Below are 72089 nucleotides of genomic sequence, written 5' to 3' on the forward strand. Positions count from 1 at the left end.
CATGGACAGTTGGAAGTATGGTGTTAAATTTTGGAGAGGAACCATATTGACATATTCTGAAAGGAGGCGACTCTTGTGATAGTCAAAATGGGAATATGGAAATGTTCTTCCACATTGGGAGTTGGAGATTAAGAATCTATGAGAAAGTTAGAAACTTTTATGCAAGAAGGATGTTCGAAGGAATGTACTTTGAACTTGAAACTTCGTTTCCATGGAATTGATCTCCATAGGAATACTCTGTAATGTATGCTGACAAGTCTTTGTGACTTTGTGCATCGTCATTACAAGAGGATCAATGCATATAAGTTTAGAATCTAACAGATTTCATTAAATGGTAGGAATTTGGAATTCTTACATTTACGATAAGGATTTGGATTGTGAAATAAGCATCATTGGAATCATGTTCAAGTGGTCTATTTCACAAAGTAAGGATCATAGACAAACATAGTATGCATACTTAGAGTATGGCATAAGTATTGTTTGGACAAACATAGTGTGGATACTTGGAGTATGGCAGAACTATTGTTTAGACAAACATAATGTGCATGCTTGGAGCATGGCATGACTATTGTTTTAATTCAAGTATTAGGTGATAAATCGAAGCATTATACAATGAATAATGAGTAATCAATATGGTGTTTAAATAAAAGGTGTTTTATTTACTCTCAAAGGTGCTTGGGGCCATATAGGATTAGTATTATTCTTGTGTTTCACTTTGCATGTTTTGACTTCCCGAATAACTAGATTATTCAAACTCTCCACAGTCAGTCATATGTTGGAAGTAGATATGAATCAAGACTGTCATGAATTGGGTTTGTAGATGTCTAAGGTGCTAGACATAGCAAATGGTTGCTACAACATTCATGAGTGCTCATAAGTTCTGAGTATTGGATTCAACCCACGCTCACTTGTATCACTTCATGGAATTTATCTCGAGTGATCGTGAGACGGTAATATCATATAAGTCTTCAAACCTAGAGATATGAGTTGTTGATTATGAGTTGGTTGTGCATTGATTGTACGAAAACGCATCGGTAACTCGATGTTATAAAACGTACCTTTGTGTATAATTCAACAAGTAGTAGAACAAGCATATGAGTCGAAGTTTATCTGTTCCTTCTAGTCCTTGGAGGATTAGAAGCGATATGTGGGCCCCTCGATGATTTTGTTTTGACCTATGTACCGGGCCCGGTCAGAACCAAATTGATGTGTTCAGTTTAGTTCTATGTCAAACAAATCGGAAATCGAGAAACAAACTGCTGGACAATAAGTACGGCATTGTTCCATGTATTTGTCCGGCTGATATCTAGAACAGAGGATTATATGATCACTTATCTTAAATGGCGCATCATCATCATCTTAGTTCCACGAGACTTTGAAAGAGCTACGATTGCTGGTCGGTTCTTGAAGTCATACATATAGTTATTAGACTTATCCAAGTGGGAGACTGTTGGATAAGGTGTCTAAGTCCATAACTATATTTAGTATGTACTTGACCCGGCTTGGCATGGTCCATTTGGGTTGCATCTTCATCTCAACTGTTGGATAGACAAAATGAGAATAAGGACACTTATGGTTTGTTAATATATTATAAGTTCTAATATATTAATATGAAATCATATTATTTAATTAGTATTGATCAACAGTTAATTTGGAATTAATTTTGTGATCAAAAAGAGACTAATTAAATATATGGGGATTGATTTGTAAATCATTCATTCTTATATAGTGGGCTTATGGTTCATGATTCACTAGATTGGGCTAGGACCCATTGGGTGCTCTATGGATGCTCCATGGAGGTTATAACCCATGGATCATGGGGGAAATGAAAACCCATGCATATTAGGGTTTACATGGTGTAACCCTACACGTGGCACACTATATAAAGAACCTCATATGGAGTAAAATCGGCCACTAAGACTAATACAAGGAGGGCTAGCCAATTTTGAGTGAAAGTGTTCTTCTCTCAAGTTATTCCAAGAGTTATGGTGCTGTGTGAAACATTTGAGGCATCACATTTGAGGTGCTAGGCTCACAAAGTCTTAAGGAATCCAAGCTACAAGAAAGGTATGTGATTCTACTAGTTATGTATTACAAGTACCCCATGCCATGCTAGTTAGGATGTAAACCTTGGAAAATTCTTATTTGCATGAATATTAGAGAAAACATAGATCCAAGGTATATAGGGTTGCATGTACATCATAGGAGTGTTAGAATGCTCAAAACCCATCAGTATGTTGTATGGTATGTGGTATGATGGGGGAGCCCACTAAGCTTTGTGCTTATAGTTTCATATTTGTTTTCAGGTACCTCTTCTTCGAAGGGGAAGAAGTCGGCACGGTAGCAGCGCATCACACTTACACACATGATTTCCGCATTATGATATTCTTAGGAATGTACTCTGACATTATTACTGTTTTATGATATGGTTTGAGACACGTGACTATGTTTTATGAAATGATATGAATCGATGATGTTTTTCTGTAAACTGTTTGATAAGTTACTTGATTAAAAACAAAAAAATAATTAGTCTTGAAAATTGGGATGTTACAAGTTGGTATCAGAGCCTTAGTTTGAGGGATTCGGGCACACTCTCGGGTGTGTCTGGACTCAAACTGAGGACTTGGTATGAAATTTTTCAAAAGAAAAATCATTTATTAAAAATAAGTTTTTTAAAAGAATTTGAAAAGAGAAAAAGGAACTTTGAAAAGAACGAGGTGTGTGATGCGTGCACCCGGCCGAGCTCAAGTAAGTTTTCCCCAAGATACCCATACATGTTATGTTATGATGTGATATGACTATGAGAACTGCATTCTAGACTAGGGCTAAGGATCTAGGAATGATGCCTTATATGCTTATTGTCTTTGTATGAGAACTGCATGCTAGATTATGACTAAGGATCTAGGAAGATGCCTTACGTGCCTGTTATATGTGCTTATTGAGTTATATCACTACAAGAAAAATGCAATTTCGCTACGGAAGGAATCCGTTGCGAAAAGCTGAAATTCCGTTGCAAAAGACGAATAGCGACGGAATTTGCAACGACCTATTTCCGTCCCTAAAAACGCCGTAGCGAGGGGTTTGCAACGGAAACGATAATCCCGTCGCAATTGTGACAACGGAATGAAATCCGTGGTAGATGGTATTCCGTCGTGTATTCCGTAGTAGGTTTCCATCACAAATTCCGTGGTAGTTCTTCCGTCACAAATTTCGTTGTAGTTAATCCGTAGCAAAATATGTGGTGATGAATCCCTAGCAAAATCCGCTGTGATGAATCCCTAGCTAAGTCTGTGGTGATGAATCCCTAGCTAAATCCATTGTGATGAATCCCTATCTAAATCCGTGGTGATGAATCCCTAGCGAAATCCGTGGTGATGAATCCATAGCTAAATCCGTTGTGATGAATCCCTTGCTAAATGTGTTGTGATGAATCTCTAGCAAAATCTGTAGTGATAAATCTCTAGCTAAACCCGTTGTAATGAATCCCCAACGAAATCCAAGGTTTATATTCCATAGCAGATTCCATAGAAAATAACGTAGAAATATTTTCGTTGCAAAGCTGGATAGCTACGAATGGATAATTAATTTACAAATTAAATCCTAATTATTTTGTAGTAATATATATAAACAAAAATAAAAAAATCAAATAACATTTATATCATAAAATAAAACAATAAATATGTATTACATTGGAAAATGAAAAGCGGTTAATCTAAAATTAATACTTTGCGATAAACAAATCAACACTCTATTATCTACTATTTTTGCAGTTCTTTAAAAGCCTTAACAATTTTCTTTGCCGATTTTAGTTGTCATTCAAGCTGCTTGCGTTTTGTGTTGTGTTGTTGATCTTTGGCTTTCATTATTTTCATAAGTTCTTCGTTTTCCTCATTTTGTTTACTTGGAAACTCTCTCAATTCTTCTAATTCATCATTTTTTCCCGAAATATAACATAGTTCCATTGTACCGTTTGTGTTGTGTTGTTGATCTTTGGCTTTCATTATTTTCATAAGTTCTTCGTTTTCCTCATTTTGTTTACTTGGAAACTCTCTCAATTCTTCTAATTCATCATTTTTTCCCGAAATATAACATAGTTCCATTGTACCGTTAATCATCGGAATCACCTTTACAAATGAGCCAAATACAAGTAAAATACAATTAGTATGTAGCAGGAATTTAAACGGAATCAAACTAATAACAACCACCTAAAAATCAATTGACACTTTTAAATTTAAGAGCAACCAAACCTACTCCATTGTGGGGACAAATAACAAAACGACATTAACTTTTTGGGCTTCACCAAAAAAACATCAAACCAATAAAGCAATAGAACAACAAACAAATTTAATATACGATCCAATCAAAACCCACAAATTTTGATGAAAACACCTGAGCAAAAACATATCCAACCATGTCCAATGAAAGCATTTAAGAATGATATCCCTACATGCTAATTTACAATACCATTGACCCTTTCAATGGTATTGTAAATTGTTGACTCCACCAACATTTGAAACTAAAAAAAGCAGCAAGCACATGCATTAAGAAAAATAAATATATAAACTCCATAATTATCTCATTAACAATCATGTCTAAAGAAAGTTAAATAATTGACTCATTCCATCACTCCCTTTCTCTACACACACTAACACAAACATGACATGAAAGATGTAATACATTAATACAGATGAATCATAACAATACTAATAAAGATGGTATGAAAAAAAGCACAAAATCAAACAAAAGTATAAACTGACGCACCCATAAGCTATATATAACATAGGTCAACAACAAGACGATAAAAATGCATGTCTTGGATACTCATACACTATGACACCTTTCTTAATCCATTAATTTTTTTTTGCCATGGACACTGTACCCTCGCTTAGGCATTTAAACAAACAGGTTGTATGCATATAAATGTTCCACAAGGTACATATGAAATTAGTACCTTCAATGAACCCGTGTAATTAGATGTATTCCAATCGAGCAATATAAACATGAAGTACATGAAAAATGCAAAATAGGGCAGCAAAAAAATACAACCTGTAAAACAGCAAGCAAAACATATGAAAAAGAATTTCAATAGAGAAAATAAATCAATTGAGAATATACAAGATATCCAAGAACCCTAATTTATCAATCAGCTTAGTTAGGGTTTTGAAATTATCTCGTGTTTTTTTTTTAAATTAGCATAACAGAGAACTAGGTAGACATATCTAGCATCAATCTCAGTCATTGATGACCAGCGCCTTCGTGAGTACCACATCTGACACCTCCCCCAACCGCATTTGTATCGCCTTCCCGAACAGCCCTGCTCCTACTCTCCAACTCTCTTCGTCTTCATATATGTGATATCTCTGATTCAGTCGATCGAACACACACATTGTGTGTGCTGTTCGTTTCTTCCTATCGCAGAGAAAACATACACACGCATATCTTTATTTGTTTCTCTTTGTTTTGCCCTCTCTTGATCGTTCTATAGGGATAGATTTAGGGAAGCGGGGTTTTTTAATTTTTTTTTTTTTGGTGATTTTCGTTTACGAAGGAGGGAACACCAAAATAACTTAAAAATATAGGAGAGAATATCAAAATTTATAAAAATTTATCTATCTTAAATTTAGGAAAAAAATTTAATAAATAAATTTTTTTATTATATAAATTTTATTTTATAATATTTATTATTATTTTTTATCTTATAATTAATAACTTTTTAATATAATCATTATTTTAAAACTTATGTATCTATTAATATTTATAAATTCTGAATGATAATATAAATATTTTTATTTTTCTATTCATGGCTTGAGTTGTGAAAAATAAAAATTTAGTAACTAGTGGTGAAGTGGTGAAGTAGGTGTCAATGGTAGTTGCTTATGATCTCCATGGATGACTTATGGATGACGTATGGGTCATTGGTCAACATGCAGGTAGTTGCTTATGGATAACATATGGATGACATATGGGTCATTGGTCAACATGGTAGTTTCTTATGGTGTCCATGGATGACATATGGGTCATTGGTCAACATGGTAGTTGCTTATGGTGTCCATGGATGACATATGGGTCATTGGTCAACATGGTAGTTACTTATGGATGACATATGGATGACATATGGGTCATGGGTCAACATGGTAGTTGCTTATGGTGTCCATGGATGACATATGAGTCATTGGTCAACATGGTAGTTGCTTATGGTGTCCATGGATGACATATGGGTCATTGGTCAACATGGTAGTTACTTATGGATGACATATGGGACATTGGTGTCCATGGATGACATATGTGTGACAACCCGATATTTCCAAGTGAATGTAATGTTCAAAAAGTCAAATATTATAATATATTTTTGGAGTCAATAAAAATAGCGTCAAAAACGAATTGTTCAAAAGTCTCAATTGGGATACATAACTTGTTAGATATCGTATCCAGGTTTTCAAAAATATAAAGAACACTCAAATTCGAGTTATAACGAAGAAATTATGACTAATCAAAGATTCCCGACAAAACCGGTAAAACACTGTCAAGTGTAAAAAGTGAAATTTCAATAAAATACTTTTTAGCCTTAGGTATCTAAACGAAAGTCATAGATTATGTTAAACCGTAAACGTGCATAAAAAGAACGCCCAAATCTGACTTCGTATGAGGAAGTTATGATTTTTCTAAGTTTCGGATATAGCAGTAGAGAGCTAAAAACTCGAAATAGAAATCGAGCGATTTTTAGCCGACGCAACCTAAACGAGAACTGAATATCTCGACAATAGTAATACAACGGTAAAAAGACAGACGAAAACGGACATCGGATGAAGAAGTTATGAATTTTTAATGGAGTTTTCCTGTCCCGGCCTATTAAAATTAAAATGTTAAAAAATTAAGTCAAAACTAGCCGACGAAGTCTAAACGAAAGTTGTAGAACATAATCTCACCTATGCGTGAATATAAAGAACGTCGAAATCAGAGCCCGTATGCGAGAGATATGAAGTTCTGAAGTTCGAGGCATGCAAACCAACCTTATCCGAGACTCACGACGTGAGCAAGAGACTCACGACGTGAGTCTATGACTGATGTGTGCCAGAACTAGACCACCAGGCGTCGTGTCTACAGACCAAACTCACGACGTGAGCCATCCCATGCTCACGACATGAGTCCCGAAAGTTCACCCTATAAATAAGATGCGAGGGTTCCGACTTCTCTTGCTCAATTCCCTCTTCTCTCTCACTTCTACTCCACATTTAGCACCCCGAGACGACCCCGGTACTCCGGTTACATACCCAAGTTCCGACGAAGGTCCGAAGCTCCGAGAATCCCGAGAAAACTTACCACTTCCCGGTCGAAGTGTTGCACGAGAAAATCTCGTTTTCTTCAAATCACCACACTTTCCAGGTGAGTTCATACCCCTACATTTTCACGTCTTTTTCATGTTTTATGTTAAAACACGCATCGTTACATATGTTTTCAAATACTTTATCTACCTTTTGTCTATCAATGTTAAACAACATTACTACCAACGTTACACTTTACATGCAAAGTTGGTATTACACCGAGTTTTATCACCAAATGGAACACACTTTCGAAAAACTGTAATGGGTACAGTTTACAAGTTATCCATGACATCTTTACATAAACATTATAAGTAGGAAATACTTTCATATATAAGATATGTGGACTTTTCATTCCGTAAATTTATTGATACTAAGTTTTGTGAGACATCCGACTTCACCGTACTCTCAAGTACGCATTTCAAGTCCTGTAATATAAACCATAATATCTTGTAGGGAGAGCGTGATACTTGTGTATAGATCTATACGGGATTGACAATCCCGCACCTAAACTGTTAGCTACAGTTAGACCGGCAGGTCTGGGTGACAAACATCATAACACTGCAACGCCTGAAGAACGTTGTTACAGGCAGTCTGGTCAATAACATGGTTATAAAACTCACATGGAGTATCGAAATATCTTTAATTTACAAGATTATTAAATGCATTCAGTAATTACATTACATATGTATAAATCCACTTATACCATTTTTAGTACGGAAGATACTTATGCATTCCAGTCTTTGGAACTTTTTCAAACTATCACACATATATGGAAAATATTGGATTTTCTAGGAACAAACTCAGTTATTTACAAAGGATACTATTCTTATACCAAAAACGCTTATGAACTCACCAACTTAATTGTCGACACTTTTTCAAAACTACTTGTATTTCTTAGGGAATCAGTAATACAGGTAAAATATCAACTTTTGGAGAAGGGACGTTAAGGTGTCAGTTTTCAAAACTTATTAAAATCATCATATTTGTAATATTCTTTTGAAACATGTATCACATGCAACAATGTAACTTTTAGATTATATTTATGATGGTTGTGTTTACTTTTTTTTACAAATATTCAACTGTTATGATACTACGTGAAGTCACCCACCCCCGAATGTTTCCGCCATTCTCGTTTGGGGGTGTAACAGATTGGTATCAGAGCATTGTTTATAGTGAACTAAGTATATCGAACCACATAAGATATACAAACTATAAATGCAATGGGACTAAAACCCTCTGACGAAACGTTTTCACAAACTATACTTTTAAAATAAAATACTAGTTTTATAAAAACTGTAAGTACATGCATGCATTGGTCTAGTATCATAGCCAAAATTTTACAAAAGTATTAAGGCAAGTTGAGACGCTACGACTAGGCCTCGGGATATGTAATAAGATCGAGAATAAATATAGTCTGATCAACTATATTTATCTGAGATATGACCAACGTATGTCGAGGAATGGTCGTAGTGAGCAACAAATCAAAAACTTACCAAATAAAATACTAAAATCAAACTTACAAATTTGAAATACTATAGGAGTATTTTGTAAAACTAAAAGAACTGCTAAAATCATGCGAACCTCGATATTTAGTTAGAAATAGGAATCGTCTAATAAATAGAATTATCCTTATAAAAAATGACCCTTTTTACTCCCAAGTTTTATATATAATTCTCTTGCCTCTATTCTCGACCAGACGAAATGGTAGGATTTCACATTCCCGGGGATCCCTACTACTCTAACCAGGGTAATGGAGGCTGGATTGAGGAGGACTCGGAAGAAGATCCAGAAGAGATTCCCGAGGAAGAGCCAGAGGAGGATTCCGAAGAGGATCCCGAGGAAGACCCAGATGAAGATTCAGAAGAGGAAGGAGATGGTGGGAGCACTGACTCGGAACCGGAGATCTACAATCCTCCCCGAGAAGCAGCAATTCCCCGACGGAACTTTCAGGGCCCGGCGCCCCGCTGGGCTGTGGACCTGAAACGATGGAGCAAGGAACAAGGACAACGACCACCTTACGACATGGGACGAGGTTTTTATAACCTCAGCAACGCGTGAATATAACAGGAACACCAACAACACCACCTCGTGAATATAACAGGAACACCAACACCACCACCTCTTAACTTATGGCAGAATCTGTTGGATTAATGTTTAAGTCCATAACTATAATTGGTAAGACTTGACCCGACCCGGCATGGTCCATTTGGGTTGCATGGCATCATGCATTTGGATAGACTAAAATGAGAGAAATAACACTTAAGGTTTATTAATATATTATAAGTTCTAATATATTAATAAGGTTATTTAATTAGTATTGATCAAGAATTAATTTGGAATTGATTAAGTGATCAATAGGAGACTAATTAAATATATGGGTTGATTGTGTAAATCATTCATTCTTATATATGTGGGCTTGTGATCCAAGATTCCTTATGTTGTGGATACTCCATGGAGGTTAAAATCCATGGAGCATAAGGAATGGGTAAAGTTATGAGTTACATGGTGTAACCCTAATAGCCACCATATAAAAGAATCCCATGGCTCAAGAAATCGTGCACTAATGTGTGAATATGAGGGCTAGACGATTTCAAGGAGTGTTCCATTTCTCTCAAGTCATTCCATGTGCATTTGGTGTTGTGTGAACCATTTGAAGTGTCACACTTGGGGCACTAGGCACTCAAGCTTCATGAAGACAATCTACATCAAAGAGGTATGTAATTCTAACTTGATATGTTCATATGAATCAATGTTATTATGCTAGTTAGGATGAATACCTTGGAAAGTTCATATTTGCATGTATAATAGAGAAAACATAGATCCAAGGTATTTAGGGTTGCATGTACACTTAGGAGTGTTAGAATGCTCAAAACCCATCAGTGGTATCAAAGCCAACGCTTGTTTTCTTGTTATACTTGCAAAATTAGCTGAAAAATCGAATTGTATTAGTTTAAAAGTTATGCTAATTACTTGAAAAAAAAAAATTGATGTGAATTCTCTTTGTTCATATGAGTTTATTAGATTAATAGAAAAGTTAATTGATTATGTGTTTTCAATCCATTTTAATCTAAGAGTTGATTCTAAAATGTGTTTTTGTAACTTGTCCTCAAGTTATATGAAAAGTCACATTTAAGTTTCATAAAACTCATAAAAAGTTGGCAATGGTTACAAAAATGAAGAGTCTTATCCTCATTAAATGGTTTTATGACTCCATAACTTGTCCTCAAGTTATGGAGGTTCAAGAGTCACTTCATTAAATGATAAAATGTGTAACCTTAATTAGTTCCATAAGTTACAAAAATAAAGAAAAGTTACATTCTTTTATTAGTTTAAAGTCTTCCATAACTTGTCCTCAAGTTATGGAACTTGAAGAGTTTTTTTTTTAATTAAAACTACTTTAAACACATAAGTTATGGAATTAATTAGTTTTGAATATTTTCAAAACTTGCCCTCAAGTTTTGGAATTTGTAAAGTTTTCCCCATGAATACTTTAATTCCAAGTTAGCCCTTAGAATTTTAAAAGTTAAAATTCAACCCTTATACTTTATAGTATTATAAGTTAATAATAAATATATGTATAAGAGCAAGTCAGTCTTACCGTTAGTAGGCCTCATTCATGAAGCCGGTCTATAAGGGGGGTATAAGGTTACTGCCTATAAAATGGCAGTTTAATGGGTTTCCACTCTCACCCACCGCTTCCTTGACTGGTGGAGGGTCGTTAGCCGAACGGGTAGGACAAGGACTAGAAATCTCCCTTCATTAAAAGTATTAATGATAAATACTAAGTAACTAAACATTTATAAATTCCCAATCTTAGTTACTTAGGAAAATGTGAATTTGGTGCTAACCCATGAAATTACACTTTGCACTTTGTTTAAGTCGGTTAGTGGAGCGTGTGTGGTTAACCGGCACACTAACTCGTATTTAACAAGGTAGGCAAAGGGTAACTTAATGTTTTTCATAGTATCGATGGAGCGTGTGTGGTTAACTGGCACATCGATTGAGGGGTAAACACTTAAGGGTACCAAGTATATTTGCATGGTTATTTACACCTTGTTTTGTGATCCTCGGCATCCCAGTCACAAAACCTGAAGGGCATACTCGAGATTGAAACATGCCATTGAACAGTTCAATGAATCTCAAAAGAATCTAGGAGTTTCAAAACCAATTAAAACCTAATAATACATTTCGTTTATCTTGGTGGAAATTGGTGAATCGTCATTCACCTACCTTCAAATATTTTATAGCTTGGATTACGGCATCCCTCTTCCAAGTTATAAAAGTATTGTGTTGGGTCCTAGCCTTAATATTTCATATTGGGTGTTATATTAAGGACTTTAAATCAACTATCTTGAATATCTCCCAAAAGATGATCTTCCCAAATCTCTTGAAACAAGTTTTCCTAAAAATGAAGATGATGTCCCATGGAAATCATACTTCTTTCACCTCCTCCAATTATTCTCCCTAACCCGCAAGTTCCTGAAAAGTTTAAGGTCACTCAAGCCCTATTGGCAAGCAAAGGTCTATATGTGATCACATCTTGGAGATGTAGTCAGATATTGACAAGCCGGGAGAGTTGGGTGTCAAAGTCTTGAGAAAGTTGGTGACTCAACTATTTTCTAAGTCACATAGTGAGTTCCTTTGGGACTCCTATGAAACAGACTATGACAAGACCCTTAATGATCTTATCTATTTGCTAAGATCAACTTCCTAAAACTTTATGGACATTGACACTGATGACATTGGATATCCAGTAAAGCTCTCTCTTCCCAATGGGAAGGGATCGGCCATAGTCAACTCGGTTGACCAAATGGTAAAGAGAGGCTAAGTCTGAGATAGTCCCATTATCAAGGGTCCATTGCCAAAGAAAAGGGCATTGGTTGCGAAGCTGCCAAATTTACCTAAGGATGTTAAAGTCAATAAGTTTGACTCTACTTCAGGTAAAGTCCACTATCTAACTCTGCTAAGTTTCTATTCTGAGATTCTTGATACATGATGTGACTGGGTCACAAGGTGATGTTTTAAGAATCAAAGAAAAAGTGAAGAAACTTAAAGAAAGAATATGTTGAATCTGATCGCGTAGATGGATTTCTATCACATAGTTTGAAGATCGGATTCTTGAGCTACTTCTTAAGAGTTATGATATATTGCTTAGGAATAAATAACAACAAAGTTTTCATGTGCTTTTGCATTGTAAGGATAGTTTTTCCGCAAAGTTTTAAAATAAAAGGAAAATTTTTTGATTTTATTTATTTTAAAATATCCTTACAATGGCATGTGTGAAAACTTTTGTTGCTTATAAGATTCCATTAAGAGCAAGAGTGGAAATATGAATTTGATTCTTTCATTTGTGGTAGTGTCTAAATTTACCAAATAAGGAAAGATTCTCATCACCTAAGTTTTAGTTGGATAGAAACTTGGAATCATGCAAGTTGTATAGCATGATGAATAAGAACTTTCAAGCATTGGAAAAATTAAGACTAACTACTTGTTCACATGGATGTGTGAGTCAAGTAAAGGATCGAGTACACATTCTTGTGCACTGATCAAGCCCACCACAAATAATCGTTAAGACTATTCGTCATTATTTACTAAAGTTCAGTAAATATGGTTATACTTACAAGCTTAGGTGTAATTCTGAGACATTGGAAAAGGTTTCAATGTATGGCAGAGCGAACAAGAAGAATCAACTTAGGCAGAAAGATAAAAGTTTCTCAAATCTGAAAAGATGGGAGAGTACTTTAGTATCATGTTATATAATCATCTTAATGATTAAGAGACCTTATCACAATTCATCCTCTAAGTGCATTCTGGTAGCTAAGAAGAGGAGCTATGAATTGTTGAAGTGGTTAAATCAAGAAGATGATTTATACTTCGTTCCAAAAACAATTCTTAGAGTTATACTCTAAGATTGTAACTTGAGTGACATGTCTTAAAGAAGGTTTAAAACACTTGTCAAATGTAAGAGTAAAAGTTTTCTACTCTTGTACATTTGACATTGGTAAGTTGTGATGTTTTGGATAAAATAAAGACCAACTAAGGCCAATTGTGTGAAGTGTTTGTCTTGATTAGAATCCACACTATCTCTTGAATATCTGATAAGAAAGTCTTATATGTCAAGAGGACAGTGGGAGTCTTAAAGGTCTTGAAAGTCTCAAGAACTAATCAAGAATAAAACCTGAAGTTCTTCACTAGCACACGACTTGAGGTTTATAACCTATCGTGTCGACGTGTCTGTGCCTATTAATGTTGGCTTTGCATAGGAGTTCTGAGACTTCTCAATTGGTTGCACAGCTACTTGGAAGCAATGGCAGACCCTTGAGCTACCAGATGGCAAGAAATTAAGATTGAGTTCAGTCCATATGAGTTTGAATTTGTCATTATCCTTGTCTTGTGACTATGGTTTTGACAATTCATGTGGATACGAACACATACACCATTAAATCTAAGTGTAATAAGGTTTCTCTCCGATTCATGAAAATGATGGTGAGGAAACACTTTCACTAAGTAGATTTTAGCTAGATAGCAATTGTGATATTTGCATTCTCAAAGTCGTTAGTGGAGCATGTGTGGTTAACCGGCACACTAACATGGACTTGTGAGAAGTGACAAAGGTCTAAACAATTGAGACTATGATTACGGCATCCCTTTTCATAGTTCTTAAAATTGTTTAGACACACAAGTGTGCTATCTAAGGCAAGGTGTATGATTTTGATAAAGTTTTATCAAAGCAATCTAGTATCAGAAATCTGAACTTTGGTAAGAAAGTCAATAAAGTATTGATTTCTAGAAGTCCAGCTGATTTCTGATTACATGTCAAAGCTAGTGGGAGCATGAGTGTTATGCTAATAATCATCATGTTAGTGGGAGCATGATAATTATGATAAAGGTTGCAAGTGAGCAATGTTAATTATAGAAAACAAAAGTTTCAATTCGTGAGGCTGCAGGGGTTGAAAAAGTTGTTTTGCTATAATTAAGGGAGAGGAAATTATACTTCATTTCAATTCTAAAAGCTTAGATTGAGATTTTAATCGTATTTAGTCAAGGATATATATATATGAATTTCATGTTGGAATGGCTCAACATAAGGAAATTCTATATATGGGTCCATTATTTGCGTTCTAAAATTCGATTATGATTACGACATCCCTTTTCATAATCTGAATTATGAGAAATTGGCAAATAGAAATGGAAATGTTATAGCAAAACACTGGTTTAGTCTTTATGTGAGACATCATGACTCGTGTCCCATATGCTTCGGATATAGGATCGATTACATGTGCTATATTTATCCTTTCTAAAATTTTCCAAATGCCTGGGGCATTAAGAAGGGAAAAGGTCTTGAATTGGATATGACTAAAATGATTAAGCAATTGTCGAGGACAATCTAAGGATGACCAAAGATTGGTTGCTCAAGGACGGTTGGAAGTATAATGTTAATTCTGGAAGGACCATATTGACATAATCTGTAAGGAGGCAACTCTTGTTCAGAAGTGATAGTCAAAATGGAATATGGAAATGTTTCAAAGTTAGAAATTGTTCAATAAATCTGTGTAAGATTAGGAAACTTAATGCAAGAAGGATGTTTCCAAGGAGTTGATCTCCTTTGGAATGCTCTGTAATGTTTGTTGTCAAGTCTTTCTGACTTTGTGCATAATCATTACAAGAGGATCAATGCATATAAGTTTAGAATCTAACAGATTTTAGTAAATGGCATGAATTTGGAATTCTTGCATTTGTAGTAAGGAATTGGGAATGTGAAATGAGAATCGTTGGAGTTATGTTCAATTGATCTATTTCACAAAGTAAAGATCATAGGCAAACATAGTATGCATACTTGGTGTATGGCATGACTGGTGTTTAGAAAACATAGTGTACATGCTTGGAGCATGGGACAACTATTGTTTTAAATTCAAGAATAAAGTTGATAGCTGAAACAGTATACAATGAATAATGTGTAATCATATGGTGATAAATAAAAGGTGTTTTATTTATATGCATAAGTTCTGAGACCATATTGGATTCGATTATTATTGTGTTTCACTTTGCATGTTTTGACTTCCAGAATAACTAGGTCATTGTTCTGATGGACTAAGTTATTCAAACCATCCACAGTCGGTCATATGTTGGAAGTAGATATGAATCAAGACTGTCATGGGTTGGCTTGTAGAGGTCTAATATGTTGGACAAAGGGCTACAACACTCATGAGTGCTCATAAGTTCTGAGTATTGGATTCAACCCGCGCTCATTGGAATCACTTCATGGATTTTATCACGAGTGATCATGAGACGATAATATCTTATATTCTTCAAACCTAGAGATATGAGTTGTTACTATGAGTTGGTTATACATTGATTGCACGAAAACGCATTGGTAACTCGATGTTATAAAACGTACCTTTGTGTATGATTCAACAAGTAGTAGAACAAGCCATATGAGTCGAAGTTTATCCATTCCTTTTACCTTCGGGATAAAAGCGATATATGTGGGCCCCTCGATGATTTGGTGATGACAAATGTAAGTGCTCGGCCGGGCCAGGACTGATTTGATTTGTTCAATTAGTCAGTCGTCATAAATCAGAAATCGGGAAACAACAAATGGACAGAGAGAATGATTATAATCCATGTCTCAGTCCATATGATATCTAGAATGGAGGAATATATGATCCCTTATCTAATGGACAAGTCATTGACAAAGGTCAGAGATCATCGACAAGGTCAGAGTTCGACAGAAGCTTTTGAGAGCTACGATTGCCAGTCGGTTTTTGAAGTCGTACGCAATAATAGTTTTAGACTTATCCAAGTGGGAGATTGTTGGATTAATGTCTAAGTCCATAACTATAATTGGTAAGACTTGACCCGACCCGGCATGGTCCATTTGGGTTGCATGGCATCATGCATTTGGATAGACTAAAATGAGAGAAATAACACTTAAGGTTTATTAATATATTATAAGTTCTAATATATTAATAAGGTTATTTAATTAGTATTGATCAAGAATTAATTTGGAATTAATTAAGTGATCAATAGGAGACTAATTAAATATATGGGTTGATTGTGTAAATCATTCATTCTTATACATGTGGGCTTGTGATCCAAGATTCCTTATGTTGGACTAAGTCCATGGGGTGACCCATGGATACTCCATGGAGGTTAAAATCCATGGAGCATAAGGAATCGGTAAAGTTATGAGTTACATGGTGTAACCCTAATAGCCACCATATAAAAGAATCCCATGGCTCAAGAAATCGTGCACTAATGTGTGAATATCAGGGCTAGACGATTTCAAGGAGTGTTCCATTTCTCTCAAGTCATTCCATGTGCATTTGGTGTTGTGTGAACCATTTGAGGTGTCACACTTGGGGCACTAGGCACTCAAGCTTCATGAAGACAATCTACATCAAAGAGGTATGTAATTGTAACTTGATATGTTCATATGAATCAATGTTATTATGCTAGTTAGGATGAATACCTTGGAAAGTTCATATTTGCATGTATAATAGAGAAAACATAGATCCAAGGTATTTATGGTTGCATGTACACTTAGGAGTGTTAGAATGCTCAAAACCCATCAGAATCATGCCGCCAAAAAGGATTCCCCGACGCTTCAATACTACAGGAAGTCCAACACCACCTCCACCACCTCCATCGATGGATGCTGCTACCTTTCAGGCTGCTGTAACAGCTGTCGTAACCGCAACAATGGCACAAATAAGTAACAACGGATCAGGAGGAGGAATAAATAGCTCTACTAATGGCCAAAACCAGGGTCGTTCCGGGGAATGTACTTACAAGGACTTCACCAACAGCAAACCCATCCCCTTTAATGGAACCGGCGGAGTAATGGCTTTATCCCAATAGATAGAGAAAACGGAAGCCGTATTCGAGATCTGCTCATGCCCCGAAGAGAGCAAAGTAAAATTTGCCGCCTGTATTTTCTCCGAACGAGCCCTAACGTGGTGGAATGGCCACGTCAAGTCACTAACTCTGGTGGTGGCAAAATCCATGGGTTGGGAGAACCTGAAGCAAATGCTACTGCAAGAGTACTGCCCAAGGGGCGAGATTCAGAAGCTTGAACAGGAGCTTTGGGGCCTTACTATGGTGGGCTCGGACATCACAACCTATACAAATAGGTTCAGTGACTTGACGATACTTTGCCCGGGGATGATGGCCCTAGAGAGCAAGAAGGTTGAAAGGTATATCTCGGGGCTGTCGCCCCAGCTTCGAGGAAGTGTGCTAGCTCCCAAACCCACGACGTTCGACAGTGCCAAACAACTGGCACAGTCCCTCGTCGATCATGGAGTCTGCCAAGACGTCATGACCGTCGTCCCAGAACCAACCAGAGGAAGCAACACCAATAACAGCAATGCCAACAACAACAACAACAAGAAGCTTTGGAACAAGAGGAAAGGTCAATCTTCGCAAGAACCTTCAAAGAAACAACAGATAGTGGCGGTCCATGCCGCTACTGCCCCCACTGCTGTCCCTGTTACCCCTACGCCGGTAAAACAATATGTTGGGAACCTACCAAAGTGCAAAAAATGCAATTACCATCACCACGGAAATTGCCGGGAGATGCACTGTAAAAACTGCGACAGGAAAGGGCACACTGCCCGTTTCTGTAAGGCACCGGCGCGGCCAATCACCCAAGTTCTTGGTGCTGGAGTGAGCCAGGTATGTTATGGGTGTGGGGAAATTGGGCACTACAAGAGGGATTTCCCTAAGGCAAAGTGTGTTGTCGGCATAGGAAGAGTGCTGGCAATAGCGCAGAACGAGGCAATAGCCGATCCCACAGTGGTTACGGGTACGTTTCTCCTCAACGACATTTATGCATGCATACTCTTTGACTGTGGTGCGGAGAGAAGTTTCGTGAGTCATAAGTTCAAACACTTACTTAAGCAAAAACCCCAATCACTCAATAAGATATTTACAGTAGAAATGGCAAACGGTAAAATAGAAAGCACAAACGATTTGTATGTAGGCTGTACTCTAGCTCTAAATGAACACTTTTTCCAAATCGATCTAATGTCGTTCACTATAAGAAGCTTTGATGTCATCATAGGTATAGATTGGATAAGCCTTCACCATGCCGATATTCTGTGTCACGAAAGGGTCATTCGCCTTAATCTGCCAAGTGGCGAAACTCTTGTCATCTATGGTGACAAACCCGGTACCAATTTACGAATCATCTCTTGCGTCAAAGCCCAAAAATATATGCGCAAAGAATATCATGACTTCCTAGCCCACGTGGTAGATAAGAAACGAGAAGTGAAAGACATTAAAGACATTCCGGAAGTCTTCAATTTCCCTGACATTTTCCCTGAAGATCTTCCAGGAGTTCCACCAGAACGTCAAGTCGAGTTCAGAATCGACTTGATTCCCGGGGCTACCCCAGTAGCGAAATCGCCGTACCGTCTACCACCGGCAGAAATGCAGGAATTATCCAGCCAGCTGAACGAACTTCTCAGCAAAGGATTCATCAGACCGAGCTTCTCACCTTGGGGAGCACCGGTTCTATTTGTAAAGAAGAAGGATGGATCTTTTCGCATGTGCATCGATTATCGAGAACTGAACAAGCTCACGATCAAGAACCGATATCCCTTACCTCGCATAGACGATCTGTTCGAACAACTACAAGGAGCGAGCTACTGCTCAAAGATCGATTTAAGATCTGGGTATCACCAGCTGCGAGTCTTGGAAGGAGACGTTCCCAAAACGGCATTCCGAACTCGCTATGGTCACTACGAGTTTGTAGTGATGCCCTTCGGATTAACAAACGCACCGGCGGTGTTCATGGACTTGATGAACCGAGTATGTCGTCCTTTCCTGGACAAATTTGTGATCGTATTCATAGATGATATACTCATCTATTCAAGGAGCGAAGAGGAACATAGCCAACACCTCCGACAGGTCTTGGAAACATTAAGGACAGAGAAACTATACGCGAAATTCTCAAAGTGTGAATTTTGGATTCGGAAAGTAGATTTCCTAGGTCACGTGGTCAGCAAAGAAGGGATACATGTGGATCCTTCCAAAATCAAGGCAATCGAGAACTGGTCAACTCCAATGACTCCAACGAAAATCCGATAATTCTTGGGCCACGCTGGGTATTACCGAAGGTTCATACCAAACTTCTCGAAGATTGCTAAGCCACTTACCACCCTAACTCAGAAAGGTGTAATCTTCAGCTGGGGAGAAAAACAAGATGTTGCGTTCCAAACACTGAAGCGCGCTCTATGCAGCGCACCTATATTATCTTTGCCAAAAGGAACAGAAGACTTTGTGGTCTACTGCGATGCGTCAAACCATGGACTTGGATGTGTCCTAATGCAATGAGGGAAGGTCATCGCATACGCCTCGAGACAGCTCAAGACGCACGAGGTCAACTATACCACGCGCGATCTCGAACTAGGAGCACTCGTTTTCGCTCTAAAGATCTGGAGGAACTATCTCTACGGCACGAAATGTACAATATTCACCGATCATAAGAGTCTTCAGCACATCCTCAATCAAAAGGAACTCAACACGAGACAAAGGCGGTGGGTAGAACTACTAAGCGATTACGAATGCGAAATACGTTATCATCCCGGAAAAGCTAATGTAGTAGCTGATGCCCTCAGCCGAAAGGAATACTCAGGCCGCCGAGTGAAATCCTTAACCATGTGTGACATCCCCATTTTCACGACCAGAAAATACCGATTTTGTTTATGCTTGTTTGAAAATCAGAGTAATATTTTAAATAAAAGTATTGCGGAATTTGTCCCAAAACGAAGTATGATAAAGATTTATCAAAAGCATTTCCAAAGAAATGTATTTCATTAAAAGTCTCGGGATGTCATGTTCGATATAGATCAAAAGCATAAACAGTACAACATAAGCCATACTACATTATTTCGTATTTACAGGCCTATAATCCCTTATCTCTCATCCAAACATCTATGCTCATGCGCCACTACCTGTAATACAAAAAACTGAGTGGGTCGGGCTTGGGAGCCTGGTGAGCACATAGGGTTTTCAACCCACAATAAATAAGTTTATTAACTTTATCAAACCAAACAAACCCGATTACCCATTCCCGTTATCCTCACTTTACGTCCCTAAAACATCTAACACAAGGGACCTAGTCTAAGGACTTTCATCGGGTTGACAACACATGCTTCGGGGGTTCCTCAGCAATTCATGTCAAATAAGGCAACCACGTGGGGGATGGAGTACTACTGGTAAACACATAGTTCAAATAAACACTTATAGGTTGCGAGCCTGCTAGCGTTCCACTGGACTGTCTAGAATAGTCCGTGTTCGTCATCTATACTCCGCTAGATGACTGGATCATCAATAACATCTATAACGAGGCCTCTCATTATTTTATTTTGTCACACAGCAACTATTACATCTACCCATGTTTTACCCAACACATTTTGTAGATATAAAATACATATACAGTTTAAATCATTTAAAACGTGTATATAAAAATATTTCACCCAGCATAGACAGCAAGTAATCAGACAATATGCACACATAGCACATAATTAATTTATATTAAATACTTCATATCTATGTGTAAGATGAAAGTAACTATGCACTCACTTGATTAGGTGGTGACTCGGTACTTGAACAACACTTTGTTATCTCAAAACAATTTTTCCTTGACCAAAACCTAGTATTAATACCACTAGAGTTTAGTTTTAACGTTAACCGTGACTAATTAATAGTCTAGTTTCATTATTATTATAGAAGCGTTAAATAACACTCAATATAACTCATAATAATAGCCCAAATAATTATTTTAAGGACCTAATAACATTACTATAATTATTTAAAAGCTATATTAAAATTTGCGTAGGCGTAGCTCACTTACAGCGGGTTTTCTTAAAAATCGGGCTTTGTTCGGAGCAACGTTTCCGAACCGAAAGACCCTTTTTCTCGGGACTCCGGGAGCCTCGGGGCTTCCTTTGGGTGCTAGGGGGTTTACCTAGGGTTTAGGGGGGGTTTGGAACTCTAGAGAGAGAAAGATTGTAGAGAGAGAAGTGAAAATGGGTGAAGAATGAGGCTGCCCTCGGCCTCCTTTTATAGCTGCGAGGGTCCTCGCTACGCGGGGCGTAGATCCGAAGTACGCAGTGCGTTCGTTGGATAAGATCAACAGCTGGCAAGACACGTGGCGAGGTCTCGGAGGTGCAAAGTGGGCGAAGCTGGGCCGCGGAAGAGCTTCTCGTACGCGGCGCGTTCCGAGTTCGGACGCTGGGCGTAGCGAGGGCTACGTGTCTCCATCCGAAGCGAGCTCTGTCATTAGCATCGGACGGCTGGAAATTGGTCACGTCATCATCATTGCATCAGGCTTCGCAAATCCAAGTGCAAACTTTAAAAATTCGTAACTCTCGCGTACGAACTCCGTTTTCAACGTTCTTTATATCCACGCGTAGGCGGGAACGTACTCTTCAACTTTCGTTTAGACTCCGTCGGCTAATTTTGAATTTATTTTTAAAGTTATATTTTTAACACGCCTTGACAGGATTGGTCCGTTAAAAATTCATAACTTCTTCATCCGACGTCCGTTTTCGTCTGTCTTTTTATTTCTATGCTACTATTAATGAGATCTTCGATTCTCGTTTAGGTTGTGTCGGCTAAAAACCGCTCGATCTAATATTCGAACTTCGGGTTGTACACTGCTAAGCCGAAACTTCGAAAAATCATAACTTCCTCATACGAAGTCAGATTTGGGCGTTCTTTTTATGGACGCTCTCGGTTTAACGTTTTCTACGACTTTCGTTTAGATCGCTAAGGCTAAAAATCACTTTATCGTAAATTCACTATTTACGCTTCCCGGTGTCATGCCGGTTCCGTCGTGAAACTTCGACGGGTCATAACTTCTTCGTTATAACTCGGATTTCGGCGTTCTTTATATCTCCGGAATCCTTGTTTCGACCACTACAGCTTTATGTAAGGATATCGGGCTTATCTCACACTTTAATTTTGACGCTTATTTTTATTCTTCATTAATTATACATTTATAATTAAATAATAAGCACACAAATACACATAATTCACATAGTATTCAAATATTTCATCTTTATTACATCAAAAAGAGTTACAATAGTTGACCTAGACTATTACATCGTCTAAAAATGCTTAGCCCCGAAACCCGGGCGTTACAATTCTCTCCCCCTTAGGATGATTCTGTCCTGGAATCATATGTTAGCAAACAGATGCGGATAACGACTCATCATGTCATCCTCTGTTTCCCAAGTGAGATTCGGCCCATTCGAATGTTTCCAACGGACTAGCACTAAGTCGACCATCTTGCATCGTAAGTTCTTATTCTTACGGTCAACAATTGCCTCGGGCTCTTCAATCAGCCTCTTGTTCTCATCCATTCTTAATTCTGAGATTGGAATTATGTCGGGAACTTCTCCCATGAATTTTCTCAGATAACACACATGGAAGGTGTTATGAATACCATCGAGTTCTTCGGGCAATTCCAGCTTGTAAGCTTGGTTCCCAATCTTCTGAAGAACTTTGAACGGTCCAATAAACCTTGGACTTAGCTTTCCCCGTTTTCCAAATCTTATAAGTCCCTTCCACGTTGAGACTTTAAGCAAAACCGAATCCCCAACTTCGAAGGTCATCGGTCGTCTTTTCTTGTCAGCATAGCTCTTCTGACGATCCTGAGCTGCTAACATTCTTTCCCTAATCACCTTCAGTTTCTCAGCAGTCTCATGGACTATCTCGGGGCCCATAAAATGCTTTTCTCCAGCCTCAAGCCAACAAGACGGCGTACGACACTTATGTCCGTACAAGGCTTGATAAGGTGCCATCTTGATGCTCGAGTGGAAACTGTTGTTGAAGGAAAATTCTACCAGAGGTAAGTGTTCATCCCAGTTACCTTGGAACTCGAGGGTACATGCTCTCAACATATCTTCAAGCGTTTGAATCGTTCTTTCGCTCTGACCATCAGTCTGCGGATGGTAAGTTGTACTCAGACACAACTTCGTACCTAGTTCCTCTTGTAGACTTCTCCAAAACGTCGACGTGAAACGACTATCACGATCGGATACAATCGTTAGAGGAACACCGTGAAGTCTCACAATTTCCTTCACGTAAGCATTTGCAAGCTTATCTATAGACCACCTTTCGTTGGCAGCTATGAAGTGTGCACTCTTTGTGAAACGATCCACGACCACCCAAATCATGTCGTGTCCGTTCTTCGTCTTGGGCAGTTTAGTCACAAAATCCATGGTGATGTCTTCCCATTTACCCATGGGTACAGGTAAAGGTTCTAAACTCCCATATGGTTTCTGATGTTGTGCCTTAACTCTCGCACATGTTACACACTCGGCCACATACTTCGCAACATCGAGCTTCATCGTCGGCCACCAGTAGTAGGGTTTTAGGTCCCTATACAATTTAGTGCTACCGGGATGAGTCGAGTACATGGTCTTGTGAGCTTCTTCCATCAGAAGATCTCTTATTCCTCCCGTCTTAGGTACCAAAATCCGATCTTGGAATACCTTCAGTCCTTGACGGTTTGTACCGAATACCAACGTCTTTCCCAAACGCTCTTCCTTTCGGTAATTCTTTTCTGAAGCTTCTTCTTGAGCTTTCTTGATACTTTCCACAATTGTCGAGACAACTTCAATTCTCAAGGCTCTTGGCCTTTTCCTTTCAAGAATGACTTTCCGACTGAGAGCATCAGCAACAACATTTGCTTTACCGGGGTGGTAAAGTATCTCACAGTCGTAGTCCTTGAGTAACTCTAGCCAGCGTCGTTGCCTCATGTTCAACTCCTTCTGATTAAAGAGATACTGGAGACTCTTATGATCAGTGAAAAGTTTGCGATTCGTTCCATAGAGGTAATGCCTCCATATCTTTAAAGCAAAAACCACTGCTGCCAACTCCAAATCGTGAGTGGGGTAGTTCTTTTCGTGCTCCTTCAATTTTCGAGATGCGTATGCTATCACCTTTTCTCTTTGGGTCAGAACACAACCCAACCCGACTCCAGATGCGTCACTATAAACCGCGAAGTCTTTAACTCCATCGGGTAGAGAAAGAATCGGTGCTTCACATAACTTCTTCTTTAGCTTCTCGAATGCTTCTTCGTGTTTCTTACTCCATGTATAAGTAGCTCCTTTGTGGGTCAACGCTGTCAATGGAGCAGCTATCGAAGAAAAGCCTTGGATAAATCGTCGGTAATATCCTGCTAATCCAAGAAAGCTTCGAATCTCTGTGGGACTCTTTGGACGTTCCCACTTCATTACGGCTTCGATTTTTGCTGGGTCAACCATTATTCCCTCCTGGTTAACCACATGACCCAAGAATTGTACTTCTCGGATCCAAAAATCACACTTGGAGAACTTTGCATACAACTTCTCCTTCTTCAAGACTTCCATCACTTCTCGTAGATGCTTGCCATGCTCCTCCTGGGTTTTCGAGTAGATCAGAATGTCGTCGATGAACACTATCACGGATTTATCGAGGAATGACTTACAAACCCTATTCATTAAATCCATGAATGCTGCTGGAGCATTGGTTAGTCCAAACGACATAACCAAGAACTCATAGTGTCCATATCTCGTTCTGAATGCAGTCTTCTCGATATCCTGCTCTCTCACTTTTAGCTGATGATATCCTGACCTAAGATCGATCTTTGAGAAATAGCTCGAACCTTGCAGCTGATCGAATAGGTCATCAATCCTCGGCAATGGATACTTATTCTTTATCGTTGCCTTGTTCAGCTCTCTGTAGTCTATGCACATTCACATGCTTCGGTCTTTCTTCTTTACGAATAGCACCGGAGCTCCCCAGGGTGATGAACTAGGTCGAATGAAACTGTTGTCCAACAGCTCCTGAAGTTGCTTCATAAGCTCCTTCATCTCCGTCGGTGCTAATCGGTAAGGTGCCTTTGCTATCGGTGTCGTTCCTGGTAACAAGTCTATATGAACCTCCACTTGTCTATCAGGTGGTAATCCAGGAAGATCTTCGGGAAAGACTTCTGGATAATCACATACGACCGGTATATTCCGCACCTCCTTCTTTTCCTTCTTAGCATCGATCACAAATGCCAAGTATGATGCACATCCCTTGGACAAACATTTTCTGGCTTTCATCAGGGAGATGATTCCAGAATTTACTCGGCGTTTGTCCCCGTACACCATGAATGACTCTTTTCTGGGTGGGTTTACCCTTACTATCTTCTTTCGGCATTGAATCTCAGCATCGTTGGCGCTAAGCCAATCCATTCCCAAAACGATGTCGAAACCTTTCAATTCTATGGGTAACAGCTCCTCGTGGAATTCGTTTCCGTTTATGTTGATCACGATGTAACTAATACGGTCACTAACAGGTACGAACTTGCCACTGGCAACTTCTACAATCAGGGCATTATCAAGTTTTTCTACAGTCAATGCTAATTTCCCACCAAATTTATGCGATACAAAGGAGTAGTTGGCTCCGGAATCAAATAGTATATAGGCAGGCAAACCATTTACAAGAAAGGTACCTGAAGCGACATCTGTTGTCTCCTTCGCAGCCTCAAGCCTCATCTGGAAGGCTCTTGCCTTTGGCCTTGGTGGAATGTTGGGTCTTTCCACATATTTCTTCTTTGGGCAATCCTTAGCAATGTGCCCTTCTTCACGGCACTCGTAGCACACCCTCTATTTGATGGTGCACTCATTGGCATAGTGCCCCGTTTTCCCATACTTGTAGCAGGTCACTTCCTCGTTAAATTTTCCTGAGTGCTTCTTCTTGCACTTCTCGCACCATTTTGATTCATTTCCTCCCCCGAACTTCTTCGAACCGAACTTGCTCTTCTTATTGTTGGGTTTAGCAGACCCTTCAAATTTTCTCTTCTCGCCAACCTCAACCTTGTTGGCAGCTCTTCCCTTGATCATTTCCTCCACAGACTTGGCAGCCCAGATAGCCGCCTTCAGAGTATATGCCTGACGTATCGGCACCGCATACTCCCATGGGAGTCCCTTAGCGTACTTGTCGATCTTTGTCAGCTCATCCGGGACAAGACGCAAGGCAAACTCCATTTTCTCTGTGAAGTTGTTAGTGTACTCATCAATGGACATGCTTCCTTTCTTCAGGGTTAGGAACTGGTTTTCTAGCTCGAGTAGGTTTTGGGCTGAGCAGTACTTACGTTTGAACTGCACCAAAAACTCGGCCCATGTCAGTTGCAGGGGCTCATTGGGGCTCAAGGTCTTCCCCTGGGTGTTCCACCAACGCACAGCGCCTCCTCGAAACTGACGTACAGCAAATATAGTCTGTAGTTTTCCTCTGCAACCACATGTCATGAAAGCTAACTCCATTTCCGAGATCCAATCCATGACCCCGATCGGATCTTCCTTTCCAGTGAAAGTCGATGGCTTGCAAGTCAGAAAATCCTTGTACTTGCATCCATTCCTTTCGACTCCGTCATCTTGGTTGTTTTGTCGAACTATCGGTGGGTCGACTTGACCAACGGTCCCACTGTAGTTCCCCTCCTCAGATTGCCCTTCGTTCAACTCGGGCTGTTCGATCTGTATAGTAGCTTCCTCTCGATTTTGTTGGAGAAAATGTCTGGTTTCCTCCATTTGACGATCCAACATCGCCTGGATCATCGCTTGCACTCCGGCCATCGTTATTGGCTCAGCAGCGGCTACCACAACCGGTATTTGCTCAATCACTGGGGGTTGGTTTCTGTTCCCATTTGCATTCCCGGCTCCACTGCGGGTTCTTGCCATTTTGATCTATACACCGAATAAGGTGAATTTAGATCTCTATTTAGGATAGTCGTTTAAACCGTCCTTATCACTCCGAAACGTTTACATGTTAGTTCTAATATCGTAGTCGTACGTTTAGAATCCTAAACACATAAGGTTTCCAGATCCGGTCGGCAACAGACCATAGATCCGAACAAATAACAGTATGTTAGGCACAAAGCATTTAGCACATAAAAGCATTTTAGGCATAATTCCTAAAATAAGCTAGTGCTCACATCTCACAATCATCGCTTAGCATTCTAAGTTTAAGTCTAGAAATCCTACAAATTCCTAGTTCGCTTAAACTAACACAAGGGACCTAGTATAAGGACTTTCATCGGGTTGAAGTCAAGAATGACGGAGTTCGTTACTTCATGAATCGGATCTGGACGGCCGAAGTTTGGCGGATTCAGAGATGCTGTCATGAATGAAGCCCATAAGACTCGATACTCTGTACATCCCGGTTGACACAAGATGTATCTGGATCTCAAGAAACTGTATTGGTGGCCAAACATGAAAGCTGAAATTGCTACTTATGTAGGCAAATGTCTGACTTGCGCCAAAGTCAAGGTAGAATACCAAAAACCCTCGGGATTATTGCAACAACCTGAAGTACCCGAGTGGAAGTGGGAGCGGATAACCATGGATTTCGTAACCACGTTACCCAAGACAGCGGGTGGACTTGACACCATATGGGTGATCGTCGACAGGTTAACCAAATCCGCGTACTTCCTACCAATAAAGGAAACAGACAAGCTGGAGAAACTAACTACAACATACATCAGGGAGATTGTACGACTGCATGGTGTACCCATATCCATTATCTCGGACCGAGATAGTAGATTCACCTCGAGGTTCTGGCAGTCACTGTAAAAAATATTTAGGAACGAGACTAGACATGAGTACCGCCCACCACCCACAAACCGACGGACAGAGTGAGAGAACCATTCAAACCTTAGAAGATATGCTAAGAGCTTGTGTGATCGATTTTGGTAAGGCTTGGGATACCCATTTACCATTGGTCGAGTTCTCGTACAACAATATCTATCACACTAGCATCAAAGTTTCTCCATTCGAAGCCCTCTATGGCCGCAAGTGCAGATCACCTCTGTGCTGGGCTGAAGTGGGTGACACGCAACTAGCTAGAGGTCAAGTACCCGATAGCGCTCTCACTGGCCCCGAAATCATAAGGGAAAATACCGAGAAGATTGTCCAAATCCGAGAACGACTAAAGGCTTCAAGAGACAGACAAAAGAGTTATGCGGACAAAAGACGGAAACCCTTGGAATTCCAGGTTGGGGACCGGGTACTATTAAAAGTCTCCCCCTGGAAGGGATTAATACGCTTTGGAAAACGTGGGAAATTAAACCCAAGGTATATCGGACCCTTCGAGATCCTTGCCAGGATCGGCCCGGTGGCATACAAACTTCGATTACCGCAGGAACTTAATAATGTACACCCTACCTTTCACGTGTCGAACCTAAAGAAATGCTTGTCCGATGAGACCCTCGTCATCTCTCTGGACGAAATTAAAATCAATGAGAGTCTCCATTTCGTAGAAGAGCCAGTAGAGATCATGGATCGGGAAATTAAAAGAACTAAACAAAGTCGCATACCAATTGTGAAGGTCCGTTGGAATGCCAAGCGAGGACCTGAATACACCTGGGAGCGCAAGGATCAGATGAAACAAAAGTACCCACATCTTTTTCCTAGCCCATGAACTCTGTCTTAGCTTAAATTTTGGGACGAAATTCCCTCTAACGGGGGCATGATGTGACAACCCGATATTTCCAAGTGAATGTAATGTTCAAAATGTCAAATATTATAATCTATTTTTGGAGTCAATAAAAATAGCGTCAAAAACGAATTGTTCAAAAGTCTCAATTGGGATACATAAATTGTTAGATGTCGTATCCAGGTTTTCAAAAATATAAAGAACACTCAAATCCGAGTTATAACGAAGAAATTATGACTAATCAAAGATTCGCGACAAAACCGGTAAAACACTGTCAAGTGTAAAAAGTGAAATTTCAATAAAATAATTTTTAGCCTTAGGTATCTAAACGAAAGTTGTAGATTATGTTAAACCGTTAACGTGCATAAAAAGAACGCCCAAATCTGACTTCGTATGACGAAGTTATGATTTTTCTAAGTTTCAGATATAACAGTAGATAGCTAAAAACTCGAAATAGAGATCGAGCGATTTTTAGCCGACGCAACCTAAACGAGAATTAAAGATCTCGACAATAGTAATACAACGGTAAAAAGGCAGATGAAAACGGACATCGGAAGAAGAAGTTATGAATTTTTAATGGAGTTTTCCTGTCCCGGCCTATTAAAATTAAAATGTTAAAAAAATTAAGTCAAAACTAGCCGACGGAGTCTAAACGAAAGTTGTAGAGCATAATCTCACCTACGCGTATGCGAGAGATATGAATTTCTGAAGTTCGAGGCACGCAAACCAACCTTATCCGAGAGTCACGACGTGAGCAAGAGACTCACGACGTGAGTCTATGACATGTGAAACACGAGAAAAACTTATGTTAAAACACGCATGGTTACATATGTTTTCAAACACTTTATCTACCTTTTGTCTATCGGTGTTAAACAACATTACTACCAACGCTACACTTTACATGCAAAGTTGGTATTACACCGAGTTTTATCACCAAATGGAACACACTTTCGAAAAACTGTAATGGGTATAGTTTACAAGTTATCCATGACATCTTTACATAAACATTATAAGAAGGAAATACTTTCATTTACAAGAGATGTGGACTTTTCATTCCGTAAATCTATTGATACTAAGTTTTGTGAGACATCCGGCTTTATCGCACTCTCAAGTACGCATTTCAAGTCTTGTATTATAAACCATAATCTATTATAGGGAGAGCGTGATACTTGTGTATAGATCTATACGGGATTGACAATCCCGCACCTAAACTGTTAGCTACAGTTAGACCGGCAGGTCTGGGTGACAAACGTCATAACACTGTAACGCCTGAAGAACGTTATTACAGGCAGTCTGGTCAATAGCATGGTTATAAAACTCACATGCAGTATCGAAATATCTTTTATTTACGAGACTATTAAATGCATTCAGTAATTACATTACATATGTATAAATCCACTTATACCATTTTTAGTACGGAAGATACTTATGCATTCCAGTCTTTGGAACTTTTTCTAACTATCACACATATATGGAAAATATTGGATTTTCTAGAAACAAACTCAATTATTTACAAAGGATACTATTCTTATACCAAAAACGCTTATGAACTCACCAACTTAATTGTCTACACTTTTTCAAAACTACTTGTATTTCTCAGGGAATCAGTAATACAGGTAAAACATCAACTTTTGGAGAAGGGACGTTAAGGTGTCAGTTTTCAAAACTTATTAAAATCATCATATTTGTAATATTCTTTTGAAACATGTATCACATGCAACAACGTAACTTTTAGATTATATTTATGATGGTTGTGTTTACTTTTTTTTACAAATATTCAACTGTTATGATACTACGTGAAGTCACCCACCCCCGAATGTTTCCGCCATTCTGGTTTGGGGGTGTGACAATATGGGTCATTGGTCAACATGGTAATTGCTTATGGATGACATATGGATGCCATATGGGTCATTGGTCAACATGGTAGTTGCTTATGGATGACATATGGATGACATATGGGTCATTGGTCAACATGGTAGTTGCTTATGGATGACATATGGGTCACTGGTCAACATGGTAGTTGCTTATGGATTACATATGGATGACATATGGGTCATTGGTCAACATGGTAGTTGCTTATGGGTGATATATGGATGTCATATGGGTCATTGGTCAACATGGTAGTTGCTTATGGTGTCCATGGATGACATATGGGTCATTGGTCAACATGATAGTTGCTTATGGTGTCCATGGATGACATATGGGTCATTGGTCAACATGCTAGTTGCTTATAGATGACAAATGGATGCCATATGGGTCATTGGTCAACATGGTAGTTGCTTATGGATGACATATGGATGACATATGGGTCATTGGTCAACATGGTAGTTGCTTATTGATGACATATCGATGACATATGGGTCATTGGTCAACATGGTAGTTGCTTATGGTGTCCATGGGTGACATATGGGTCATTGGTCAACATGGTAATTTCTTATGGTGTCCATGGATGACATATGGGTCATTGGTCAACATGGTAGTTGCTTATGGATGACATATGGATGCCATATTGATCATTGGTCAACATGGTAGTTGCTTATGGTGTCCATGGATGACATATGGGTCATTGGTCAACATGGTAGTTGCTTATGGTGTACATGGATGACATATGGGTCATTGTCAACATGGTAGTTGCTTATGGATGACATATGGATGCCATATGGGTCATTGGTCAACATTTTAGTTGCTTATGGATGACATACGGATGACATATGGGTCATTGGTCAACATGGTAGTTGCTTATGGTGTCCATGGATGACATATGGGTCATTGGTCAACATGGTAGTTGCTTATGGATGACATATGGATGACATATGGGTTATTGGTGTCCATGGATGACATTTGGGTCATTGGTCAACATGGTAATTGCTTATGGATGACATATGGATGCCATATGGGTCATTGGTCAACATGATAGTTGCTTATGGATGATATATGGATGACATATGGGTCATTGGTCAACATGGTAGTTGCTTATGGATGACATATGGGTCATTGGTGTCCATGGATGACATATGGGTCATTGGTCAACATGGTAGTTGCTTATGGATGACATATGGATGACATATGTCTCTCTATATTTAATTAATAATTTTATTTAACTTCATCTTTTTAAATTTAAACTGTTAATTTATTTACAAAAATGCCCGTAGGTATTTACAAAAATACCCTAACCATTTACGTAGTAATCTTTGTTAGTTACTTAAAGGGCAATTATGTCAATTCACAGTCTACATATTTAGGCGCCATAATTTGTTGTCAGAGTCATGCCGTCGATTCCGTTTATCGGCGATTGATCATCTACATTCCATCCCCAACAGTCAAAATTCCGACACGTTGATCAATAAATCCTAAACTCGGTGTTGTTATATAATTTGAATACATTCGACGCAGTTCAACATAATGGCAGCGAGTTGTTCATCAGAAAGAATGCAAACAAGACAATGAGGAACAAGAATTACTGCTCTGCCATCGCACTTGATCGAAAAAATAGTGCTTACGGTTGGAGGAAATTCACCAATCGATGCTTTTAAGTGCCAGTTAGTGTAAGTATGATGTGTATTACTTATATTATACTTATATACATATTTAATTTAGTGGTTAGTAGATTAACTTTGTTGATTTGTGTGAATTACAGTTGCAAACTCTTTAGAGATTCTGTAACATCAGACTCAATATATAAAATCATAGACACTCAATATATAAAATCATAGACACAAATCGACTACAGTTTCGTCGTCCCTTTAGTATTCGACAGTATGAAGTCATAAGCAGATGCAGAATGTTGAACAACCCACACGTACTCTTCAACGATGGAATGGTAATTTTTTTAAGCAATCGGATAAATGTGAATTCAGTTAGTTTTCTATATTTGCATTTTTAAAATTATATGATTACTTATTTGTATGTCAGGCGAACTATTTTACGTTAGGGGAAGAAATATCAGGGAAACAATTATTTCAAAATGCAGCCGATCAGGGGCAGTTGGATGCGATCTTCGTTCTGGGAATGATGTTGATGGCCGAAGGCATTGAAAGGAAGCAAGAAGCTCTGATCATGTTAAATAATGCCTACGTTAATACTAGAAGAACTTGGAATCTAAGGCATACCTGTAACAAGGTTCAAAACCACTTGGTAAGGAAGTCAAAGTAGATAACATTCAATGGCTTACATAGAAGTTGTGCAAAACATCCTTCTGTGAGCAGTTATGTAATAGCTTTTATGAATGAATACAGTTGGTTGTTGAATTCTGAAATTTGTTTGTGGGATGCAGTTTTTGTGAAGTTTGCTAGGATGTTTGACATTAGTTTAGAGTAGTTATATATATATATATATATATATATATATATATATATATATATATATATATATATATATATATATATAAGACAGTTGTTTGATTCACACAATTAGTGATGCATATTGTATGTGTATTTTGGTGTTACTTTTGATATGTATGTATATATATATGTTACTTTTGATATGTATGTTATTTTTGTCTTTTCCATTTTACTAACCAAAAGTTCGTTATGACCTATTTGGTTAGATTTCAAGGGCAATTTAGTCTATTTGCAATTTATAAAGTGAAGGCGGCATTTTTGTTATGGAAATAAAAGAATTTGTTTAATCAAGTCGTTATTAAGGAAAATGCTATATATATAGAATTTATATTTTAAGTAGATCTATATTTATATTTATTATGAATGTTATTTAAATTTATAATTACCCGTATACAACATGGGTCTTAACATGCTATTGAATAATATTGACCCAATAATATGACCTAGTATCCATCCAACACATTGAAATCTAGGGTTGTCGAAGGTTCCGTAATCGATACACACTCAGTTTGAATATGTGTTCTGCAAGTGTCGATCTCAATTAAAGCATTCTACTAATATTCTAAGCTATTATCCAATTACAAAAGTTGTTCAACCATTCAAATTAGAAAACTTTGAAGATTTGTTCATCATTCGGTCATTAGCTTAGTGAAATGAGTCGTTGTGAAGGTACCTTTGTGATGTTTGTATGATCACTATATATTTAATTCAAATGTCATATATGAATTCAAATCAACATTAATGAACATACAATTAATATTGTGTTATTTACATTTATAATTTACAGATTTAAGACAATGAACAATCCAAGTAGAAAGTGGATGTATGAAAGAAAAGATAGTAGTAGTTGTATATCGCATGTTTTCGTACAAGGAGTGAACAAAATTTATAGATTTTGCTACCAGTCAACATAGGTTCATGGACGAAGATAAAATCAGATGCCCATGCATAAAATGTCGTAACATACCATATAGAGAAGTTGATACTGTTAAGACTCATTTGTACAAGGTTGGTTTTGTTGAGGAATATTGGTGTTGGGATAAACATGGGGAAAAATCAATTGATGATGACAATACGTTTTTAGGGGTGGATGATTCAAACACAAATTTTAGTGAAGGTGCATGTTCTTATAGAGATATGGTCATAGATGCAATGGCTCCTGATTTAAATAATAGTGATCCTGAAGAGGAGCCAAATGCACTAGATAAAAAAATTCTTTGATATGCTAGATGCAGCCGATAAAGAATTGTGGCGTGGATGTAAAAAAGTAACACAACTATCTGCTGTAGCTAGACTATTGAAAATAAAATCAGAGTATCGCATACCTGAGCAAAGTTATGATGCTATCTGCCAGTTGATAAATGATGTGTTACCGGAGGAGAATAATAGGGTAGGTAGTTTATACGAGAGGAAAAAGTTAATACAAGCATTAGGTTTGCCTGTGGAGATGATTGAATGCTGCAGATCTGGATGTATGATATATTGGAGGCAAGACAAATATCTTTATCGGTGCAAATTCTGCAATGCAGATAGGTACAAACGGTCAAAAAATTTGGCCAGATGTTCTCGCGTATCCTTCAAGAAAATACATTACTTTCCTTTGACTCCAAGGTTGAAGAGACTGTATGCTTCACAAGCCACAACTGCTTCCATGCGATGGCACCCTGAGAATCATGGACATAATGCTGGAGTAATGTGTCATCCATCCGATTCAGAAGCTTGGAATCACTTTGACAAAAGTCATCCTTCATTTGCAGCAGAAGTATGTAACGTAAGATTAGGCCTAAGTACATATGGGTTTGCACCACATGGAGCATTTGGAAAACAATATTCATCTTAGCCTATTATTATAACACCTTATAATTTGCCACCTTCTATGTGCATGAAAGAGCCTTACATGTTTTTGACCGCACTTGTGCCAGGACCGTCAAACCCTAAGCATAAAATATATGTATTTTTGCAACCAGTTGTCGCAGAGTTGGAGCAATTATGGGAAGAAGGCGTAGTAACATATGATATATCTTTAAAACAAAATTTCCATCTAAGAGCAGCTTTGATATGGACAATAAGCGATTTTCCAGCATATGCAATGTTGTCCGGATGGTCTACAGCAGGCAAGCTAGCATGTCCACACTGTGGGAAACATACACAAGCATTCAGACTAGAGAATGGTAATAAGATGTCATGGTTTGACTGCCATAGAAGATTTCTATAGGTAAATCACCCATATAGAAAGGATAAAAATAAGTTCAGGAAGAATCGTCAAGTGATAGAAGGTCCTCCTCCAAGAAAGAATGGGGAACAAACTTTAAGGGAGATTGAACAATTAGGTTTGGTAAAAGTGACTGAAATAAATGCTGACGATGTAAACAAAAGATGTGGCGATCATGGTTGGAAAAAGAAAAGCATATTTTGGGATTTACCATATTCGAAAACAAACCTCATTAGACATAATTTTGATGTTATGCATATTGTTAAAAATGTATTTGAAAACTTTTTTTACACTGTAATGGATGTCAAGCGGAAGACGAAAGACAATGTAGCAGCCAGAAGAGATCTGAAGCTCTATTGTAGGAAGAGAAAAGGAGTCGAAGATAATGAAAGAGCATACTATACTCTGGACAAGAATCAAAAGAAAGTCATATGCCAATGGGTGGAGAAATTGCGTTTCCCCGATGGTTATGTTTCTAATTTGGGGAGGTGTGTTGATTTAACAGGGTGTAGACTGTTCGGAATGAAAAGCCACGATTGTCATGCTTTTATGCAAAGATTGATGCCAATTGCATTTCATGAGATGTTGCCACAACAAGTGTGGGAAGCATTAACAGAGTTGAGTATTTTCTTCAAAACATTAACAACAACATCAATCACAACAAAACACATGGAAAGGATTGAAACCGAGATCCCAATAATATTATGTAAATTAGAGACCATCTTTGTCCCTGGTATTTTTAACTCCATGGAACATTTACCAGTACATTTGCCATACGAAGCAAAGATAGCCGGTCCTGTCCAATATCGGTGGATGTATCCATTTGAAAGGTTTGTATGGTACAACGTAATGCATGTTGCTATTTTTGTAAGCTAATTTAAATAATCTTCACTATAGGTATCTAAATCAGTTGAAAAAAGATGTGAAAAATAAAGCTCGAGTGGAAGGGTCTGTTGTTAACGCGTACTTGCTACGTGAAGCATCAATATTTTGCTCTCATTATTTCGAGACTGGTGTCCCCACACGTAATAGAAAGTTTCCTCGAAATGATGATGGAGGAGGATATGAGCAAGAGGATGCTAACAAGGACATGTTAGATATATTTTCATATCATGGGCGTCATTATGGAAGATTCATGATTTAAATGATGTCTGATGAGGAAGTGCATGCTGCCCAAACTTACATACTCCTTAACGAAGATAAGATCAAGCATTACATCAGGTTCGTATGTAATATATGCATCACTTTTAATTATAATAATCATTTGGTGTGTAATTGCTATGATCAAATAACATTTACATGCATGATTTTGTTTATTACATTCATAGTTACTTTAAAATGTTATTGAAATGTTGATATACAAAATATTTGAAGAACATTTGAATGAACTTATGGGGGATATGGATGAACAGGTCCTTGCAGTTGAAGTTGAGAAGAACTTTGCATTATGGTTTCAAAACTATGTGGGTGTTATTTTTGTATTTTTTAAAATTTATTATTTTTTGTTATGGTTATAATTAACTCTAATTAAGTGTTTTACCATTTTTCATATAGGCACGTAAGATCCCGATAAACAACAAGTATATATCTGACCTTTCCAAAATGCCATTCAAAAAAGTGAAATTATATAGTGTATACTTTATCAATGGTTACAAGTTTCACACAGAAGCTCATAGTCTGAACAAATCAACAACCAATAGCGGATTGTGTGTTAGTAGCCAAGGAGGTGATTATTATGGTAAGGTAGAGGAAATTTTAGAAGTCGAGTACCCTGGTTACCCAATTAAAACCATAGTTTTGTTTAAATGTCATTGGTACGATCCAACACCTAACATAGGAGTTAAGGTTCACAAACAATATAACTTGGTCGAGATAAAATTCAAAAGAAAATACAACAAGTTCGAGCCATTTGTTTTAGCCATGCAAGCCACTCAAGAGTGTTACATTCCCTACCCAAGTTCGAAAACAAACAACTCGGACTGGTGGGCTGTATTTAAAGTTAAACCTCGTGGTTGGACCGATGAAAATCATCCTCAGAAAGACGTTGCTTTCCAAGAAGATGAAGTTGAATCAAATGAAATCATTATACCAAGTCTAGCCGATACAGACAATCATGATGATGATCACGAAATGTCAAGCAACGGTTCAGATAATGAAAATAATATTGATGAAGAAGGTGAAATTCATGAGGACGATGATGATGGTATTCCTGACAGCGAGGGTAGTTATGAGTATAGTACATCGGGCAATGAAGAAGAAGAGGAGGAAGAAGATAATGACTAGATGTTTTTGTGTGTTTAATGTTTTTTGCGATGAAGTTAATTTGTAATTTGGTTTAATATCAATACATTGTCACACCCCCAAACCAAAATGGTGGAAACATTCGGGGACGGATGACTTCACGTAGTATCATAACAGTTGAATATTTGTAAAGAAAGTAAACACAACCATCATAAATATAATCTAAAAGTTACATTGTTGCATGTGATACATGTTTCAAAAGAATATTACAAATATGATGATTTTAATAAGTTTTGAAAACGGACGCCTTAACGTCCCTTCTCCAAAAGCTGATGTTTTACCTGTATTACTGATTCCCTGAGAAATACAAGTAGTTTTGAAAAAGTGTCAACAATTAAGTTGGTGAGTTCATAAGCGTTTTTGGTATAAGAATAGTATCCTTTGTAAATAACTGAGTTTGTTCCTAGAAAATCCAATATTTTCCATATATGTGTGATAGTTTGAAAAAGTTCCAAAGACTGGAATGCATAAGTATCTTCCGTACTAAAAATGGTATAAGTGGATTTATACATATGTAATTGTTAGATGCCATTTTATGCATCTTATAGGGTAGTTTTTATCATCATTTTAGCATCATATTTCGTACATTTTCATGTCATTTATTTAAACAATGTTTAGCTCATGTCTTTCGTTAGAATTCCCGTACTGCTCATGTTTTTATGTCAATTTCAGATAGTTCGAGTGGAGCAGTGCTTTGGGAGCAGTTGGATGCGCATTTGGAGCTTAAAATGGAGCTTGGGACTTATGAAGGATTATGAGGACTGTTTGGAAGATGCTTTGGTCAAGAAACATTCAATTGAATTGATCACACGAAGATAGAATATGCAATCGAAAGTTAAAGGATGTTGCTGGCAGCTTTGACCCCCTGTCAGTATTTTGACCATATCTCGAGAACCGTAACTCCGATTGACGCGATTCAAAATGACCTGAAAAGTAGACGAAATTTTGGATGTCATAGGAACAACCTTCGATCGCAAGTTGTCTCCTTGCAATCGCAGGTGACCCTTTTTGCGATCGCAGGTTTGGTCGCAGGTTGCCTTCGAGGTTCTTTTGTGCCCAAAATTCATTCGGGAGTGAAAACTCAATACCTGCGATCGCAGTCGCAGGTGCGCCGTTTTTACTGTTGGACGTATAAATAGACCCTGATAGCATTCCTGTAACCTAAGTTGGTGATTCCAGAGGTTCCAGACGACGAAAATACGATTTTGGAGGCGTTTCTTCTCCGATTTCAACGATTTCTGAAGATCTGAAGACTGTGGATCATCTCCTACATTTAGTTTAGTAAGATATAGTAGTTTAATGTTTCTTTTTATTGTTTTAGATCAGATTTTATCCATGTCTGGCTAAACCCTAGTTTTCAGTTCTGCAAAGACAATTACTTTTCATGTGATTGATCATTAGATCTGGTTTTTGATTTGTGTTTCTATCTAGATCCTTCAGTTTTGTTCTTAATGAATGTTTGATTTTGATTCTTGTTAGTTTGATCACCTAGCTAGGGTTTTATCATTCCAGTTAATCAGTTATAGAATCTATAATTGTTCTAATAAATTGGTAAAAGTAACAAGTAATAAATCGGTTCCGTGTTTGGGATTTGACTTTATTATAAACTGAAAAATCATATCTTTACGCTTCCGAGCTTGTGAGAAGTATTGGGTATTGCTGGGAATTTTACAAAGAACTTAATGCAGCTCTTCTGATCTTAATTAAGAGCTTGTTTGATTAGACAGTAAAAAGTTAGGGTTAAGTGAAGAGCTTGTTTTGGTTAACTAAATAAGGTAAAAGAGAAATTACTAGAGCTTGTTAGTTTTTCTCAGTACCAGCTTAGATAGAACGCATCTCAGATAATCAGATATGGATCAGTTGCATGATTAGGAAAGTCACATCAGAGTTGAAACCATTTTTATTATTGATTTTTATTTACTTTATTATCACTGCATTTCTAGTTATTAGTTTTAATTAAAAACCCCCCCTTTTATATTCTGTTTCTTGACTAGATGTGCCTGATGCAAAAAGGCATTGACTTTTAGGCTGTGTCCCTGAGGATTCGACCCTGCTTCCCTGTGCTATATTTTTTAGTGCAACCAGCAGTGATAAATTTATTTGTTTAATACGTGCGCGACATCGTGTTAACAAATTGGCGCCGTTGCCGGGGACACGGTGCTTTCTAATAGTTTTATGCCAAGGATTTTTCGTTCAGGTACACCTTTAGTTTTTGATCCAGAAATCGAGCGAACTGCAAGGAGACTGAAAAAAGAGGAAGCAAGAAAGAAACAATCAGCTGATCTTTTTAGTTCATCATCCTCCATATCCCCAGAAACCTTCACACCACTAGGCACACCCTTGTGGAACGAATCAGATCCGTTTTTTCCAAAAGTAACCCCATCTTCTCCTCAAAACAACCCTTACAAAACTTATTCCCCACCTTCCTCCGTTAAATATGAAACCATAGACTCTTCAGAAACCGAATATGAAGAATCAGACATGAGTGGAGACGATGCTGAAAAGACCCTTAGAGAGTGGGCCACTCAAGAGGTCAACCAGCAGCCCCTTTGCATTACATTTCCAGAAGCCCAGAACTTCGAACTCAAATCTGGGCTGATTCATCTTCTTCCCACATTCCGCGGATTGGAAAACGAAGACCCACATAAATTCCTCAAGGAATTTCATGTGGTTTGTTCAGGAATGAAGCCTCATGTTGTCACAGAAGACCAGATAAAGTTAAGGGCATTCCCTTTTTCACTTCAAGATTCTGCAAGGGAATGGTTATATGAACTCCCATCTGGTTCCATCACCACTTGGACAGAGCTCGCGAAGCTGTTCTTAGAGAAATATTTTCCAGAAACGCGAGTCTCTAGTCTCAGAAGAGAAATCCTTGGTATCAAACAAGGAAAAAGAGAAGCTTTACATACCTACTGGGAGAGATTCAAGAAGTTGTTGGTCCGTTGCCCCCAACATGGAATTAGTGATTACCAGCTCTATAACTGTTTCTGTGAAGGTCTGACACCCATGGAAAGACGCCTTATAAATGCTTCCAATGGTGGTTCTTTGGGTGATATGACACCAACTGAAATTAGAGAGTTGATCGAAAAGCTGGCAATCGAGTCTAAACACTCTGGAAATGAAGATGAGTGGTATCCAGATCAACCAAGGGGAGTTAAGGAAGTCAACAATGTTCATTTGGAAGCTCAGATATCTGAATTGATGAAAGTTGTTCTGCTCCTGACCAAAGAAAAATTAGTTGCAAAGAAACCATGTGGTATATGTTTGAAGACGGAACATCCAACAGATATGTGCCCAATATTGCAAGAGGATACAGTTGCAGTCAAAGTTGTCGGGGGCTACCAACAGAATTTTCAGAATAATTATCAGCAGAAACAACAATTTCAGCCTCCACCCGGATTTCAGCAGCAGTGAAATTTTCAGCAGCCGGGTTTTCAGCAAAATTTCCAGAATCAGCAGAATTCTCATTTTCAGCCCAACTTTCAGAATTCGAATTACCAGAATCAGAACACACAACAGCAACCCAATAGTTCCAGCATGGCCTTAGAAGATATAGTGAAGAGTCTTGCCACGAGCACCCAAGCATTCCAGACAGAAACCAGAGCTAGTATCAAGAATCTGGAGCAGCAGGTGTCTCAACTTGCCACTTCTGTGGGTCGTCTGGAATCTCAAGGAAAGTTACCGGGCCACACCGAAAACAATCCAAAGCATAATGTTAGTGCTATTTCCTTGAGAAGTGGGAAAACATACAAAGGCCTAAGTGCATCTGAACCAGAAAACGAATTTGAAGACGAATTTGAAGAAGTTCTGGTAGAAGAAGGAGATATCGAAGAAACAGAAAAAGGAGCTAAAACAGAAGAGTATGAAGAAGTGTTAGTTGAAGAATTTGCTGAAAAAGATAAAGAAAAAGAAACTCCAGCACTACCCAAGCCAATTCTAAAGGAGTACAAGCCATTACCTCCCTTCCCATCGCGACTGAGGAGCACGAAGCGCGAAAGAGATGATGAGGACATTATGGAAATTCTTCGCAAGGTTGAGGTAAATATCCCACTTTTAGATATTATCTAACAGTAATGTAATTACTGAATGCATTTAATAGTCTCGTAAATCAAAGATATTTCAATACTCCATGTGAGTTTTATAACCATGCTATTGACCAGACTGCATGTAACAACGTTCTTCAGGCGTTGCAGTGTTATGACGTTTGTCACCCAGACCTGCCGGTCTAACTGTAGCTAACAGTTTAGGTGCGGGATTGTCAATCCCGTATAGATCTATACACAAGTATCATGCTCTCCCTACAAGTGATTATGGTTTATAATACAGGACTTGAAATGCGTACTTGAGAGTACGGTGAAGCCGTATGTCTCACAAAACTTAGTATCAATAGATTTACGGAATGAAAAGTCCACATTTCTTGAAAATGAAAGTATTTCCTTCTTATAATGTTTATGTAAAGATGTCATGGATAACTTGTAAACTATACCCATTACAGTTTTTCGAAAGTGTGTTCCATTTGGTGATAAAACTCGGTGTAATACCAACTTTGCATGTAAAGTGTAACGTTGGTAGTAATGTTGTTTAACACCGATAGACAAAAGGTAGATAAAGTATTTGAAAACATATGTAACGATGCGTGTTTTAACATAAGTTTTTCTCGTGTTTCACTTGTATTTCCCCCCCTAAAACATGAAAAAGACGTGAAAATGTAGGGGTATGAACTCACCTGGAAAGTGTGGTGATTTGAAGAAAACGAGATTTTCTCGGGCAACACTTCGACCGGGAAGTGGTAAGTTTTCTCGGGATTCTCGGAGCTTCGGACCTTCGTCGGAACTTGGGTATGTAACTGGAGTGTCTGGGTCGTCTCGGGGTGCTAAATGTGGAGTAGAAGTGAGAGAGAAGAGGGAATTGAGCAAGAGAAGTCGGAACCCTCGCATCTTATTTATTGGGTGAACTTTCGGGACTCACGTCGTGAGCATGGGATGGCTCACGTCGTGAGTTTGGTCTGTAGACGCGACGCCTGGTGGTCTAGTTCTGGCACACATCAGTCATAGACTCACGTCGTGAGTCTCTTGCTCACGTCGTGAGTCTCGGATAAGGTTGGTTTGCATGCCTCGAACTTCAGAACTTCATATCTCTTGCATACGGGCTCTGATTTCGACGTTCTTTATATTCACGCGTAGGTGAGATTATGTTCTACAACTTTCGTTTAGACTTCGTCGGCTAGTTTTGACTTAATTTTTTAACATTTTAATTTTAATAGGCCGGGACAGGAAAACTCCATTAAAAATTCATAACTTCTTCATCTGATGTTCGTTTTCGTCTGTCTTTTTACCGTTGTATTACTATTGTCGAGATCTTCAATTCTCGTTTAGGTTGCGTCGGCTAAAAATTGCTCGATCTCTATTTCGAGTTTTTAGCTGTCTACTACTTTATCCGAAACTTAGAAAAATCATAACTTCCTCATACGAAGTCAGATTTGGGCGTTCTTTTTATGCACGTTTACGGTTTAACATAATCTACGACTTTCGTTTAGATACCTAAGGCTAAAAAGTATTTTATTGAAATTTCACTTTTTACACTCGACAGTGTTTTACCGGTTTTATCGCGAATCTTTGACTAGTCATAATTTCTTCGTTATAACTTGGATTTGAGTGTTCTTTATATTTTTGAAAACCTGGATACAATATCTAACAATTTATGTATCCCAATTAAGACTTTTGAACAATTCGTTTTTGATGCTATTTTTATTGACTCCAAAAATAGATTATAATATTTGACTTTTTGAACATTACATTCACTTGGAAATATCGCGTTGTCACATCATCCCCCCGTTAGAGGGAATTTCGTCTTGAAATTTAAGCTAAGACAGAGTTTATGGGCTAGGAAAAAGATGCGGGTACTTTTGTTTCATCTGATCCTCGCGCTCCCAGGTGTATTCAGGTCCTCGCTTGGCATTCCAACGAACCTTCACAATGGGTACGCGACTTTGTTTAGTTCTTTTAATTTCCCGATCCATGATCTCTACTGGCTCTTCTACGAAGTGGACACGTGAAAGGTAGGGTGTACGTTATTGAGTTCCTGCGGTAATCGAAGTTTGTATGCCACCGGGCCGATCCTGGAAAGTATCTCGAAGGGTCCGATATACATTGGGTTTAGTTTCCCATGTTTTCCAAAGCGTATTAATCCCTTCCAAGGGGAGACTTTTAATAGTACCCGGTCCCCAACCTGGAATTCCAAGGGTTTCCGTCTTTTATCCGCATAACTCTTTTGTCTGTCTCTTGAAGCCTTTAGTCGTTCTCGGATTTGGACAATCTTCTCGGTATTTTCCCTTATGATTTATGGGCCAGTGAGAGCGGTATCGGGTACTTGACCTCTAGCTAGTTGCGTGTCACCCACTTCAGCCCAGCACAGAGGTGATCTGCACTTGTGGCCATAGAGGGCTTCGAATGGAGCAACTTTGATGCTAGTGTGATAGCTATTATTGTACGAGAACTCGACCAATGGTAAATGGGTATCCCAAGCCTTACTAAAATCGATCACACAAGCTCTTAGCATATCTTCTAAGGTTTGAATGGTTCTCTCACTCTGGCCGTCGGTTTGTGGGTGGTAGGCGGTACTCATGTCTAGTCTCGTTCCTAAATATTTTTTGTAGTGACTGCCAGAACCTCGAGGTAAATCTACTATCTCGGTCCGAGATAATGGATATGGGTACACCATGCAGTCGTACAATCTCCCTGATGTATGTTCTAGTTAGTTTCTCCTGGTTGTCTGTTTCCTTTATTGGTAGGAAGTGCGCGGATTTGGTTAACCTCTTGACGATCACCCAGATGGTGTCAACTCTACCTGCTGTCTAGGGTAACTCGGTTACGAAATCCATGGTTATCCGCTCCCACTTCCACTTGGGTACTTCAGGTTGTTGCAATAATCCCAAGGGCTTTTGGTATTCTACCTTGACTTTGGCGCAAGTCAGACATTTGCCTAAATAAGTAGCAATTTCAGCTTTCATGTTTAGCCACCAATACAGTTTCTTGAGATCCAGATACATCTTGTCTGAACCGGGATGTACAGAGTATCGAGTCTTATGGGCTTCATTCATGACAACATCTCTGAATCCGCCAAACTTCGACGTCCAGATCCGATTCATGAAGTAATGAACTCCGTCATCCTTGACTTCAAGATTCTTATCCATTCCTCTTAAGGCCTCCCCCGCCACATTTTCGGATTTCAAGGCTTCTATTTGAGCTTCCTTGATTTGTGTGGACAGGTTTGAATGGATCGTCATGGTTAAGGATTTCACTCGGCGGCCTGAGTATTCCTTTAGGCTGAGGGCATCAGCTACTACATTAGCTTTTTCCGGGATGATAACGAATTTCGCATTGGTAATCGCTTAGTAGTTCTACCTACCTCCTTTGTCTCATGTTGAGTTCCTTTTGATTGAGGATGTGCTGAAGACTCTTATGATCGGTGAAGCATGTACATTTCGTGCCGTAGAGATAGTGCCTCCAGATCTTTAGAGCGAAAACGAGTGCTCCTAGTTCGAGATCGTGCGTGGTATAGTTGACCTCGTGCGTCTTGAGCTGTCTCGAGGCGTATGCGATGACCTTCCCCCGTTGCATTAGGACACATCCAAGTCCCTGGTTTGACGCATCGCAGTAGACCACAAAGTCTTCTGTTCCTTCTGGCAAAGATAATATAGGTGCGCTGCATAGAGCGCGCTTCAGTGTTTGGAACGCAGCATCTTGTTTTTCTCCCGAGCTACAGGTTACACCTTTCTGAGTTAGGGTGGTAAGTGGCTTAGCAATCTTCGAGAAGTTTTGTATGAACCTTCGGTAATACCCAACGAGGCCCACAAATTGTCGGATTTTCGTTGGAGTCCTTGGAGTTGTCCAGTTCTCGATTGCCTTGATTTTGGAAGGATCCACATGTATCCCTTCTTTGCTGACCACGTGACCTAGGAAATCTACTTTCCGAATCCAAAATTCACACTTCGAGAATTTCGCGTATAGTTTCTCTGTCCTTAATGTTTCCAAGACCAGTCGGAGGTGTTGGCTATGTTCCTCTTCGCTCCTTGAATAGATGAGTATATCATCTATGAATACGATCACAAATTTGTCCAGGAAAGGACAACATACTCGGTTCATCAAGTCCATGAACACCGCCGGTGCGTTTGTTAATCCGAAGGGCATCACTACAAACTCGCAGTGACCATAGCGAGTTCGGAATGCCGTTTTGGGAACGTCTCCTTCTAGGACTCGCAGCTGGTGATACCCAGATCTTAAATCGATCTTTGAGAAGTAGCTCGCTCCTTGTAGTTGGTCGAACAGATCGTCTATGCGAGGTAAGGGATATCGGTTCTTGATCGTGAGCTTGTTCAGTTCTCGATAATCGATGCACATGCGAAAAGATCCATCCTTCTTCTTTACGAATAGAACCGGTGCTCCCCAAGGTGAGAAGCTCGGTCTGAAGAATCCTTTGCTGAGAAGTTCGTTCAGCTGGCTGGATAATTCCTGCATTTCTGTCGGTGCTAGACGGTACGGCGATTTCGCTACTGGGGTAGCCTCGGGAATCAAGTCGATTCTGAACTCGACTTGACGTTCTGGTGGAACTCCTGGAAGATCTTCAAGGAAAATGTCAGGGAAATTGCAGACTTCCGGAATGTCTTTAATGTCTTTCACTTCTAGTTTCTTATCTACCACGTGGGCTAGGAAGGCATGATATTCTTTGCGCAGATATTTTTGGGCTTTGATGCAAGAGATGATTCGTAAATTGGTACCGGGTTTGTCACCATAGATGACAAGAGTTTCGCCACTTGGCAGATTAAGGCGAACGGCCCTTTCGTGACACAGAAGATCGACATGGTGAAGGGTTAGCCAATCCATACCGATGATGACATCAAAGCTTCTTATAGTGATCGGCATTAGATCGATTTGGAAAAAGTGTTCATTTAGAGCTAGAGTACAGCCTACATACAAATCGTTTGTGCTTTCTGTTTTACCGTTTGCCATTTCTACTGTAAATATCTTATTGAGTGATTGGGGTTTTTGCTTAAGTAAGTGTTTGAATTTATGACTCACGAAACTTCTCTCTGCACCACAATCAAAGAGTATGCATGCATAAATGTCGTTGAGGAGAAACGTACCCGCAACCACTGTGGGATCGGCTATTGCCTCGTTCTGCCCTATTGCCAGCACTCTTCCTATGCCGCCAGCATTCTTTGCCTTAGGGCAATCCCTCTTGTAGTGCCCAGTTTCCCCACACCCATAACTTGCCTGGCTCACTCCAGCACCAGGAACTTGGGTGATTGGCCGCGCCGGTGCCTTACAGTAACGGGCAGTGTGCCCTTTCCTGTCGCAGTTTTTACAGTGCATCTCCCGGAAATTTCCGTGGTGATGATAATTGCATTTTGTTGCACTTTGGTAGGTTCCTAGCATATTGTTTTACCGGCGTTGGGGTAACAGGGACAGCAGTGGGGGCAATAGCGGCATGGACCGCCACTATCTGTTGTTTCTTTGAAGGTTCTTGCGAAGATTGACCTTTCCTCTTGTTCCAAAGCTTCTTCTTCTTGTTGTTGTTGTCATTGATGTTATCGGTGTTGCTTCCTCTGGTTGGTTCTGAGACGACGGTCATGACGTCTTGGCAGACTCCATGATCAACGAGGGACTGTGCCAGTTGTTTGGCACTGTCGAACTTCGTGGGTTTGGGAGCTAGCACACTTCCTCGAATCTGGGGCGACAGCCCCCAGATATACCGTTCCACCTTCTTGCTCTCTAGGGCCATCATCCCTGGGAAAAGTATCGTCAAGTCACTGAACCTATTTGTATAGGTTGTGATGTCCGAGCCCACCATAGTAAGGCTCTAAAGCTCCAGTTCAAGCTTCTGAATCTTCGCCCCTTGGGCAGTACTCTCACAGTAGCATTTGCTTCAGGTTCTCCCAACCCATGGAGTTTGCCACCACCAGAATTAGTGACTTGATGTGGCCATTGCACGACGTTAGGGCTCGTTCGGAGAAAGTACAGGCGGCAAATTTTACTTTGCTCTCTTCGGGGCATGAGCAGATCTCGAATACGGCTTCCGTTTTCTCTATCCATTGGGATAGAGCCATTACTCCGCCGGTTCCATTAAATGGGATGGGTTTGCTGTTGGTGAAGTCCTTGTAAGTACATTCCACGGAACGACCCTGGTTTTGGCCATTAGTAGAGCTATTTATTCATCCTCCTGATCCGTTGGTACTCATTTGTACCATTGCTGCGGTTACGGCAGCTGTTACAGCAGCCTGAAAGGTAGCAGCATCCGTCGATGGAGGTGGTGGAGGTGGTGTTGGTGTTCCTGTAGTATTGAAGCGTCGGGGATTCCTTTTTGGCGGCATGATTCTGCCATAAGTTAAGAGACGAATTCTTGATAAGTCTTCAGAAATGGTTATGGAAATTCTTAGTATTATATGTTTTGCGTTCCGAACATTACCGAGTTTTGTATGTAAATGAAAACTCACACTAATAAGTATATGATTTCCTTAGTATTTTAAGAACTTAATGGAATACTCAAAGAAATAATAAATGCATGTCAATCTCATTGATATTAATATTTGATACAACGATCAGGAAAATTTGACCTTACATAGGTCTAGGGTACATCAATGAAAGCGGGAAAATCTTGATAGCATTCAGACCTCCAGATTGTGCACTCACAATCCATCGGGTTTACATTTAAAAAAAAAAGAGTAACACCAACGCTTAGTCGATAAGTATATATACATAGTGCCAAAAGTACGCGCTCTACTCCGAGCGGGTAGTACGTTGCGGACCGTGGTATGTGGTTGTGGAAGTCTGAGCTCGGGCTACTTGACGTTCGGCCTCGATGATGCGCCTCTCCATTGCGGCTTGGCTTTTACGAAACTCCCTTACTTTGGCTCTAGCAGCAGTAATGTCCTTCTGAAGGGAAAAGGTGTGCTCTATTGTTCGCTCATGTTCTTCGTCCAAACGACGAAGACGTACCGCAGTGACAGCAGCGGTGCCCCCAATGTCCAAGAGTTGGCTGGCATTCACTCTTGTTTGCTCGCCTTGGTTGGCAATGCGACGAACCATGACAGGGAGTGCCCTGTCATCTGCACCCCCATTGCTGAGGTTATAAAAACCTCGTCCCATGCCGTAAGGTGGTCGTTGTCCTTGTTCCTTGCTCCATCGTTTCAGGTCCACAGCCCAGCGGGGCGCCGGGCCCTGAAAGTTCCGTCGGGGAATTGCTGCTTCTCGGGGAGGATTGTAGATCTCCGGTTCCGAGTCAGTGCTCCCACCATCTCCTTCCTCATCTGAATCTTCGTCTAGGTCTTCCTCGGGATCCTCTTCGGAATCCTCCTCTGGCTCTTCCTCGGGAATCTCTTCGGGATCTTCTTCTAAGTCCTCCTCAATCCAGCCTCCGTTACCCTGGTTAGGGTAGTAGGGATCCCCGGGAATGTGAAATCCTGCCATTTCGTCTGGTCGAGAATACAGGCAAGAGAATTATATATAAAACTTGGGAGTAAAAAGGGTAATTTTTGATAAGGATAATTCTATTTATTAGACGATTCCTATTTCTAACTAAATATCGAGGTTCGCATGATTTTAATAGTTCTTTTAGTTTTACAAAATACTCCTATAGTATTTCAAATTTGTAAGTTTGATTCTAGTATTTTATTTGGTAAGTTTTTGACTTGTTGCTCACTACGACCATTCCCTGACATACGTTGGTCATATCTCGGATAAATATAGTTGATCAGACTATATTTATTCTCGATCTTATTACATATCCCGAGGCCTAATCGTAGCATCTCAACTTGCCTTAATACTTTTGTAAAATTTTGGCTATGATACTAGACCAATGCATGCATGTACTTATACTTTTTATAAAACTAGTATTTTATTTTAAAAGTATAGTTTGTGAAAACGTTTCGTCAGAGGGTTTTAGTCCCTTTGCATTTATAGTTTGTATATCTTATGTGGTTCGATATACTTAGTTCACTATAAACAATGCTCCGATACCAATCTGTCACACCCCCAAACCAGAATGGCGGAAACATTCGGGGCGGATGACTTCACGTAGTATCATAACAGTTGAATATTTGTAAAGAAAGTAAACACAACCATCATAAATATAATCTAAAAGTTACATTGTTTCATGTGATACATGTTTCAAAAGAATATTACAAATATGATGATTTTAATAAGTTTTGAAAACTGACGCCTTAACGTCCCTTCTCCAAAAGCTGATGTTTTACCTGTATTACTGATTCCCTGAGAAATACAAGTAGTTTTGAAAAAGTGTCAACAATTAAGTTGGTGAGTTCATAAGCGTTTTTGGTATAAGAATAGTATCCTTTGTAAATAACTGAGTTTGTTCCTAGAAAATCCAATATTTTCCATATATGTGTGATAGTTTGAAAAAGTGCCAAAGACTGGAATGCATAAGTATCTTCCGTACTAAAAATGATATAAGTGGATTTATACAGCTGTAATGTAATTACTGAATGCATTTAATAGTCTCGTAAATCAAAGATCTTTCGATACTCCATGTGAGTTTTATAACCATGCTACTGACCAGACTGCATGTAATAACGGTCTTCAGGCGTTGCAGTGTTATGACGTTTGTCACCCAGACCTGCCGGTCTAACTGTAGCTAACAGTTTAGGTGCGGGATTGTCAATCCCGTATAGATCTATACACAAGTATCACGCTCTCCCTACAAGAGATTATGGTTTATAATACACGACTTGAAATGCATACTTGAGAGTACGGTGAAGGCGGATGTCTCACAAAACTTAGTATCAATAGATTTACGGAATGAAAAGTTCACATTTCTTGTAAATGAAAGTATTTCCTTCTTATAATGTTTATGTAAAGATGTCATGGATAACTTGTAAACTATGCCCATTACAGTTTTTCGAAAGTATGTTACATTTGGTGATAAAACTCGGTGTAATACCAACTTTGCATGTAAAGTGTAACGTTGGTAGTAATGTTGTTTAACGTTGATAGACAAAAGGTAGATAAAGTATTTGAAAACATATGTAGCGATGCGTGTTTTAACATAAGTTTTTCTCGTGTTTCACTTGTATTCCCCCCCCCCCCTCGCCTAAAACATGAAAAAGACGTGAAAATATAGGGGTATGAACTCACCTGGAAAGTGTGGTGATTTGAAGAAAACGAGATTTTATCGGGCAACACTTCGACCGGGAAGTGGTAGGTTTTCTCGGGATTCGCGGAGCTTCGGACCTTCGTCGGAACTTGGGTATGTAACCGGAGTGTCGGGGTCGTCTCGGGGTGCTAAATGTGGAGTAGAAGTGAGAGAGAAGAGGGAATTGAGCAAGAGAAGTCGGAACCCTCGCATCTTATTTATAGGGTGAACTTTCGGGACTCACGTCGTGAGCATGGGATGGCTCACATCGTGAGTTTGGTCTGTAGACATGATGCCTGGTGGTCTAGTTCTGGCACACATCAGTCATAGACTCACGTCGTGAGTCTCTTGCTCACGTTGTGAGTCTCAGATAAGGTTGGTTTGCGTGCCCCGAACTTCATAAATTCATATCTCTCGCATACGGGCTCCGAATTCGACGTTCTTTATATTCACGCGTATGTGAGATTATGCTCTACAACTTTCGTTTAGACTCCGTCGGCTAATTTTGACTTAAGTTTTTAACATTTTAATTTTAATAGGCCGGGACAGGAAAACTCAATTAAAAATTCATAACTTCTTCTTCTGATGTCCGTTTTCGTCTGTCTTTTTACCGTTGTATTACTATTGTCGAGATCTTCAATTCTCGTTTAGGTTGCGTCAGCTAAAAATCGCTCGATCTCTATTTCAAGTTTTTAGCTGTCTACTGCTATATCCGAAACTTAGAAAAATCACAACTTCCTCGTACGAAGTCAGATTTGGGCATTCTTTTTATGCACGTTTACGGTTTAACATAATCTACGACTTTCGTTTAGATACCTAAGGCTAAAAAGTATTTTATTGAAATTTCACTTTTTACACTTGACAGTGTTTTACCGGTTTTGTCGCGAATCTTTGATTAGTCATAATTTCTTCGTTATAACTCGGATTTGAGTATTCTTTATATTTTTGAAAACCTGGATACGATATCTAACAATTTATGTATCCCAATTGAGACTTTTGAACAATTCGTTTTAGACGCTATTTTTATTGACTCCAAATAGATTATAATATTTGACTTTTTGAACATTACATTCACTTGGAAATATCGGGTTGTCACATACATACATGTAAACTAGGAAGAAAGCCCGGGCTTCGCCCCGGGATGTTTTTTTGTGTTTACATCATTCTGTTAAAAGGACATTTTAGTCATTTTTTCTTGCTATGTTGTTTGAGTAGGATGAAGTATTTGTAAAACCCATGTTATTTTTGTGATGAAGTATAGTTAATGTAATTAAAAATAAGTTTGTAATGAATTGGTTATTAAGGAAAATAATCTACATAGATTATATATAATTTAACATACCCGGTTAATGTAATTAAAAATAACTTTGTAATGAATTCGTTGTTAATTATTCATTATAATACTATGTTTTCAATAAATTATACACAACTTGATTAGCACAAGTGGCTTAACTGCGCCCTTTTCTAGCATAAGCTTAAATTCGAGTCTGCTTGCCAACAATATCTATTCATTTTTACATTTTTTAGCCGTTAGTTTATGCCACATATTACCAATTCAAAAACATTTCATTCAAACCATATCTTACAAGCTCCAATTATCATAATAATAATTCATCCATAGTATAACAAAATTAATTAAGCATACAACATCCTAATAAATGTCGTCACAAATTAGCTACGCGTTTTGTTCCATAGCAAAACAAGCAAACGAAATCATATTCCATAGCAGAATTTCCTAGCAAATGCCTACGAATGGTACTTCCATAGCAACTCAACTATGGAATTGGTTTCCGTCACAAACTCCGTTGCATATTAACCACGATGATGAATTCCATAGCAGCAGTACAACGGAAAGTGATTTGGTAACAAATGTCGTTGGAAAATTGCTACGGAATTTTGTTCCATAGAACTATCGGTAGCATAATACCAACGGATATGGAGTCGGTAGCATTTTCCCTAGCAACTCCCACTCTCGCTACCAGAAAAAAAATACGTAGACAATGTGGTAGCAACATTGCTATGGAACGACATTCCATAGCACGATCCATTGCAGATTAACAACGAAAATACGTTCGATAGCAACCTTCCCTAGCAAAATCGCATTTTTCTTGTAGTGTATGTTAGGACTGAATAGTCAGTAATATGATGGCCTAAATAGGATATGCTTGGTATGGTTACTCAATGCCCGAATGCTGCTTGCTTTGTGCTTTTGGGAGTTCTAGTTATCTTTAATTAGCAAGTAAACGAATACGATAAGTTACATATTAAGAGGACTAAATAATTTCAGAAGGTTAGGTCTAGCCCTATTGCGCAACTCTTGTTTGAGTCCAACCGTTGTAGGGTAGGACCTCTCATTCGAAGAATTATCTGGTCTTAGTGATATGTAATGGTATTTGCAAGCTAGTTAGGTAAAGGTGGCAGGGATTCCTTATGCAGCTAATGGAGGAGAGTAGGTCGGAGGGTTACCCTAGGGTAAGCCTAGGATGAGATTAGTGCAGTGAGCAGTAGTAGTGAAAGGGACTTGGTGAAGTCAAGGCAATCCTTGAGGAAAGTACGGATAGATGTGGAAGGTAGTATGGGCCCGTACTACTGAAAGCAGAGGATCCGTACTCGAGTCAAGGAGGGCTGAGATAGAACCAGGGAACTTGTAGTATGTGAGACCTTTTGAGGTTATGTATGACCCTGACAATTATGTGTTTTGTTTCAGAATGGTGATGATTATGTTGGATAAGGTGTCTAAGTCCATAACTATATTTGGTATGAACTTGAACTGATTTGGCATGGTCCATTTGGGTTGCATGGCATCGGAACAATTTGGATAGACTTTTGTGAGAAGAGGATATTTATGGTTTATTAATATATTATGAGTTCTAATATATTAATATGAATTATTTAATTAGTATTGATCAAGAATTAGTTTGGAATTAATTTTGTGACCAAAAGAGACTAATTAAATAAATGGGGATTGATTTGGTAAATCATTCATTCTTATATAGTGGGCTTATGATCCATAGTTCTTCATGTTGGGCTAAACCCATGTGGTTACCCATGGATAATCCATGGAGGTTAAAACCCATGGATCATGAGGAATATGGAAGGACATGAGTTAAATGATGTAACCCTAATATGCACACTATATAAAGAAGCCTCATCCTTGTAAAAACGGCACTTAAGAGATACTAGTGAGGGCTAGCCGATTTTGGTGCATAGTAATCTTCTCTCAAGTTATTCCAATTGTTGGTGGTGTTGTGTGAAGCATTTGAGGCATCACATTTGGGTGCTAGGCTCACAAAGTCTTAAGGAATCCAAGCTACAAGAAACATATGTCATTCTACTAGTTTTTTATATTACATATACCCCATGATATGCTAGTTAGGATGAAACCTTGGAAAAATGAAAGTTTCCATGTATAATAGAGAAAACATAGATCCAAGGTTACTAGGGTTGCATGCACACCATAGGAGTGTTAGAATGCTCAAAACCCAACAGTGGTATCAGAGCCTAGGCTAGTTTTCAATTATACTTGATGCAAATTGCAAAAAATCGATTTTTATGCTCACTGTTCAGTGAACTCGCCGAGTCCATGGGGGGACTCGACGAGTCCATGTGAAAATTCATCCTACTCTTCGAGTAGGTTCTTGCACTCGACGAGTAGGAGGCCCTAAGTGTAGAATTTCGAGTTTTAATGTTGGAATTGGACCACGATCATTACCCTAAACTGTTTTTAGATTGTTAAACCTGTTTTTGATGTGGTAATGATTGCGCTTATCCAATTTCAATGTTAATTGTCAAAGTTTCAAGTTTTATATTAAGTTCATATGATTCTTGAAAATTGTTGATATGAATTATGCATGCTTATGAGTTTTGTTAGATCATAGAAATTATTTGACATGCTTGTTAGTTTAGTTGTTGATCTAAATGCCTTTTAACGGACTCCATAACTTGTCCTCAAGTTATGGAATTCCAAAAGTCTTTTCCATTAAAAACATTAAAACTCATAAGTTATAGAAATGAAAGGTTTTGAATAGTTTCAAAACTTGCCCTCAAGTTTTGGAATTTGTAAAGTCACACATTAATACTTTAATTCCAAACCCTAGAATTTTAAAATTTTAAAATCCAAACCTTATACTTTATAGTATTATAAGTTAATAATATATATATGTATGAGAACAAGTCAGTCTTACCGTTAGTAGGCCTCATTCACGAAGTCGGTCTATAAGGGGGTATAAGGTTGTTGCCTATAAAATGGCAGCTTAATGGGTGTCCACTCTCACCCACCGCTTCCTTGACTGGTGGAGGGTCGTTAGCCGAACGGGTAGGACAAAGACTATAATTCTCATTAAAAGTATAATAATAAATATAAAGTAACTAAACCTTTTATAAATTCTCAATCTTAGTTACTTTAGGAAAATGTGAAATTGATGCTAACCCATGAAATTACACTTTGCACCTTGCTAAAGTCATTAGTGGAGCGTGTGTGGTTAACCGGAACACTAACTTGGACTTAACAAGGGTGGCAAAGTGTAACGCCCTGATTCTCAGGTATTGGTTCATGTAAGAATTTCTTGGTTTCAAGGTCTACTCGACGAGTTGGCTGCCCCACTCGTCGAGTAGTAGCGGGTTGGTCCGCGTGTTTTAGTGACCTACTCGACGAGTCCAAGAAGGGACTCGACGAGTAGGAGCTGGCAGATGAAACCCTAAATTTTGGGGTATTGCACCCTATTTAAAGGATCATTGACCTCCTCAGCCTCCCCTTACAGCCTCTTCATAATCCAGAAATCCTAATTCGTGTGAGTGTGCTCCAATTGTGTACTCTTAAGCTTTGGAAGAGGATTTTTGGAGAAAAGAGCTTGGAGAGCAAGTTTCCAGAAGCAAGGAACGTGTGCGATCTGAAATCTATCTTAGTTGGCATCTTCTGGAAGGTATCAAATCGCTATCTTGACCTCATTTCATTTCTAGATCCCTTTTGGGTAAATTTTAGGGCTTTTTAGTATGTTTGGAAGCTTTTCTTGTGTATAAGCTAAGATCTGAAGTTATAACTTCAGATCTGGACTCTCTTGGGCCTTTAAGTCCATAAAGCTTCCAACTTTTGCAAAGATGAGACTCTCCTTAGGTGCAAAACCTCCATGTGTAAGCTTAGTTTGTCATTCTAAGACCTTAGGGCCTTATATCCACGTAAAGTTTGCAACTTTACGTGATAAACATGCCTTGGGAAGCTGGATCTACAATATGGAGCTTTAGCATGGCTTAAAAAGCCACTGTATGGATGAAGGACTGAATGGACTCGGTGAGTCGATGAACGAGTCGGCGAGTCCGATGAAGATTGCCTTGGGCTCGGCAAGTTAGTCGATGACTCGGCGAGTCGGCTAGGGTTTTTCCCAACCTTTGGACACGTATGAACGCAACGAGTTGTAAGGGGAAAACTCGTCGAGTGGGCCGAGGAGTTATGGCCACTGACACTAGGAACTCGACGAGTCACTCAAGTGACTCGGTGAGTTGGTGAGCATGGAAGGAACTCGGCGAGTGGCTGGCTGTACTCGACAAGTTGAGGTCAACATGGCCTGTTGACTTTGACAGTTGACTTTGACCTTGACCAAGGGTTGACTTTTGAACTTCTGGGGTATTTTGGTAAATTGGAAATTTATGGAAAAGGGTTTTATGGTAAATATAGGTGGTGGAGTTTGTGTTGGTGATTTGAGAGTCGAGCCTATCACTTCAGTGCGACAGTTGGGAGGTGAGTTACCTCACTATATCAACAGGGTCTACGGCACCAAGGCCGGCCCTTTATGATTTACATCCTGGGTTAGGATGGTCGTTATGTTACTTATATGTTAGATTTCATCCTGGTTTAGGATGGTTGCTATGTTAGATTACATCCTGGTTTAGGATGGTTGCGATGATTATTTCTATGCTAGAATTCATCCTGGTTTAGGATGGTTGCTATGTTTGGTTTCATCCTGGTTTAGGATGGTTGCTATGCTAGAGATCGGTTAGATCGGTATCCTGGTTATAGGATGGTTGCCATGATTAGTGATCTGTTAGATCTACATGTTTACTTGTTTATATATATGTGCACATGTTTGATGGCTTGGGGAAAGGGTTGAGGCAGGTCCTGCTGTGTGCAGTAGGCCAAGCCACCCTGGGCGGAACGGGTAGACTGCAGGCCCGGGCCATGCAAATCTAGTTAGGCCGAAGGCCCAGCGAGCGGTCCGGATAGGCTGAAGGCCCCGAGGAGGGCGGTCCAAACGTGCCGAGGGCTCGGAGAGCGGTCCAGATAGACTGAGGACCGGGATTCGGTCCAGTCAGACTGATGGCTCATTATGCATGCTTTTTGCTTATACATTTATACGATATGGTTATATCTGTACGGCGTTGGTATTTTGTGGGTAACTCACTAAGCCTTCAAGCTTACATTTATCGATTATTGTTTCAGGTACTTCTGATGATCGCGGGAAGGCAAAGGCATGATCGTACCGCTCCTCACATTTTATGATTTTATGATTTGATTCTGGGATACTCTGACAATATACTATTTTGAAAACAAGTTTGTAGTAATCATGTGTTTTGAAATGCTTTAAAAAAAATTTTAAATTGGCTTGAATTTTATGGGTGTTACAAGTTGGTGTCATAGCGTTGGTTTGAGTGAATTGGAGGAAACACTCGCGTGTCTCCAGTCTCAAACTGAGGACAAGGTTATAAAACGATTTTCTTAAAATGTTTTTAAAATAATAAAAGGAGGATGCAAGTGTACGATCAGCCGTAGCTCGCGGATAGATCCCAAAATACCTTACGGATTATTTGAGTTATGAGATATGATTAGAACAGCATGCTAGTACTAGGCTAGGGATCTTCAGGAATTGCATGATAGAATTGCCTGATTATATGATGCATGATAGCCTAGGGTTTTCCCTATATGAAATTGACATCATTACTGTAGTTGCTTAGTGTATGCATCACGATTGTACATAATTAAGATCTTATAGCCTGAGAATGTTTGGTTTGGCTTGATTTCATGTTCCTTGTCTGGTTGTGGGCTTAGAGTAGGACCGAGTATTCGAAAGTCTATAGGGTCCAGCGTTATGTATGGTTAGCATACACGAGGGCTGTAGGGTTGGTGGAAGTTTCACGGATGGATAGGTTGTTTGGGATGAGTCTGCCGACTACGAGATATTTAGCCTTCCTCTAGGAGTGAGGCTTGAGTGCTCGCTATGATTATGTATATTGTTGGGGCGTTGTGATGATACTTGGGACAAATATGGGTAGGTGTGGAAAGTAGTATGGGCCCATACTACTGAAAGCACAGGACCCATACGCGTAGCAAGGAAGTCACAACCCCTAGGGTTTTGTCGGGAGTTGGTTCCCAGTTCTTTCTATGGATTATCTGATACCTTGTGTTATATTTCAGAATAGTGATGACCAGGCGCTTAGTGACTGGATCCGGTTCGGGATCAGGATCAAGAGAGGGAGAGGGCGGACAGGGGGCGCCGACAGCGCCCGAGACTATCGGCCAAATGAGGCCAGATGAGCTGGATGACAGGATCCGGGAGATCCTGCATGAGGAGGTTGCTGCTTTGTTCCGGGCCGAGTTATCGGAGATGTTCGGGTCTATTAAGACCACTATGGTGGAGTATTTCGATGATCGCTATGCAGCCCTCACTGAGGCGGCTGCCGCAACAGCTACAGCAGTTGTATCGGCGGCAGGGATGGGAGCCGGTCGGGCTTTTCAGTATCGGGACTTCGACAACACGAAGCCCCCTACTTTTGATGGGACTCAGGACCCCATCAAAGCCATGAGGTGGCTGTCTGACGTGGAGGGATGTTTCTTCACATGCTTATGTCCTACTGACCAGAAGATCAAATGTGCCCTGAACTTGTTGAGGTCCGGGGTAAAGGACTGGTGGAGGTTGATGACTGGGTCGTATTCAGACGAGCAGAGAGCTGTTGTTACTTGGGAGCAGTTCAGGGATATGTTCCGCGCTCGCTACATTCCTCGAGTCGAGCGGGAACGGTTAGCTCAGGAGTTTTTGGAGTTGAGACAGGATCGGGAGACGGTAACGAAGATCACCCGTATGTTCACTGAGATGGCGATGTTCTGCCCGGAGTTTTCTTTTGAGCAAGCTCAGATGACTCGTTATCTGAGCATGCTCAAGACGGATATTCGACAGTTTGTGGCGACTCAGCGTTGTGATACGCTTTTGGAGTTACAGGAGGCCGCCAGGCGGCGGGAGCTTCAGATTGAGTTACAGCTGAGAGAGCAGGGTCGGGCCCCGGCACAGACGTAGCCGGCGCCAAAGCGGTCTAAGACCACTGATTCCAGGACAGGGGACATCAGGGCCGCACTTATGGCAAGTGCGGAAAGGGGCACACGGAGGTTTGTAGGTCTGGTAGCGGATGCCACAAATGCGGCCAGGAGGGGCATTATGCGACGGATTGTCGTCAGACGGCCCCGGTTCAGGATATGAGGATCTGCTACCACTGTCATCAGGTTGGTCACGTGAAGACCAAATGTCCATAGCTCGCAGCCAGGCTGGCACAGGCTCCAGCGCCGGCTACATTGAGGATTACTGACGGGAGTCAGGGTCGAGTAGTGCCCCCGAGGGCCCAGGGGCGTGCTTTCCAGCTTACAGCAGAGGAGGCCAGGGCAGCACCAGATGTGGTTGCTGGTATGTTTCTATCCTTTATCTCATCTACTATATCTGCTATATGTTTATCTGTTGTACCTGTGATTAGGTACGTTTCTAGTGAACTCCTTACCTGCATTGGTTTTATTTGACTCGGGGGCGAGTCGGTCTTTTGTATCTCAGCCATTTAGTTGGGAGTTCAGAGTGCCGGTAGGCGAGCTAGAGTCTCCGTTGTGAGTCTCTATCGCCAACGAACACGGGGTTTCTGCTTCTTCGGTCTATTGAGGGAGCGATTTGGAGATCTTCGGAGTGTCCTTTCTGATAGATTTGATACCGATTCCCATGGGGGAGGTGTGCGTGATCGTAGGGATGGATTGGCTTAGCCGTTTTGGTGCCATGATAGATTGCGAGGGTCAGCGAGTTGTAGTTCGAACCCCAAGTGGGGGAGAACTGATTGTTTATGGCGAGGGCACCAGGTTAGGATCAGGGTTTTCTTCAGCTGCTAGGGCTCGGCAATACCTTCAGCACGGATGTGCGGGTTATCTAGCGTATGTGGTAGATATGCGGGCCAGAGATCAGGTTTCAGTTTCAGATGTTCTGGTGGTCAGGGAATTTGCTGATGTGTTCCCGGAGGATTTACCCGGAGTACCTCCGGAGAGGCAGGTCGAGTTCAGGATCGACCTAGTGCCAGGTGCGGCTCCTATCGCCAAGGCGCCGTACCGGTTAGCACCACCAGAGATGCAGGAGTTATTATCACAGTTGCAGGAGATGCTGGGAAAGCAGTTCATTCGTCCGAGCAGCTCCTCATGGGGAGCACCGATACTCTTCGTCAGGAAGAAGGACGGTTCGCACCGGATGTGCATTGATTACCGGGAGTTGAACAAGTTAACGGTGAAAAACTGTTATCCACTCCCGAGGATAGATGATCTTTTCGATCAGTTGCAGAGTGCATCTTGGTTTTCCAAGATCGATTTGAGATCCGGGTATCAACAGGTTAGAGTGAGGGAGGAGGACGTGGAGAAGACCACGTTTCGGAAGCGTTATGGACGTTACGAGTTTGTGGTGATGCCGTTTGGGCTCACCAACGCGCCAGCAGTATTTATGGATCTGATGAATCGGGTCTGCAGACCGATGCTCGATCGTTTGGTCATTGTGTTCATAGATGATATCTTGGTGTATTCCAAGACCCGAGAGCAGCATGAGGAGCATCTACGGGAGTTATTGGGAGTCTTGAGGCGAGAACAGCTCTATGCCAAGTTCTCGAAGTGCCAGTTTTGGTTACGAGAAGTCCAGTTCCTTGGACATCTCGTTAACCAGGAAGAGATTTTGGTCGATCCGGCCAAAATCGAGGCGGTCATGCAGTGGGAGGTTCCGAAATCTCCCTCGAACATCAGGAGCTTTTTGGGATTAGCGGGGTACTACCGGAGATTTATTCAGGATTTCTCCAAGATTGCAGTACCCCTCACTCGTCTGACGAGGAAAGGGGTGGATTTTCGGTGGGGCCCTGAGTAGCATAGGGCGTTCAAGACCCTCCGACAACGGTTGTGCGAGGCCCAAGTCTTGACACTCCCAGAGGAAGTTGAGGATTTTGTGGTGTTCAGTGATGCATCCATCACAGGTTTGGGGGCGATCCTCATGCAGAGAGGACGATGATAGCTTATGCATCACGGCAGCTGAAGCCGCATGAGACGAGATAACCTACGCATGATTTGGAGCTGGGAGCAGTGGTGTTCGCTCTCAATATATGGAGACATTACCTATACGGGGTCCGTTGCACCATATACACGGATCACAAGAGCTTGAGGCACAACATGGATCAGCCGAACCTGAACATGAGGCAGCGCAGGTGGCTGGATGTAGTCAAGGACTACGATTGTGAGATCCTTTACCACCCCGGTAAAGCGAATGTGGTGGCGGACGCTCTGAGCCGCAAGTCAGCTGGGTCTTCCACCCCAGCGATATGTATGAGGATAGCGGTGGATTCTCCTCTCTTGAGTTTGATCAAAGATGCTCAGGTCGAGGGCATGCGGCCAGAGAACTAGAAGTTGGAGAGGATCAGGGGTGAAAACACCCGGTTTGTGCAGGATAGCCGGGGATTATTAACCCGATGTGGTCGGGTGTGGGTTCCGATGTCTGGTGGGGTCAGATAGACAGTCATGGAGGAGGCTCATAAGTCTCACTTCTCTATTCACCCGGGGACCACCAAGATGTACCGGGATTTGAGTTTGAGCTACTGGTGGCCGTGCATGAAGCGAGAAATCGCTTGGTACATCGAGAGGTCGCATGGCAAGCTGCAGCCCCTGGATATCCCTATGTGGAAATGGGAACAGATCACGATGGATTTTATTACCAAGTTGCCGAGAACGGAGAAAGGGTTTGATGCTATATGGGTCATCGTGGATCGATTGACCAGGAGTGCCCATTTCTTGGCCATACGGGAGAGCTCATTGGCCGAGAAATTGGCCGACGTGTACGTTCGCGAGACCGTGGCTCGCCATGGGGTTCCGGTCTCCATTGTCTCCGACCGGGATGTTCAGTTTACCTCCCGTTTCTGGCAGACGTTTCACGAGGAGCTGGGCACGCGGTTGCACTTCAGCACAACATTCCATCTGCAGACTGACGGTCAGAGCGAGCGGACCATTCAAACCCTCGAGGACATGCTGAGGGATTGTGTTATTGACTTCGGTGGGAGCTGGTATTCCCACCTACCCCTTGTAGAGTTCGCCTAAAACAACAACTATCATTCCAGCATTGGCGCCCCGCCTTTCGAGCTGTTGTATGGACGAAGATGTCGCACACCGGTTTGTTGGGGTGAGGTTGGACACAAGGTGATGGGGAGGACGGAAGTTGTCTTGTAGACTACTGAGAAGATTCAGCAGATTAGGCAGCGTTTGCAGACTGCTCAGAGTCGGCAAAAGAGTTACGCCGACAGACGTCGATCTGAGTTAGAATTTCAGGTGGGTGATACGCTACTCCTGAAGGTCTCACCCTAGAAGGGTGTGATTCGTTTCAGGAAGAGGGGGAAATTGGGCCCCCGTTACATTGGGCCGTTCAGGATCATTGCCAGGATTGGCAAGGTGGCTTACAGGCTAGAGCTACCGGAAGAGCTTAGTCGGATACACAACACTTTCCACGTTTCGCAGCTGCGAAAGTGCATTATGGATCAGGAGGTAGTGGTGTCGTTAGATGATATTCAGGTCGATGAGCACCTGAATTGCGTGGAAAGACCTGTGGCCATACTGGAAAGGAAGATGAAAGTCCTGCGGAACAAAGAGATACCTTTGGTAAAGGTACAGTGGGAACATCGGAGGAGGTCCGAGTGGACGTGGGAGCCAGAGGCAGAGATGCGGGAGCACTACCCGGAGCTGTTCACCGCGGCAGACTTCGAGGACGAAGTCTAGTTCAAGTGGGGGAGAATTGTAACATCCCGATCCTCAGGTATTTATTTATATAAGAATTTCTTTGATTTCAAGGTCTAGTCGACGAGTTGGTTGCCCTACTCATCGAGTAGCAGCGGGTTGGTCCACGTGTTTTAGTGACCTACTCGCCGAGTCCAGGAAGGGACTCGACGAGTAGGAGCTGGCAGATGAAATCCTAAATCCCGGGGTATTGCACCCTATTTAAAGGATCACTGGCTTTCCCCAGCCTCCCCTTTACAGTTACTTGACTCCTTTAAACCCTAATTCGTGTGAGTATACTCCATTTGTGTTCTTAAGCTTGGGAAGAGAATTTTTGGTGAGAAGAAGCTTGGAGATCAAGTGACTAGGAGCAAGGAACGTGTGGAACCAAAAATCTACCTCAGTTGGCACCCTTTTTGGAAGGTATTAAGCCATTATCCTAACCCCCCCCCCCCCCCCCTTTTCATTCTATATCTATTTTGGGTGGATTTTAGGGCTTTTCTAGCTTATTAGGAAGCCTTTCTTGTGTTTGAACTAAGATCTAAGGTTGCAACCTCAGATCTGAACTCTCTTGGGTCTCTAAGTCCATAAAGTTTCCAGGCTTTGCAAGAATGAGACTCTCCTAAGGTGTAAAGCTCCATTAGAAGCTTAGATTGGTCATTTAGGGTCTCTAGGGCCTTGTATCCAAGCAAAGTTTGCAACTTTACGTGATAAAAATGCCTTAGAAGCTTGGATCTGCAATATGGACCCTTGCATGGCTTAAAAAAGTACTTGTATGGAAGAAGGTCTAAAGGGACTCGTCGAGTTGCATAGTCAACATGGCGAGCCACATGAAGATGGTCCTGTACTCGACGAGTTGGATGAAGAACTCGGCGAGTCCGATGAAGATTGCCTTGGGCTCGGCGAGTCAGCAGAATGACTCGGCGAGTCGGCTAGGGTTCTTCCCAAACCTTTGGACACGCATGAACTCGGCGAGTCATAGGGGAACTCGACGAGTCAACCAAGGATTTCACGACTTCTCAAGTTCAGGAAGGACTCGACGAGTCGGTGAACTACACTCAACGAGTCGGGTTAACATGGACTGTTGACTTTGACTGTGGACTTTGACTTTGACCAAGGGTTGACCAGTTGACCTCTAGGGGCATTTTGGTAAATTGGAAATTTATGGAAAAGGGTTTTATGGTAAATATAGGTGGTGGAGTTCGTGTTGGTGATTCGAGAGTCGAGCCTATCACTTCAGTGCAACAGTTGGGAGGTGAGTTATCCTCACTATATCAACAGGGGTCTACGGCACCAAGGTCGGCCCTTTATGATTTACATCCTGGGTTAGGATGGTCGTTATGTTACTGCTATGTTAGATTTCATCCTGGTTTAGGATGGTTGCTATGTTAGATTACATCCTGGTTTAGGATGGTTGCTATGTTAGATTACATCCTGGTTTAGGATGGTTGCTATGATTATTGCTATGCTAGAATTCATCCTGGTTTAGGATGGATGCTATGTTAGGTTTCATCCTGGTTTAGGATGGTTGCTATGCTAGAGATCGGTTAGATCGGTATCCTGGTTATAGGATGGTTGCCATGATTAGTGATCTGTTAGATCTACATGTTTACTTGTTTATATATATGTGCACATGTTTGATGGCTTGGGGAAAGGGTTGAGGCAGGTCCTGCTGTGTGCAGTAGGCCAAGCCACCCTGGGCGGAACGGGTAGACTGCAGGCCCGGGCCATGCAAATCTAGTTAGGCCGAAGGCCCAGCGAGCGGTCCGGATAGGCTGAAGGCCCCGAGGAGGGCGGTCCAAACGTGCCGAGGGCTCGGAGAGCGGTCCAGATAGACTGAGGACCGGGATTCGGTCCAGTCAGACATATGGCTCATTATGCATGCTTTTTGCTTATACATTTATACGATATGGTTATATCTGTACGACGTTGGTATTTTGGGGGTAACTCACTAAGCCTTCGAGCTTACATTTATCGATTATTGTTTCAGGTACTTCTGATGATCGCGGGAAGGCAAAGGCATGATCGTACCGCTCCTCACATTTTATGATTTTATGATTTGATTCTGGGATACTCTGACAATATACTATTTTGAAAACAAGTTTGTAGTAATCATGTGTTTTGAAATGCTTTAAAAAAAATTTTAAATTGGCTTGAATTTTATGGGTGTTACAAGTTGGTGTCATAGCGTTGGTTTGAGTGAATTGGAGGAAACACTCGCGTGTCTCCAGTCTCGGGACTGGAGACATCTCTTGAAAATATAATTCGACACAAACCGAGGATAACTCAGGGTTACACTTACTCAAACCCTTGGAACGAAAGGCTCCCTTGTGCAGTTTCCCGCAAGTGCTGCACCGAATCTGGTCCTGCTGGTCTCTCGAAAGCTAATCCTAAATCTAGGGTCTTCTCCCGAGACACCTCAATATAAGCAACTGATCTAATTCCCTCTTACCAATGTGCTCCAAGTCCATATCTCGTTCTCAAGCTCAAGAAGTCATATCATTCAGGGTCTTGCACCCCGATATACTCACGATCTCCCTGCTATTATTCTACAGTATGTTCTAATAACTTACCTTCTTCCTTTCCTCGTCTGCTGCATACTGTGGTACCATATAAGCTCTTTCCCGAGACTTGGCAGTGATCTCTGCCACAGTCTCAGTCGTCTGGTGGAGATCTAACAACTCTTGCGCCAACTGTTGCGCCTCAATCGCCTGGGCACCCTCTGCCCAGAATCTGGTCTAAAAGTCATCCCATGACATAGCATCGACTGCATCATCACTCAACCTTCTACCAACCTCTTCTTATCAATCTCGTGCTCTATCCCTCAGGAGACAGGAAGTAAGTCGGATCTTATCTCCTTTCGAGACAATGTCTGGTACGAAAAGTGTTGGCGACGTCTGCCAAACATCTGGTGCTAAAATGGGGTCCCTAACCCCCTTGACAATCTGAAGCTTCACAAACTCTGAATTCCCGAAACATCAACGTACGGGTCCCTATCATGACTTCAATCTTAGTGCAGAATGCACTCGGCCTCTCATCACAAATCTCTATAATGCCCTCCTTGATCATACTGAAGATCACAGGAGTCTGGCCAATGATACTGCACGTAACCTCAGATGGAATGAACTCCCTCATCTAATCATCGAGCTGCCTGACTACAAAGTCCGAGCCTGATCCCTCGTTGTCACCAGAACTACCTTCTGGTCTACCACATAGCGTCACTATACTCGGTAATATACCATCACTAGCATCACAATACTCATCAAAACTCGAGGGATCTCACACACTACAAGTTCCCTGGTCTTATCTCAGCCTTCCTTGATTCGAGTACGGATCCTCTGCTTTCAGTAGTACGGGCCCATACTACCTTCCACATCTATCCGTACTTTCCTCAAGTACTGCCTCGACTCCACCAAGTCCCTTCTACTACTACTGTTGATCTCATGCTAATCTCATCCTAGGCTTGCCCTAGGGTAATCACCAACCCACTCTCCGCCATCAGCTGCATAAGAAGTCCCTGCTTTCTTCCCCTAACTAGCTCGCGAATACTATTACATATTACTCAGACTAGATAATTCTTCGAATGAAAGATCCTACCCTACAACGGTTGGACTCAAACAAGAGCTGTGAAATAGAGCTAGACCTAACCTTCTGAAATTATTTAGTCCTTCCAATATGTAACTTAACATATTCGTTTACTAGTTAGTGAAAGACAACTACAACTCCTAAAAGCACAAAGCAAGCAGATTCGGGCATTGAGTACACATAATCAAGCATATACTACTCTAGCTATCATACTGACTAATCTGTACTAGAATGCAGTTTCCAATAAGCTGGTACACATATAACAGGCACATAAGGCATCCTTCCTAGATCATTAGCCCTAAACTAGCATGCAGTTCTCATAAAGTTGATACACATATAATAGGCACATAAGGCATCCTTCCTAGATCCTTAGTCCTAATCTAGCATGCAGTTCTCATAAAGCTGATAATTATATCATAACATGAACTTGTATGGGTAATTTGGGAGTACTTACTTGAGCTCGGCTGATTGCATGCACCACACCCTTTTCTCTTTTCAAAGTTCTTTTCTTCCTAAAAATTCGTTTCACTTTTTCTAAAACACTTTTCTTTCCTCAAAATCCTTCTTACAAAAATTGATTTTCCTTTTGAAAAATTCTATACCAATTCCTTAGTTTGAGTTCAGACACACCCGGAAGTATGCCCGAATCCCTCAAACCAAGACTCTGATACCAACTTGAAACATCCCAAAAATACAAGCCAAAAATTTCGTTTTTAACTTATAAATAAAACCATAATTATCTTTCAACATATAAAAATCATAAACGGTGTATCTCAAGAATAACATAATATATGTCAAATATATCAAAGTATAAACATCCCAGGCTGAACAAATGGTGTGTGCACTGCAATCTTCCCGAGCTCCTCTTTTGAAAACTGAGTACCTGAAACCAAAACTGAAAACTGTAAGCACGAAGCTTAGTGAGTCTCCCCAAACTACCACACACCATACACATAATCACATAACTTGGGCCTAGCCCACTGCATCGGGCCCTGCCCGACATCAGACCGTAATCCGGTACACATATAAACATATCCACCATGCATATAACATAAACACATAACATAAATATAACTCTGAGACTACTCCCAACTGCATCGGGACGAATCCCGACATCGGACTCCTGCCCGGCATCGGACTCACCCCGACATCCAACCGCATCGGGCATCGGGCTCACCCCGGCATCGGGCTTGCCCCGGCATCGGGCTTACCCCGTCACATACACAACACAGCATATATCACATAACATAATCACATAATCTGCATCGGGCTTTCCCCGACATCGGACCGAAGCCCGGAACATATAACATATAACATATAAACTAGCATACATCGGGCTTGCCCCGAAACACATAACACATGGCATAATAACTAACATACATCGAGCTTGCCCGACATCGGGCTTACCCCGGAACGCATAACATACAACATGTAAATTAACATACATCGGGCTTGCCCCGGCATCGGACCGAAGTCCGGAACACATAGCACATATCATATAACCTGCATGAATCAGAAAGACATCACGCATACTTAACTACTTCTCGGGACCGCCCCGGCATCGGACCGAAGTCCGGAAACATATAAACTGCATCGGGCTTACCCCGGCATACTACAACTACTTAAACGAGCCGACGTTGTGGCCTTAGACCCGTTCCTACTGGAAGAGGACTCACCTCACACTGTTGAAGTCCTGCTGACAAAACCATAGTTGCTGGATGACAGATTCCCGATCTGTCAATATCAAAATAACACCCAATTAATTATTAGGTTCTAACGCATATCCATAAATCCATGCTTGGGGTAAAAGACTACTTTACCCCTAACTTAGCTTGACTCAAGACCAAGGCCCAATCCAAAGGCCCAAAAGTTCAACTATGGCTCAAAGCCCAACATATGGCCCAATTTTCCAAATTGGGCTCAAACCTTCACATGGTCTCATCAAAGGCCCAACCAAAGTCCAGTCCAATATTTGGTATTTCTAATGGCCCAATATCTCATAATCATAAAGGCCCATATTATGGCCCAATTTTCCAAATTACGCCCAAACCCCTTACATGGGCCTTATCCTAAGCCCATTAAATTATTCTAGCCCAATTGCTTGTTCTTGGATGGCCCAATATCATCCCAATCATCAAAGCCTAATAGAAAGGCCCACTTAAGGCCCAAGTGAAATTAGGGTTTCACATAAAATGACGATTAGGGTGAAGTGTTTCTCACTTAACCCATTAAGGACTTAATCCATTAAGTCCTTTACTCTACTAGATAAATGATATGAAGTAATTGGTCTTAATACACAACCCAATCCCAATGGCCCAAAAGTGGGTCCCAATGAGTCCAAGGCCCACGTATCTAGAATTAGGGTTTTCTAAACCCTAATTAGGGTTTCCACTCAAGCATGGCCCAATAGGCCCAAAATTGATCTTTAAGCCCATTAGGCTTTTGCTAGGTCCATTAGGGTTTGCTAGTGGGGCACCACCCACTACCACCTCGGGTAGTGGTGGTCAACGGCGGCGGCCACCACCTTACGGTGGTGGTTTTGTGCCTCTTTTCATTATTCTTTTGTTAATTACAATTACAATGCTCAATCTCAATAATACACACACACACTAAACTAAACTAAACACATAGACACAGCCACCCTAGTGGTGGCCGGCGGTGGCAAAGGGTGGCAGCCACCACCTCACGGTGGTGGTAGTGGCTTTTCCGGCCAAACAACCCACTAACAACCTTATGAAAATCGAGCACAACTAGTCTACTATGATACACACCCATACACAAACTCGTAGAGGTGGCTGGTGGTGTCAAGATCCGGCAGAAGACAGAAGAAGGAAGGTTACATGGCGGCGGCAAGGTAATGGCCACCATGGTGGGCTGCCATGGTGGTTTCCACGCTTTTTCGGTCAATCCGAGAGCATGAACGTGCCCACGAACACGAGCTGAACAAGGGAAACACTCCCAATCACAACCACTTCACGGTGGCTCATGGTAGTCTGAGGGAAAGGAAATGAAACAGCCTCCTCGTTGGTTGAACAGGCGATGACGGCGGCGGCTAGCTGCACTCATGACGATGGATGGCGGGCAGCAGCAGCGTCTATTGGCGGCGAAGAAGTGAAGGCAACGATTGATCATGGTTGTGCCGGCATCAGGTTTGTGGTTGACTTTGGTGGCTGAGCGACTCCATGTTGGCGACTGGATCGGTCACGGGTGGCGGCTCAACATCTTCAAAGGTAGCATTCGACGCCGGCAACGGCTCCGGAGACAGAGGGGTAGAGGATAGATTGCGGCTGCCACTTCTTTTAGGGTTAGGGTTTACCATGCAACGGGTTTTATACCGTGATCCCTATACAATTTATCCCATAATGTCAAGATCAACCCTCCCTTTCTCTTTTTCTTTCAAACCAAGTACAATACTTACCAAACAGCCCCTATCTTTAATAATTTATTACAATACAAGTCCCATGAGTTCCCCTTTAAACCCTCAGCATCTAAAATCCTTTCAATTTAATCCTAATAATTACCAACCAGCCCTCCACCTCCAAAATCCTTTACAAATCAGTCCGGAATTTACATCTTAACTCCAAAACTAACTCCTTGCTACACTATTTCGCATTTAAGCTATTATTCTCTTTTTTTATAAATCTTTATCTATTTATTTATCTACTAAACGGGGTGTTACAATACCACTGTTGGGTTTTGTATACTACAACATCCTATGGTGCACATACAACCCTAAATACCTTGGATCTATGTTTTCACTAATTATACATGCAATGATGTTTCCAAGGTATTAAGCTTATAACTAGCATGCAATTGCTATATATACCATACAAGATACTAGTTAGGGTAACATACCTTTTGTGTAGCTTGAAGTCTTGATGTATTTGGCCTTAAGAGCTTAGCCCCAATAGTGTGGAAGCCTTAAATGAAGTCACAACACATCATGGACAAAGGTGGCTCTTGAGAGAGAATCTCCATGCACCAAAAACACCTCCATGAACTCCAAGTACAAGTTTAGGCGTTTTTTGCTATGAATGGACACATTTATATGTAGGATTCCAAGGGTCATGGGTATAACCCAAATCCATACCCATGGGTGTTATGATCCATGGTTCATGTGGCCGAACTCTTTATGTATCCATACATAAACTTGGTCCAACATGGATCATAAGCCCAACACATATAAATATAACTAATTACCATAATTAGTCCCCATAGATTTAATTAGTCTCCTTTGATCATTAAATTAATTCCAAATTAATTCTTGATCAATACTAATTAAGAAATATGATTTCATATTAATATATTATAACTTATAATATATTAATAAATCATATATAACCTTCTCTCAAGAGTCCATCCTCACAAATTGTCCTGATGATATGCAACCCACATAGACCATGTTACTCTCGGGTTGAGTACATACCAATAATAGTTATAGGCTTAGACATTTAATCCAACAACATATTTCTTGAATGTTGCTTTCTTTGTGCTTTATGGAACACTTAGTAATGTGAGCTAACTATTAAGTGAATATGTTAAGTCACATGTTGCATAGGTTAAATAGTCTCAAAGTGACGGATTTGACTTTATTGTGCAGCTCTCGTTTGAGTCTAACCATTGTAGGGATGAATCTTTTACTCGAAGGATTATCTAAGCTTTGTTGCGTATGATTGTATTCATGAAGTAGTTAACTGACTTTATTGGGAGTTCTTCAGCAGCTGATGGCAGGGTGGGGTCAGGAACCTAGGAAAGCCTAGGAAGTGCTTTAGTGGGTTGATTGCATTGCTTAGCGGGTGTACGGAGTATCAGTTTGAAAAGGTGACTTGGAGGATTCAGGATGATTCTTGAGGAAAATATGGATAGTTGTGGAAGGTAGGATTTGGCCCGTACTACTAAAAGCACAGGATCCATACTCAACTCGAGGAGAGTCACAAAGAATCTAGGGAGGTGGTGGGATGAGGATTATTTGGGTATCTTTTGATCATGTGTATGATTGCTTTTCAGAATGGTGATGAGCACGTATAGACAAGGTTCAGGCTTAGGTGATGAGCCAATGGTTGGGAGGAGTGCCAGGGTTCTGAGTTCGTGTTGGATTGAATAGATGGAACTAGTCCCGATCCTATAGGAGCAAAGGTTCGGTTTGCCTTGGATCTCTTGCATCATGAGGCAAGGAGTTGTTGGGAATTGATTGCATAATATATTGCGCTTTCTAAGTTGGAGACTATGTCTTGCGATGAGTTTGTGACCCGATGTAGGGCGGAGGTTGTGCCAGCTATCGTAGTGCAGTCGTTGTTAAGGGAGATGGTGAAGGTGTCAGCGTGCAAGATCCTAGATGATATAATTGTTGGAGCCTGCGAGCGGGAGATTGATTTGGAGCACCTCGGGAAGGCATAACAGATTCAAGCCGCAGTGCGCCAGGCGAATAGGGCCAGGACTCAGGATTTGTGTTTGGGAGGCCAGCAGGGCCAGGGCCGTTGTACCAAGTGTAGGAGGACCCATGTGGGAGGTTGTCAGGAGACAGGAAGCGGAGGTTTTAGTTGCTGATAGATGGGTCATTTCAGCAGGGATTGCCCTCAAGAATCGGTTTTGATATATTTTCACTGCAACCAAGTGGGCCACAAGAATGTCGATTGCCTGGAGTTGATGAGAGGAGCAGGAAGGACACCTACACCAGCCACTCTAAGGATTAC

The 72089-nt window shown here is 40.5% G+C and overlaps 1 protein-coding gene and 1 non-coding gene across 2 annotated transcripts; one reads left to right on the forward strand and one right to left on the reverse strand.

The window, feature by feature from the left end:
- The first annotated feature begins 34355 nt into the window (after positions 1 to 34355).
- On the forward strand, positions 34356 to 37628 carry LOC145115828 (uncharacterized). Its single transcript, XM_079052183.1, has 6 exons — positions 34356 to 34895; positions 35180 to 35304; positions 35387 to 36175; positions 36243 to 36463; positions 36720 to 36808; positions 36900 to 37628. Exons 1-6 carry the CDS (start codon positions 34356 to 34358, stop codon positions 37626 to 37628), a joined length of 2493 nt encoding a protein of 830 aa, XP_078908309.1.
- Positions 37629 to 40499: 2871 nt separating this feature from the next.
- Positions 40500 to 40606, reverse strand: LOC145151816 (small nucleolar RNA R71). The gene has a single exon (XR_013732369.1). It is a non-coding gene; the product is annotated as a small nucleolar RNA R71 (small nucleolar RNA).
- Positions 40607 to 72089: the final 31483 nt, after the last annotated feature.

Source organism: Lactuca virosa, chromosome 1, assembly GCF_052849685.1.
Source record: "Lactuca virosa cultivar CGN04683 chromosome 1, Lactuca_virosa_CGN04683_v6, whole genome shotgun sequence".
NCBI classification, from domain to species: domain Eukaryota; kingdom Viridiplantae; phylum Streptophyta; class Magnoliopsida; order Asterales; family Asteraceae; genus Lactuca; species Lactuca virosa.

Bases quoted from the DNA above. Each gene is read 5' to 3' on its own strand.
- LOC145115828 (XM_079052183.1), top strand. From the start codon at position 34,356: ATGCTAGATGCAGCCGATAAAGAATTGTGGCGTGGATGTAAAAAAGTA. The intron at 35,305-35,386 runs GTAATAAGATGT...AAATAAGTTCAG, and splicing joins AGCATTCAGACTAGAGAATG to GAAGAATCGTCAAGTGATAG. The intron at 36,464-36,719 runs GTCATTATGGAA...AAATATTTGAAG, and splicing joins TATATTTTCATATCATGGGC to AACATTTGAATGAACTTATG.